This window comes from Populus trichocarpa, chromosome 11 (assembly GCF_000002775.5).
Source record: "Populus trichocarpa isolate Nisqually-1 chromosome 11, P.trichocarpa_v4.1, whole genome shotgun sequence".
Lineage (NCBI taxonomy): Eukaryota > Viridiplantae > Streptophyta > Magnoliopsida > Malpighiales > Salicaceae > Populus > Populus trichocarpa.
Genome location: NC_037295.2, coordinates 4,212,803 through 4,283,221, shown reverse-complemented (window position 1 = coordinate 4,283,221; position 70,419 = coordinate 4,212,803). Strand labels below are relative to the sequence as shown.

The window sequence follows — 70,419 nt, the reverse complement described above, 5'->3', positions numbered from 1 at the left end:
GGTGTTTCAGGTGAAAATTAATGATTAAAATTCTTTAAAGTGATTAATAATTTCTTGTTCGATCAAAGATCACAAAATAGAAGGGACAATTCTCCCTTATTTTTATGATTTCTCTGTATGTTCTCTCCCGAACTTGCATATATTCCTAACTCTGTCGGGGTAGCAAGCAAGAGAGCTACAACAAAATTTATGTTTTTACCACACAACCGTAGCTGCAGTGCAATGTACATGAGGAAGCATCTCTTTCAAATCCACCGTCAGCATCGATGCCTTCGGCCTCAGCAATCGACCGGAATGTCCCATCGACAAGGGAGGCATAGACGTTGCCCTTTCACATGCCGTCGCAAGCCATTTTGCCTGCATGTACCTTTGCTTTCTCCATGGCCCTAAGTGCATTTTCTTTTCTTTCATGCACTTCTTTGCAGCCAAGCATAAGGTCTTAATCACAGAGTTTAATCTTTCAACTTTCCCAACAAACACTTCTGGCAATCTGTGGACAAGTTGATTGTATTCTTCGCTTGCTTTAGCCATCTCAAACTCTGCCCGAAAATTTAATTCGATTATAACTCTCACCTCTCCTCTTTTTGAGACTGTGTTGTCTATCACATCCATAAAAGTATGCTCTCCTGCGTTGTATAGGAAAAAACATACATCAAGAGCTAGTTTTAAAAGTATTGCAATTATCTACGACTAGAAACAACTCTCTTGAATATTTATCTTAATTTAATTACTAACCTGCTGGGATATCAGGCGAGCTTCTCCATTTAGTCTTGCAAATGGCACTATTGTGACCGGCATTTCGTAGACGGCTAGAGACCTCTGCCATCAAGCAACTCCGACAGCCGGCAGCCATTGGTCTACCGCAACCACAATTTCCAGCCATTTGTCTTTCCTTCAATGCATCTTTAGTGATACTTCTAATGCTAGATTCCAAGGAGCTAGTCCTGCACAGGGTTGCCTGAACACCACAGCACAGAAAAAGTATTAGATAGGGTTGTACACATTCAATCTCAAGGCCCATAAATATATTATTTCCACAAGAAAAGCATATAATCAAATAATTGTATAAAGAATTGTGATACTTACATGTAGAAGCTGGTGTTGGTTCTCCCAGAAACTCCTGTTCTCTTCCACATTGCCATTATTCTCTTCCTCTTCCTCTTCCTCTTCCAAATCCATTCTCTTATTTTCATGATACCCTTCACTACTCCCGCTTTCCGACCAGGACTCACCATCTTCAAGAAACCCGAAAACCATATCGGATAAACTCGGCGCCTGTTGATCAAGTAACTCAAACTGATTGACGTTAGACATCAAATTGAGTTGACCAAACGGGATTCTAATCCTTGCACTACACATCATCGTATTTGTTCAATTTTACTCTTGAACTTCTTGCTAGAAGAAAAGGGTAAAATGTGTGAATTGCAATGGAAGCATGAAAAACCTGGTTTTATATACCAAGATTAGAACTGATGTGGGACCCATTAGGCCAACGTGGACAGCAAGCCGCCGGACACATGTGGGGTTGGTTTGATGATAAAATTGGCAGTTTATAATTGGGTGATGCAAATCAAGACCAGACAGCATGGATCCACGTCAGTTAGCTATCCATGTTTTTATAAGAGCGTGAATGGTGTGTGTGTGTGTGTGTAAAAACCTGACATGGATGGTTTAAGTAATTAAGAATGGATTATGATTGAGGAGGTCTTAAGTTGAGGCTTCCATATGCCGTTTTCTTTTTCTTTCCATTATTTAAATCTAAAAAAGTTTTTAGCACTATTTATGTTAATAAATACTCGATAAAATGGTTTTATTAAAATGAATATAAAATGGATATAAATTTTTTTTTCTGTAAATAAATGGAAATGGAAATTAATTTTAAATTATTGAATTTAACTTTTCGTCATCTATGTTGAATTATGGGCTAAATAGTTGTTTTTGCACCATGTATTAATTATATTAAGAAAAAAAACTGTTTTTAATTGGAATCATCAAACTCATCCCAAAACCAATGGAAAAATATTTATTTTCTCCATCACAAACTCAATAAATATGGAATTAGAATAGAGGAACCTATGTAAATATGTTTTTTTTTTAAAATTAAAAAAAAAGGAACAAAAAAGGCTCAAATTTAAAATCTTTTAAAAGCAGGCGAAAAATGAATTTTAATTGAAGTACGTAATTCTATCCTAAATCCTTGTCTAAGTCGCTGGTGTGGGGCCTCCATAATGAGTTGATAAGATCCGTGATGGTGAAACGTGGTGCCATCTGAGACGTTTGATGTAAAGTTTCTTCCAAATAGTGGGACCATCTTGTTGGCTACCTACATCAAAAAATTCCTTTTTTTTTTATTTACATTAATTATTTCAAAATCGCTTTTATCGGATTTTTCGCAAAATTATTACAATCATTATCTAAATAAAATAAAGACACATAAACGCGGCGCCTTGCCAATGGTTTTTGCCAAAATCACCGCCATAAGGATAGATTGTTACGTATTTGTTTGTTTTTTAAATATTTTTTATTTAAAATATATTAAAATAATATTTTTAAATTTTATTTTTAATATAATTTTATCAATCTGTTGAATCTGGGAATTAGATAACAAAAAGCCTAGCTGGACAGATTTTATCGGCCAGCCTAGCTTATCCTATCATATCCTTAAATATGAGAGAATTTCATATTTTAAGTTTTTTCCTAAACAAGTTACAAGGCAGGGCGGAGACGGGGGGCTGGCCTAGGACTCTGTAGAATATAGTTATGTTTTAAATAATATTCAATATCTTTCTATAAAACCTAACCTCTAAATTAAAAAGAAAAGAAGAAAAAAAACTCAATAAAATTCTAGGATTTATTTTCAACCCATTTAAAACAGCTATTTATAGTACTTGGAAACAAATATATTAATACTCATAATTTATTAATCTTCATAATTCATGAAGGAATTTATAAATGTTTATAATATACTAATATCCAAAATATTCATAAATATTTATAGTTCATGAATTACTTATAATATCATTTATTCTCATCGCATATTTAATGTATTAATTCATGTACTAAGATATTTTAGGGATTAAAAATAAATAAATGATCAAGTATGGATTTATAAATAGTAAAAAGTATTTTTAATTAATCAAACTCAAGTCCAAACTCATGAGCTCAAAAGCTCATAACCCAATCCACAAAACTATTTTAGATTTGAAATTTTTATATCCTTAAACAAGTTTTTATTCGCTTTTAATTAAAAATTTTAATAAATATATTAATATTCTATATTAAAATATATTTGTGTGTGTGTATATAAATATATAAAAAGCAAATTAATACCCTCAATATATGATGCAACATTTTGGTGTCATTGTAGTAAGATAAAATGCAACATTTTTTGTCAATAAATTACGAGTCAACTACGAATATTTAATTTCACAAATGCTTTTGATGATGCTCTATCTTGCCTACTCTATGATCATAATTGCTTCTCGTAAAAAATCTCCCCCACCTCCTCACTATTCTTTAATCTTCAGACGACATATACAGGCATATGTCATTGTATTAGATTTGGTTAATTTCCTGGGGTCCTCTGTCAATCCCCACCTTGCCATGCACTAATCAACAGAAAATACCTTCAATCTCTAAGTATCAAAACCCGCATTAAATGGCCAACTTAATTAATGGCTTAGAAATCAAACTATAAGCTGGGAAGCCACACTAATTATTCATTCTGTTTTTACACCTTATACCAAAATTTTATCACTAGTCGTGAGATATACACATTGCCAATTGATTTGGAAAAATAATTTAAAGACAACTGGCGTGACATGTGATGAAGTCGTGAAAAAACTTTACATAGAGATTAGTTTTTCATTGTTGGGTTAATGGGCTTGACTGGTTTCTGTAAAAAAAAAGTAAGTCCCTGCAAAATAGGAAACTCTTTGAAGCTTAAGTCAGTATATGTATGTAAAGGAAAAAATATACAAGAAGAGAAAGAAAAAAAAAAGGTTTGGAAGTGCATATCTGGCCTGCAAGTTGTATGGACTATGATGCAGGGGTGAGAAAAAAATAAAAAACTAATTAAACCGAGAAAACCAAAAATATCAAACCGTGAAAAAAAACCGATTAGAAAATTAAAAAAAAAAACATTCAATTCAGTTCGATTTCGGTTTTGTGAGGCTGAAACCAAAATAATCGGATCAAGCCAAACTGATTCAAATATAACTGAAAAAACCAAGGGTACTATAAATAAAAAAATTTGCTTTCTAACCATAGTTCCTTAGCAAACCAGTCACCCCCTCCCTCCCCTTCAATCTACATTTATAAAGCTAGCAAACCAGCATTAAAAGGAGCTAATCTTTTCTTAATATCCTCAACATTGGTAGATTCAAGACTTGTAACAACATTAAGAGGAGCATTTTTTGATGTGATATGACCTTTTGAAGCTGAAGATTACTGAGATATAATGTCCACGCCAATCACATCAAACACCTGGTTAGTGAGCTCCCTTGTTTCCTCTTCAACCTCGTCTTTGTCTAAAGTCTCATCTATAGCCTTTGACATCATCTCAATAGTCATATACATTTGTGCTGACTGATTCTGGAACTCTTTGATCACTTTAGCTTGTTGATGGAAAAACTGGTGTCGATATTGGTTTAGTTAGCCATGGTAGTTCTTGGTTGATATGACATGCCAAGGTTGTTGTGTCATGTCTGTTATTGGTGATGGTCTACAATTGATGTAGAAAATACTATCTACTTTGCATAAAAAAAATTGTGTGCGTGAAAATTTTATGTGAGTGGCTCATAATAATCCAATAAAAAAAGCAACTTGGACAAATCGAGTCAACCTTAGGTTTAGAATGGGTTTTCAACAGGAAAAAAATGATTTTGTTTTAGAAAAAAATCTTTTTTTTTCTTGTGTCATCATCCCTTCCACCCTTCAAAGTCTTTTAAACATATATGTTTGGAAGATTTTAACAAAAAAAAATAGAAAAATACTTATTGTGTGTGTGTGGGTGGGTGTTACCTTTTTTTTGTTAAGATTGCATAAGATTGCTACTGCAGTTATGTCTACATGAGAGACAAAAGCTTTGTGGCTATGCTTGTGGGTTTTGTTAATTTTTCTTTTATGAGGTTTCCTCAAGTAAATCTTTTCCAATGTTTCTGTGAGAGACATAAGAATTTATTTATGTTGCTTATGAAGAGAATTAATGTAGTAATAAGAAATGAGTGTAAAAATAATATGGTTTATATATGCATTTCAAGAATTCATTTTAGATGGAATTATTCCATGAGTAGTCACAAATACTGGAGAAAGATCCTCAATCCATTCTATAAAACAAGTGGTCATAAAGTCATAGAGAATGATTCATAATCTTTTTTGGAGATAAATGGTTGTAGAGACTTGGGGAAGGATCCCTGATCCTTTTGCCAATAAATAATTATGGAGACCTGTAGAATTTTTATGGAGACATGGAAAAACACTATCTTTTTATTTGAAAAAATCGAAGAGAGTAGATATACAATTTCTAAAATATATCTTATCTCAAGCAATGCATCATGAGAAAATTTTTTTTCTTTTTTTCCAAGTTGCATCTCCTTCATAAATTGTTGAAGGTATCTTCTAAAGATCAATCTTACTATCTCTTTTCGTATTGCATTGCACTTTTTTATGTTAATAAACAAAAAAATTTAGGGTTCTTTGTGTTTAAACCACTTTTAATGGGAGATAGGTATTTCATGAAATCTTTTCTCTTTATAATGGCTAGCACTTTAGCATGTGTGGTGGTGAGAGAGGTGTGGTCAAATGTTCAAAGAATATCAAGTAATCATGAAAGTGCCCTTTGGTGCTTCTTTTTTATGCTTTAGTGTGAGACTGATGGTGTTGTGGAGACTTAACTATTTAGAAACAATAGTGTCCCTATCTAGTGGCACTTGCTTCTTTTACTTGAATATAACTCTTCATTGCCTATTTTACATTGAAGAGAGTCTTGTTATAGATTGTATACAGACATTCCTATAATAGATAGTTAGAGACTTCAATAATTAGAGTCTTGGTAAAAATTGGTTCGAGTAGATTTTTCTTGTTTAATATTTTCTTGTTGAATCCTTAAAGATAAGCTCTAATGCTTTCATCTTCTCATCAGGTGATGGAAAAAAGCTTAGTCATACTCTTTTTAGTGGAATGTTAGTGCTAAAATGAGATATGAGCTTCACGTAGAGATCATGAAGGTCAAGGATAGAGTTGGGTTCAAAGTTATGATACCACATCCTTGTATATCCATGAAAGGTTGTGAGGAGAATTTTACACATAACATCATTTTTTTTGTGTTATGAGTTCTAAATGCTTCTGATGTTTTGTATGTGCTTTTTAAAATGAGTAAGACCATCTTAATTCTCCAAATTAGCCTTCGTGGTGACACGTTATTTAGAGAGATGAGTGTGTAAGACTCTATGATAAAGTGAAGAGTTTCCCACTAGATGAGACTGGTGTTCATTTTAATAAAGATGATCTCATCTCGTGTTTATGTTTTTATCGAGAAGCATGTGAATGCAAGTCAAAGAATGATTGATTGAGATAGTGACATGTGTGGATAAGATCTGTAAAGAAGAGCTCTTCATAATAAGAGTGACTTCTTTGTAGAGTTAGAGTGTCATGCATACCTTGCATATTATTTTGTCATGTTTCTTTGTGGAACTAGAATTGCTTATGTGCATCTAGTGCACGTAATAGAGCCATAGGTTAAACTTTCTGTTAATGGAATAGAATAGTGTTAATCTATTCTTATATGGTTAAAATAACTTTATTGAACATTTGTACTTGTTAGGAGAGTTGTTGGTGACTTGGAGGAACTAAAGTCCTAGTAATAGGGAAATCAATTACTCTCTCTTGTTCTGGAGTTTTGTCCGTCTTGAAAATATTTTTGAAGTTGAGTGAAAAGGAATGAACTAGGTTTTTTTTTTATTTTTCACAAATAATGTCACTGATGAAGTCATAAAAAAAATTCATAAAAATTAGTTTTTTATGGCTGGGTTGATGAGCTTGATTAATGGTTGTTTGGAAAAAGAAAAAAGGTCATTTGAAAAAACATGGAACTTTATAATGTTTTAGTCAATATAAGTATTTAAAATAAATAAGAAGAGAAATAATAAAGTAAAGGTTAGGGAGTACGTTTCTGACCTAAAAATTATATGACCTAGCCTGGCATTCATTGCCTTTGACTTGTAGGCCTAGTTGTGTTTTTGCTTGCTTGCCTGTTAACTGATGTATTTATACACCTGGGCCTTGTAATTTTTTCATGAAGAAGAGATTGTATCATTGATGAAAGCTTTGATACAGGTATTGGTTTGGATAGCTATGGTTGCTCTTGGTTGTTGTGTTATGTCTATTATTGGTGAAAAATATTGGTAATGGTCTGTCATTGACGTAGAAAATATTACCTTCTTTGCATAGAAAAAGTTGTATGAACATATAAAAAATTATATGCATGAAAAGTTTGTATGAATTGCTTATTAGAATTTAAAAAAAAAATACATAAAAGAATGTGTTAAGAAGAATTGGGCAAACCAGGTTAATACTGAGTCTGGGATGGGTTTTTTCTTTCTCACTTCTTATATCATCTACATTTAATTAATTATAATTTATAAATCCATGGGAAATATTAAATGTGACTAAAACAGTGAGGTAAAGAAAGTATATTATAATCGGTATTAAAATGGATATAATTGCCATCAAAATTTAATTATTTTTTCTCAACATATATAAGGAATGAAGACAATATTTCCTTAAAATGTCGCTATAAAATTATTGAACTTCAAAATAAATATTTCAAATTAAGGACTTTAGTTTTTTTTTTAATGAACAATTGTCCAATTAGTAGTTGACATTTAGTCTTAATTTAGTCTTCAAAATGGATTCAACATGTAAATTACTAGAGGTATTTATTTCTTATATAATTTGAACATTAGAAATTATCTTAATCAAGAAAAATTTAGTTGAAAACTTATTTCTAAGTCAATTTTAATTTATTCCTTTCTCGTAGAACAAGTTGTTTAGGCCTTAGAATAAATATTTAAGAAAAGCCTTGCAATTTATTTTTCAATTCCTATAATTTAATTATTTTTTGTAAGTGTACTCTTTTAATTAGCTCTATATTTTATCTTCATTTTCAAGATTTATTTATTAATCTTCTTATAGCTTTATTTCTTATTTTCTGTACATGTTTTTACTTCTGTTTATGGCTTCTTCTTTTTTCATCCACTTTAATATTTTTTCTTAATATAATTTATTTCTTGATTTAAACCTTATTATATACTGGTTGATATTGTCAATGAATCATCTCAACCTAAAAACTTAAACTTTTAGGTAAGGTCCCAATATATGATTTATATTATTCTCTAACACACCCTCTCAAGTGAAAGCTTTTAGGGGTTGAAACTTGCATAATTTCATATTATCTTGTGCTTAATTTTTATCAAATAAATAGGAATGGCGAGATTCGAACTTGTGACCGCTTGGTTAACAAGGCTCTGATACCATATCAAAGAACTATTTCAATTCAAAAACTTAAGTTTTTAGATAAAATCCAAGATATGATTTATATTATTTTCTAAGAGATATAAATGCAGTGTTTACTATTCAATTTAAACCTCTTTATTTAAAACTTGATTTAACCTTATGATTTCAAGACTGATGTAAGATTTATATTGGTGGGGGAGCAAAAGGATTCAGTTGCACAAATAGAAATTAATAACTTAAATTGGAAATGTTATTTTATATATATATATATATATATATATATATATATATATGTCATTGTAGTAAGATAAAAAGCAACATTTTTGTCAATAAATTATGAATATTTTATTTCACAAATGACGTTTTTAGATACTCTATCTTGCCTACTTTATGATCATAATTGCTTATCAAAAAATATCTCCCCAACCTCCTAACTATTCTTTAATCTTCTGATGACATATCTTGCCTACTTCTAATGCCAGTTGATCAATGTTATTTAGGAAAATGTTGCTTCCTGCATATCCAACTAGTATTTTCTAATTAATCGTCTTTATCTTTTGGCCTTCTTCCACGTTATCGACTCGAATCAAAATCGACTACTTTCTAGATATATAGTGTAAGCCCTTCCCATATATATATATATATATATATAGAGAGAGAGAGAGAGAGAGAGAGAGAGCAGCTCGCCATGATCGATCTAGAGAGAGAGAGATGTTTTGTTCTCATATGAACAACTTCTATAATCATTCATACAATAGAAATTATGCGCTAGTCACCCGTTTGTCTGGTTGCTTCCCCAACTTCATCGATCTCAAGTACAGTATCTTCATCCAAAACCCCAGATATGGTCCTAACTTTTTGTAGAAGGTTACATTCGACACTATAAGGTTACATTCGACATAAATACTCATTGTTTATAATATGATTCATTATTAACCCAAGTTTATTTTTACTTGTTTGGTTTCACATTTTTATAGAATTTAAATCTTGTTTGATTTTTTGTAAAATCTTTCTTCAAGAAACTTATATTACTAACAAAAATACACTTAAACATGACATTTCTATTCAGATGAAAATGATAATACACTACCAAAAAATTATCAAATATCAACGGCAATATCAACAGAAAAAATGCTCACTATCAAAATTAACAGTTTTACCGACAAATTTTTTTTCCGGTATTTATACTAACAATCCATCGGCAAAAACTTTACTGACAGATTTACAAACGGAAACTGTTCGTCGGTAATACGTCCGTCAGTAATTTCATTTCTATCGGTAAAAAAAAAACACCGATGATTTTACAGACGGAAAATGCACGCAAAAAAAAAATCACTCGCTTTTAATACACCGACGAAATTATTCCGTCGGTGATTGGCAATGACATCTATTATAATTTTATTTCAACTCTTTGTAAAATACCGACATAAATAATTACGTCGGTGATATAACAATGTTGTAGTGGCATATGAAATAAATTGTTCCCCTTGCCTCTAGAATATACCGATGGATTGTGTCCGTCGGTATATCCGTCTGTAAGAATTAAAAATAATTTTTTAAAAAAAATCTTTTGAACAAAAAAAGAAAACAATTAAAAAAATAAAATTGTATAAAATTGAAATATGTAAAAATAAACTTGAATAATGTAAAATCCAAATATTCATTACAAATTTATGTTCAAATAAAATTAAACTAGAACAATGGCGGCGCTGGAGAAGGAGGAGGAGGAGGCTGGTCGTTCCCGAGACCATACGACCAAAAAGGGGGCGCACACGTACCACCCATTTGCGATCTGATGTCCATGATCATTTGACGGAGTTGTTCATAATCCTCCAAGAGTTGCTCATATTTTTTGGTGAGATGAGCCGTATGTTGTTGCAAGGCCACGAACTCCTGAGACTAGGTGCTCGATACCGACTGCGAGTTCTCAATGGTTGACACACTACGGGCCGCCCATAAGTTTTCGGTCGTAGTGTTGGAGAGTCCATACACCTAATTTTTATCGGGTCCATCAGACGATCCTACCTCCATCCACAAATCCGGATCGAAATTCAGGTGGGTCAAAGTATCGTCCTCATATCTCTCCCTCAATCGGCTGTTATATGTCTCCTGGAAATAAAAACTAAAATCATCAAATTCAATTAAAAAAATAACTTACAAAGAAAATTGTTGAACGAACATACCACAAAGTGTTGAGCGTGGTTGTCGACGAACTGTTGCACCCCCTTTTAGTGGTCTTCACTCCGCACGTGCGTCTCCACAAAAAGCTCCATTGGGCTCGGCTCACGTTTAAGAGCCATAGCCTGTAAGAAAAAAAATGTTGAAGTTAAATATATTTATAAATAACAACAAATTAATTAAAGATAGATGTGATTAAAATTAATCTTACCATCTACTTCGCATGCAAAATGAAAAGGAACGGAGCCGCCGATGTGCGTGGTAACCGAGCCGTGAATTTGCAGACTCAGGTTCCCCGCATCGGACTGCGAGCGTCGTGTGAAACCCTTGGACATCACGTGCTGAATATATTCCGTCCATGTATCCTCCGGGATGTATGGTGGCCTGGAATCCTTCCAAACCGCTACGTCATTCCAGTCAGGCAGGGCGTTTTTCCTAGCATATTTTTTAGTTTTTTTTTTCCGCCTCATACCAAAAATCACGCAACTTACATGATACAAACATATTCTATGAGTTAATGACAAATGAAATTTTAATATTTAAAATAAAAAATATTTTTTTAGCCCTAATAGAATATTGACATGTGTCTAAACAATACCGATGGAATTATTGCTGGTAAAATTTTCTTGTTTGGCGCAATAATTATGTCGATAAATCCATTGGCAATTATACATTTCCGATAGAATGACCAACGGGATAGAAATCGTCGACGATATTTTTTCTCCTGTTATTCCATCGGTAATTGTATTTTTGACAAAACTAGGCTTTAAACACCAACAAAATAATCATCAGATAATTTGCTATTTTTTGGTAGTGATATTTCTCTCAAAATTCATTGCCTTCTCTCAAAGAATTTGGCACTAAAATGTAACGCGTATTTCAGCTGTAGTCAACTTGGATGGGGTTATATTTTTTTATCAAATGTAAGAATATAATAGATCAAAATGAAACATGCCAGGAAGCTGGCAAGTCATATATACACATATACAAAATCAGAAGCAAAAAGGAACATGCTTCCATTCATAAAAAATACAGGGAGACAGTTACCTAGAGAGAGAACCAAAAGTATCACATCGGTTAGCTAAGGAACCCAGGATCCAGCAGGTGACAAAGATAACCAACCAAAAAGAATATCAACCAAAAGAAAATCCAACAGCTGGCGCAATTTACAGCTGAAACATAAAAGAACCACCAACGGCTACTGAAACACACAAGGGTCATTAATAGGAGGCTTGTAACCCCAACAGCAAAAGCAAAATAAACTCAACCAACATCTAGTCAGGAGTGGTCCGCGGCATGGAAGTGGAATATTATGTAGAATAAGATTTGAAATCTCCTGAAGACTCTATCAACCCCCAAGCACTTTCCTTCAAATATCTGCTTGTTCTTTTCTTCTCATATAAGATAGACATCGATGCCCAAAGAAATTCTTCGCATCCGAGCTTCAAGATTGTTTTTCCTAAATCTTAGGCCACACAGCGCGCTATACAAAGTCCGTGTAAAATTACTCATGCCAATTCTAAAATGTAAAATAGATATAGTAAAATATTAACTTGAGTACTCCTGTGTATCTCTACAAGAGTACTCAAAAAAAGGAAACTCGATCGTGGAATTGATAAGGTTACACAAACAAAAACATGACAAAGCATGGATGGAAATTGATAGATTACACGTACTCCAATTAGCCCATGGTTTCTTCAAGCTAATACAAATGCTTGCTCAGCTATTAGATTTAGCTTTTACGTGTGTAATCTTTCGAAATGTGCAATAAGTGCAAGCCAAAGTTTGGTGAGTTCGTGCTTTGCTCGTTTTGTCTTTAGCGTGGTCTACATACCATAAGATTTGCCTTCTCGACAAAGCAATGATCAATTTCTTCACCATCGAAGAAACCAAAAGGATAAGCTTTGGTAGGGAAATCATCACTCGACATTGAATTTGACCTTGATAGGGAAAGTTTCCAGCACCTAATAATTAAGGGTTTTTTTTCTTTTTTATTAATAACCTAATTCAATCTTTCCTAGTGAATGATTTGGGCAAAAAAGTCGTGTGGTGCATGAGAAGTGAGAACCATTAGACAATAAATTCCATAATGCTGGACAAGTGGCCTGGATACTGGCGGAACAGATGATTTTGACAAGTCAAAAGAATTTCCATAATTGCTAAAAGTGAGTTATAAAAGAGATTTAGATAATATGCAAGGCATAGAATATTATATGGCTTAGGCCACGTATGAATTGGAAATTAATCAGGACAAAATAATGCCCGTGAAGAAATCTGGTCAAATCTGGCTAAGATCTCATCAAAATAAATTGCTAATATAATTCTTCATTTTCTTATTAATATTTTCTTAAAAAAAATATCTTTTTTGTTCTATGTCATTCATTAATGAAAATCAAAAGCAATCAAAACTAACATAAAAAAAAATTGAAAAATAAAAATAAAAAAGGCAATTGTCTAATTAAAACACCCTATTATTGTGTTCAATTTTTCTAGAAAGTTTTTACAATAATATTTGTTTTTTAGACAAAATCTCATCTTAGCCATAAAAATAAGTTTTTATTAAAAAATTAATATTGTTATAATTTTGAAGGGAATGTATTAAAAAATATAAAAATAATATATTATTCACGTGTTGTTGTGGGGAATTCTTCGGCAGTGTCATTAAACCTAGCTTGGCCTTAGGGTCAGCTTAGAGCCCCCCATCTTGACTTCTTTATTAGCTCGAGTTTCAAATTAAGCGATGTGGAAGTTGATCTAATGTGATTAGATTAAGTTTGTGGGTCCAAAAATCACTTGGTTAAAACCTGATTTGACTTAGTTAAAAAACTTTTAAACGTCATCATTTTAATTTATTTTTATTAATATTGAAACTACAACATTTTAGATTGATTAAGGTCAAACTAGATTCACTTGTCAAACCAGCGACCTGGGTCATAGATCCAATTAGGTTTAACAGCTTATTGTTTTGAAACTATTTTTTATTTAATTATATAATAATAATAATAAATACATGCTAGAAAGCCACCCAAATAAAATTAAAAAAATGATCATAAAGGCATGCAAAAACAATCTTGAAAATATTATAAAAACAATGTTATAATCTTATTCATAAATAAGATTATAACATTCTTGATTAATAAAATAATCAATCAATATCTCTCTCTCTCTCTCTCATATATATATATATATATATGGCCAAACCTAAGCATCTATCCTTTTTTTTTCTTTTTCTTAAATTGGATGGAAATTCATTGTTTATTAGTTGCATTCTGATCAGCTCAGTTAGTTGAAAAATTACCAAGATATCAGGTAACAACTCTTTGGATAAAAAAAAAAAAAAGGACTTGTTTTCAACCTATTTTCAAATGAAAATGTTTTAGAAACACTCCGAAATTTTCATTTAACCCATATCTAACTTCAAAACAATTTTTAATCTCTCAAAATTTTCAAAATTCATCTCGATTAAAAAAAAAAACTCAATCTCCAATCTATTTTCACTAGCAAGATTAAGGGTTAAACACATCATTTGAACCCCTATAATTAAATAAAACTCATTGACACCAATAATATTTTTTTTTTCTCATTGGAAAGTGATTAATCAACTACTTTCACTTATCTCCCTCTTTGTTTTTTTCTACAACTCTTTCTCTTATATCTCAAGTTTAGGAACCAAAACAAAAAAACAAAATGAAGTTGTGGGCTAAAACATAAAAAACACGAAAGAAAACATGAATAAAAAATGAAAAATAAAAATTTTTAAGTACCAAAACTTAAAAAAAAAAAATGTGCCTCATAAACAGTAAAGAAAAAATTAAAAAAAAAGGTTGTATTTTTGTTTTAGAGTAAAATTTGGTTTTTAAAGTTTCAATTATTTTAATAGTAAGATTGAATATTTTCTTACCAAATAAAGTATTAATTTAACATTGGAATGTTTTTTTTTTACACCTCGAGAATCATATAGCAAGATAATTAAAACAAATTATCAGCCTTAATCCAAGCTAATATAGCTTGTAAGGATGAAATTGAAAAAAAAATTGATATCAAAGTAAAAAATTCTCCTAAAACTAGAAAAAAAAGGAGAAAAAACTATTGAAATCTACAATTTTTTCTCTCAAAATAAAATCAACACCTCTTTTGATTTCTTTTGTAATGCAATGCATTTGAAGTAACAACAAGAAGTTAAAGTATCTTCTTTTATAATGATAAGGGTATTACCAATCTAAATATTTTTAACCAAAATTAAATAATTTCTCAATGAAATCAAGTATTCTAAAATATACTTTAATTACATAGATTTAAGTAAAGAAATAGTTATATTTAAGAAAATAACGGTGTTTCTCTTACAGCATCCATTTCTTTTGAAAAAATATATTTATTATGTATTTTTTTTAATTTTTTTATATTATCACTAATTATCCCAATTTTTTTTAATTCATTTTACTTTGTGGATTGAATCATTTGACTTCAATACCTTAAGAAAAACTATATTTTATATTATCTCTAAAAATGAAAGACGCGTCCATTTGATCATTTGATATCAATCCCTTAAAAAAAATTATTTTTTTATATATATAAAAAAAACCTTTACCACCTGTGGACTTATCGAAAAAGATTAAATTAAAACTCTAGTTTCTAAATTAACCCCTAAACTTCTAGAATTTTATGAACAATTCGCGTCTCTAATTATACTTTATGTTTTGCTCACCACGCAAGTAATAATTGTTAACTGCTTACCTTTATTTGTATTACTTGATTATTTGTTCAATTTCAATCCCAATTATATATTTTTTATTTTCTTAGTTTTTTTGTATTTTTTTTAATTTTCATGGTTTTTTAACACACAAAAAACTAAATAAAAATAACAAAATTATTAAAATTAACTAAATTTACTCGGAGAATATTTTTTTTAATTTTCTCTAAGTTTCAAAATATATAAAAAAAAAGGCAGTAAAAAAAACAAGGTTATGACTTCCTCCATCAAAGATTCTACCTTGTTGCTCTCTTTCTTAAAGCAAATTGTTCTTGCCATAGTTATTTTAGCTCTTCATTCGTCTATCCATTTAAAGCTATAAAATAAAATAAAAATAGCTAAGAAAATTACCCTTTTTTTTATTGACAAATGCTACTCTTTTTTTCTCTTTTTTTCTTTTTGTCATTCAAAATAGAGCATTTGCCAATAAAAATAAAAAATTAAGGCCTGGAAATGATGTTTTGTGATTGGCCCATCATTAATTTTGTTATCCATACACAGTATAGACCGGCCCGGGAATGATGTTTAAGCTGGGAATAATGAGTTTTCTATGGGCTTTAGAGCATTGTGTAACACTTAACAGTGTGCGCTTCAGGCCCATTTAAAAAGAGAAAAAAGGGACAGGGATAAAGTCTGAAGTAACCGTCAGAAAAGAAACCGATAAATTAATTAAATTAAAAAAATTAAATCATAAAAAAAAATTAATTAAATAGATTAAAATATTTTTAAAAAATTTAGTTTTGATTTTGATTTCATAAACCTGAAATTAAAAAACTGAACCGAATAAAAAAGAGCACATTAAAATATCCTAAAAATACAAAAAAAAAACATAATTTTTAATTTTTAATATAAAATAATCAAATTAAATTAAAATCGGTCTATTGAATTTTAATTTTTAATATAAAATAATCAAATCAAACCGAAATCGATCGGTTGAAAGATATTTTGATTTTTTTATATATTTTACAAAATTTTAATTTATTATTTTTATAAATAAAAGAAAATAATCACTCTCAGTCTAAAGTCAAGACATTGTGGTATATGACGTCCGTGGCAGGGTACTACTATTCTACCACTAGACCAATGTTTTGTGGTATCAACGTGTGGAATAGGTAATTAAATATATATATATATATATATATAATGACACGTCTATTCCCTAGTCAAACGCAGAAGCAAAAATTTCAAAATAGCAGACAACGTTTTAGACAGAAGTCTTGTACCTTTACGACAAAGTTTAACTTTCTATCTCGCTAAAAACAATATTCCTCCCTGCCCACTAATAGTGAAATGTGACAAAAAAAACATGGCTTTATTCTCTTCTATATATATATATATATATATATATATATGTGGTGAATTGACTAGAGCATGCATATAAATACGTCTTCTAGTCATGATGGTCAGTGAGGTTTTTGGTTTGAAAAATCAACAACTCCACTGAAATTTCTTAAACTTGAAGAATGTGCAAAGACAAAGGTGACAAGTTAGCAAAGAGGAAGAGAAATTTAAGAAAAAAAACATCTGTGGATTTGCTGTATTTATGTACACCAATATGCTAGTTATTCCTTGTACAGAAACAAGAAAGGATTCTCCTCTACATTATTGTCCCAATCTATCAAACATTGATAAAGAAAAAATGCAAATCAAAACCAAGGCTCCCTCCCCACTGTTTCGTTTTATATGCTCTTGGATCTTGATCCTGCCAACTTCTGCAGCTTCTTCCAAGCTTGCCACGAAAAATCTGGCAAATTTTAGTTCGCATAAAAAAACCAACAGATAGCGTAATTCATCAACTGATTGCAGATTCACCTACCCTCCACAGTAGTATTGCTCCAAGATAAAGACATAGAAGATGAGTGGTGTCGTCTAATTTCATCAAAAGTTGGGTGCGATCCATGGCTAGAATGACTCGACCACAAATCCGTAGACTTCATCTGTTGTAGCAAACATGCATCCAGATCCTCACTTTCAATCTCACTAAGCTCATTATTGCCCTCCATGACCTTCACTACTTGCCTCATTGTCGGCCGCCCTTTAGAGTCAGGATATGCACACAATAAGCCTAGATGAAGCATTCTCTCTACTTCTCCTTCGTCAAATTGTTCTCCTCTAGCCTTTAGTCGCTCATCCAAGGCATAAAGTGACTGCCCTTGCATCATCAACTGCCAAACCGATTCTAACAAAGGTGGCTGCCCTTCTTCTATAGGCCTCCTTCCACACATGACCTCCAAAATCAAGACCCCAAAACCAAACACATCGGTTCGAGCTGAGGCTCTTCCACTTCGAACCACCTCAGGTGCCATGTATCCTATGGTTCCAACCACCCGCGTGGTGCTAGGCACTTGACCATGCCCGTGCACTCGAGCCAATCCAAAATCACCTAACCTTCCATTCATATCCTTGTCAAGTAACACGTTGCTGGCCTTAATGTCTCTGTGTAGGACTTGAGAATCCCATCCCTCGTGCAGATACAATAATGCAGAAGCCACATCTTTCAAAATTCTTATTCTCTCTTCACAGCTCAACATTTTACTCTCATCACAATCGAACACCCTCTTCTCCAAACTCCCATTTTCCATGTAGTCATATACCAACATGAAGACTCCTCTTTCTCTCTTGCACCAACCTCTCAGCCCCACCAAACTCCTATGCTTCAACCTTCCAAGACTTGAAATTTCAGCTAAAAACTCCCTCATCCCATCATTTTCATGTGAAATGCGCTTCACTGCAATCTCTGTCCCTCCTGGTAAAACACCCTTATAGACCTTTCCATTTCCTCCGATTCCAATAACATTTTCTTCACTGAATCCTTTTGTTGCTGCCTCGATTTCTTGATACCTAACTTGATGTGGCCAGTACTCCAATTCCCAATCCTCCATTTCCTCTCTCTCCCTTGCTTTCCTTTGTCTTCTCTTAATCAAAAACCATATAATTGTAGCAGCAGAAACAACAAGAAGGACCCCTCCCACTGTGGCTCCTGCAATGAACACTTTAGACCGATAAAATGGATCTTTTGGAAGAACGAACGATGGCAACCCAGTAGTGATTAACCTCTCACTCAACGAAAAATTGGAATTGCTAAAGCTCCATGCCAAAATCTTGTGATTTTCAACAAGTAGTCCGGTTGAAGAAGTGAATCCCACATACATCTCATCCTCAAAAACATCAGATAGATTAAGAGACACATTCAATAAAGGCCTGGTAGGCCTTTTCATGCCGGCCGGAGCCATAGTAACATTAATTATAGAATCTTCATAGTCAATCCAAACTTGGTAGTTTTTACCATTATTTAGATCCTGTTCCTTGAAAGAATTACTATCCTCATCACTGGTGTTCTCATTGCTGCTGCTCCTTGAATTATCAGGCCAATAGCCTGCATCTGCTGCTTTAATTGATGTAAGTGTATTTACATCTATTCCAACATGATTGTCATTCATATCACTGAATTCTTCATTTGCGAACACATCAAACTCGATGCCAAGCAGATGATCATCTGAACGGTTACCGTTCGTACGATTCAGAAAGCCTAAATATTGAGCTGAAATAGAGCTTTGAATGCTTGTAAAGGGCACAAAAAGAAAAGCCAGGCCATGCCCAGGAAGAACATTCTTGTAAGGGACCATAGCAAAAATAAAAGAAGTGGAAAATGGATACACAAATGAAGAATTTGGAGCTTTGGTTGGTATCTTTGTTGGGTACAAAGCACGGCCAATTTGGAAAGATGTTTGATTTGTAAGTGTAAGAATGCGAGATTCAATGATGGCAGAGCCATAGAGTGAAACACTAGAGGAATTGAATCCATTGAAGACAAAGTCAATAGCCGATATGGGTTGCAAAAACAGGATTATAGGAAGTAGAAGCAAGACAAGATCAAGCTTGTTGTTGAATTTCTTCATTTCAATCCAAGAAGCAAGGAGAGAAAGAGAAAGGAAGGTGTTTTTCATGGTAGATTATAACGTCAGGCAGATAAGGTTGTCTGAAACAGGAGGTTAAGGTTGTACAGAAAGGATAGGAGTCTCTTTCAACTTGCTAAGTCAAACGTTTAGCAGCAGGATTATAATGGTTGTGAATTTGTCCATGAACCTTGCGCAATTAGAATTTTGTGTTTATTACAATATCAAGGTCGATTATCATCGAAGAAAAAACTTGGTAGGTTCAAACTTATTTCCTTAGATATAAATTTCGGATTAGCCAGCAAGTTGATTTAGAATCTAAACGTATCTAAATTAAAGAAAAAATTAAAAAACAAATAATTAATATAATAAAAAATTCAGATTAATTTAATTAAGCTAGTTAAAACTTTATCCTAACTTATTGATTTTTTAAAAATAATATTATTTGTTTTTTCAAAAAAAATATTTTATTTATTTTATTTTATTAACTCATGTAGGCATGTTACACGTTACATGATTTGATAATTAAATACGTTGGCAATATTCATGTTTCTAATTTATTGTTTTTTTTTTTAAAAGAAAAGTTGTTCTTATATTTGAACTTAAAACAATCATAAAATTAAACTCATATAACTATTGTCTAATTATAAATATTCATTTAACATTAAGGGTGATTTTATATATATATATATATATATATATATATATATATATATATATATATTAATTTAATAACCAAAACTGGTCATGAAGTTCATACAGATCTCATATACAAAAAAAAAAAAAAAAAAAAAAAAAAAAAAAAAAAAAAAAAAAACTAGAGAAACTTCATTTTGAAGATTTTTGAGGCAAGTTCAGACTTTTCTAGTTTCTTCTTCTTCTTCTTCTTCTCGTATTAATTATAGTCACGATCAACCTCAAAACGATCATACAGCTAGGAGTAAGGTAGCAGAAAAGAACTGGGGTCCAGATACAATGGCAACTTGATATATTTTAAGAGAAATTCAAGGGTATTGATGAACAGAAACTCTTAATATATTTCTTTTTATATTTAAAAAAAATGAAATTAACCCGTTGTGGAGTGTGGGTGTTAAATCCAAGAACCTTAGATTCAATATTATCATCAAAAATTTAAATATTTTTAATATTGTTTTTATATTTAAAAATAAATATAATATTAACTCGTTGGAAAACATTGATCAATATACTAGAGCATGTGTTTGTGTTTGTGTTTGTAATAAGAAATGATAGCATTGTTGTAATTAATGAGGATTAGAGGAATTATAAATAGTACTGTGGTTTTTTAAGAATGCGTTTGGGAATGCGGTCCAAATCGCGTTCCCAAAAAATTTAAATTTTTTTTATTAAAATTTAATATGATTTATATGTTTTGAATCGTTTTGATGTGCTGATATCAAAAATAATTTTTAAAAAATAAAAAAAAATCATTGACATGTATTTCAGCACGAAAAATTATTTAAAAATCAACCGTTAACACACTTTTCAAGCACTCAAACAAACCATACTTGGCCGGCACTAGGAGAATATATAGAAGGGGGGAGATTTCTTCAATTTTCATCAAATTTCTTGAGGGAAACATAAAAAAGGCATAGATTAAGGGTATAGCTAAAAAATTATTTTAAAAAATAACACAATTCATTTAGCCTCAACAATATCACTGATGCAATTATTATTATTTATTATTATTATTATTTTTTAATGCCACCGCAATGTAATTACTGCAACCTCAAAAAATCTAAGATTTTATTATTAAAATCAAACTTTTAAATTTTTTACGTATCTTGAATTTATTCTTCAATAAGTGATGTTGTAGTTAGAATTTTACTCCACCAAAATATTTGAAACTGCATTACCTAAATAGCAATACGAATTCTTTTTATGATAATAGAAAATAATTTTAAAAAATAATCCACACTTGAATTATTAGGAGTTTAAATTAGTTAAACTAGCAGTTGGCGCAAATTAATTTTTTTAAGAGAAAAGGTAGATGTTATCAACAAGTTTTCTAGTAGCAAAAAAAATAATTATGAATATAAAATTTGATGTGTATAATTGATAAAATTAATTAAGAATTATTCATGTCAATAAAATATTAAAAAGAGTTGTTAATTCCAACTAAAAATCAAATCAAGAATCTAAAAGACAGTTGAAGATTAATATAGCGAATTTCTATCACACAAAACTCTTAAAATTTATTTATGTATTTATATGAGAATAAGTTGTTTTTATATAAAAAAAAAGTAATAATTTAAGTTTAATCAAAATAAATTACTAGTATAATTCCTCATTTTCTTATTAATATTTTCTATCTCTTAAAAAAAACATATTTTGTTGTTCTGTGTCATTCATTAATGAAAATCAAAAGCAATCAAAACTTACATAAAAAAATTAAACGATTTAAAATAAAAATAAAAAGGCAATTGTCTAATTAAAACACATTTATCTTATTATTGTGCCCAAATTTTCTAGAAAGTTTTTATAATAATATTTGTTTTTTAAACAAAATCTTATCATAACCATAAAAATAAGTTTTTATTAAAAAATTAATATTATTATATTTTTAACGGGATTGTATTAAAAAAATAAGAATACTATATTATTCATGCGTTGTTGTGGGGAATTCTTTGATAGTATCATTAAACCCCGTTTGGCCTAGGGGTCAATTTAGAGTCACTCAACCTAACTCCTTTTCTAACTCGGGTTTCAAATTAAGTCACGTGAGAGTTGATCTAACATGATCGGATCGAGTTCGTAGATCCAAAACTAACTCGATCGACCCGGTCAAAACTTGATTTAACTTAGTTAAAAAAACTTCTAAATGCCATCGTTTTATTTTTCTAATATTAAGACTACAACATTTTAAATTGATCAAGGTCAAGCCAAATTCACTTATCAAACCGGTGACCCGGGTCATAGACCCGATTAGGTTTAATAGCTTATTATTTTAAAACTATTTTTTATTTAATTATATAATAATAAAAAAAAATACATGCAGGAAAGCCACCAAAATAAAAAAAATTTAAAAAAAGGAATCATAAAGGTCTGCAAAAAAACAATCTTGAAAATATTATAAAAACAATGTGATAATCTTATTCGAAAATAAGATTATAACATTCTTAATTAATAAAATAATATCCCAAAATGTTTTTAATTGGTTATATATATAAAGACTTAAAAAGAGATTAGACAACTGGATTGGGTCTAACTGGGCCAGGACACCCGTCTCACTAAAAAAAGACAAGGTGTACAAGGCCAAACTCGAGCATCTGGCTTTCTTTTATTTTTTTTTCTTTTTCTTACAATGGACAGAAATTCATCATTCATTAGTTGCATTCTGATCACCTTAGTTAGTTGAAAAGTTGTCAGGATATCAAGTAATTAGATTAAAAAAAAAAAACTTGTTTTCAATCTATTTTCATAAGAAAATACCTAAGAAACACTAGAAAATTTTCAATTAACCCATATCTAACTTTAAAACAACTTTTAATCTCTCAGAAATTTAAAAATCCATCATGATCTAAAAAGAAAACTCAATCTCCAATCTATTTTCATTAGCAAGATGAATCTATTTTCACTAGCAAGATGAAGGGTAAAACACATCAATTGAATCTCAATTGTCAAATGAAATTTATTGACACCAATAATGGGTTTTTTTTCTTGTTGGAATATGATCAATTAACTACTTTCTCTTCTCCCTTTCTATTTGACAACTCTTTCTCTTATCTCTTAAGTTTAGGAACTGAAATAGAAACAAAATGAAGTTGTGGGCTAAAACATAAAAAACACAAAAACACATAAATAAAAAAATTTTAGGGACCAAAACTAAAAAAAAATGTGCCTCATGAACAGTAAAGAAAAAAATAAAAAATATTGTATTTTTGTTTAAGAGTCACATTCAATTCCTAAAGTTTTAATTTTTTTAGCAGTAAGATAAAATATTTTCTTGGTAAATATAACATTAATTTAATATTGGAATATATTTTTGACACCTCGAGAACCATATATCAAGCTAACTGAAACAAATTATCAGCCTCAATCTAGGCTAATATAACTTATAGGGATGAAATTAAACAAAAATTTGATACCAAAGCAAAAAATTCTCTTAGAACAAAAAAAAAAGGGGAAGAGAAAACACTATTGAAAACACCTCTTTTAATTTTTCTTATAATACAATGGATTTAAAGTAATAACAAGAAGTTAAAGTATCTTCTTGTCATGATAAGGGTATTATTGAACTAATTATTTTTACTAAAATTAAGTAATTTTTTAAAACATTAATTACACAGATTTAATTAAAAAAATAGTTATATTTAAATAAATAACTACGTCTCTCTTAAAACATCTATTTTTCACAAAAGAATATATTTATTATGTATTTTTTTTAAAAAATTATATTGTTATTAATTATCCTGATTTTTTTAATTCATTTTACATTATCTCTAAAAATGAAAATGCGTGGATTGATCATTTGACATCAATCCCTTCAAATTAGATTTATTTTTATATATATAAAAAAACCTTTGCTACCCGTGGACTTATGGAAAAAGATTAAATTAAAACTCTAGTTTCTAAATTAACCCCTAAACTTCTAGAATTTTATGAACAATTCGCGTCTGTAACTATACTTTATGTTTTGCTTACTTCGCAAATAATGATTGTTAACTGCTTACCTGTACAGGGGCCCCCCATGATTACTTCAGCAACCAAGCTACTGTAACTAAAGAGATGAAGCAGCTTTTGGAAAGCATCTATTTTGGTTGGAATACCACTGGAAGCTACTTTTGTGAGTTACACTTTCTCTTCACAGACGGGACAAGGAATTTTTTTTTTTTTCAAGTAAAAATAACAATTCCCTTACTAACAAACGAACCCGTTTTAATACGAGGAAATCATGGGTCCAGCTAAACTACTTCAAGGCTCGTGGATTTAGTTGAAATGTGCACGAGCTGACTCGAACATCTACATTAAACTAAATAAAATAAAATCATAGGTCCAACAAGAGATTTAACAACCCATTTCTATTTTAATATATTTAAAATTAATACTTTCAGCTTTTTTTAGAAAAGTGATGAGAAAAGTTGTGGAGATAAAAAAAATATTTAAATAATCTATTTTAATATTTTTGCTCTTTTGATTAGATACGTAGGAATTATTTTTCTTTAATAGAAAAATTATTATAGCTCTTCATTTGTCTGTCCATTTAAAGCTATAAAATAAAATAAAAATAGCTACTTTTTTTAAGCTCCTTTTTTTACTCCTCTAGTACACCAAATCCGAGTTTCATAGAGACTAGAGATAGGAGTATGGCATACACTAAACTGGCCAAAGCTAACCTCTTTTTTTTTTTTTTATTGACAAATGCTACATTTTTTTTCTTTTTTTCATTCTAAACAGAGTATTTTCAGATTAAAAAAAATAAAAAAATTAAGGCCTGGAAATGATGTTTTTTTATTGGCCGATCATTAATTTTGTTATCCATACACAGTATAGACCGGCCCATCATTAAACTGGGAATAATGAGTTTTATATGGGCTTTAGAGCATTGGGTAACACTTAACAGTGTGCACTTCAGGCCCATTTAAGAAGAGACAAAAAGGCCCATTTAAGAAGGGACAAGGACAAAAAAGTCTGAAGTCAAAAACATTGTGGGATATGACAGACCCAAAAAGGCCCTGTCGACGTGGCGAAAAATTGTTGCACCAGCCGGGAATCGAACCCGGGTCTGTACCGTGGCAGGGTACTATTCTACCACTAGACCACTGGTGCTTGTTGGTATAAACGTGTGGATTAAATTATTAATTATAACTAATAGCACGCCTATTTCCTAGTCAAACACAGAAGCAAAATAGCAGGCAGGTGTTTTTGACAGAAATCTTGTACCATTACGACAAAGTTTAACTTTCTATCTCGCTAAAAATCAATACTCCTCCCTGCCCACCACCTACTCACCTAATAATAGTCATTCCTAGCCTAGTGTAATGTGACAAAAAAAACATGCGTAATGATCATACTGGTGCTTTATTCTCTTCTATATATATATATTTATATGGTGAATTGACTAGAGCATGCATATAGTACTTCTAGTCATGATGTTCAGTGAGGTTTTTGGTTTTAAAACCAACAACTCCACTTAAATTTCTTAAGCTTGAAGAATGTGCAAAGACAAAGGTGACAAGTTAGCAAAGAGGAAGAGAAATTTAAGAAAAAAAACATCTGTGGATTTGCTGTATTTATGTACACCAATATGCTAGTTATTCCTTGTACAGAAACAAGAAAGGATTCTCCTCTACATTATTGTCCCAATCTATCAAACATTAATAAAGAAAAAATGCAAATCAAAATCAAGGCTCCCTCCCCACTGTTTCATTTTTTATGCTCTTGGATCTTGATCCTGCCAACTTCTGCAGCTTCTTCCAAGCTTGCCACGGAAAATCTGGCAAATTTTAGTTCATTAAATTTGCAAAAATAACCAACAGATAGCGTAATTCATCAATTGATTGCAGATTCACCTACCCTCCACTATAGTATTGCTCCAAGATAAAGACATAGAAGATGAGTGGTGTCGTCTAATTTCATCAAAAGTTGGGTGCGATCCATGGCTAGAACTTTGAGAATAACTCGACCAAAAATCCTTAGACTTCATCTGTTGTAGCAAACATGCATCCATATCCTCACTTTCAATCTCACTAAGCTCATTATTGCCCTCCATGACCTTCACTACTTGCCTCATTGTCGGCCGCGCTTTAGAGTCAGGATATGCACACAATAAGCCTAGATGAAGCATTCTCTCTACTTCTCCTTCGTCAAATTGTTCTCCTCTAGCCTTTAGTCGCTCATCCAAGGCATAAAGTGACTGCCCTTGCATCATCAACTGCCAAACCGATTCTAACAAAGGTGGCTGCCCTTCTTCTATAGGCCTCCTTCCACACATGACCTCCAAAATCAAGACCCCAAAACCGAACACGTCGGTTTGAGCTGAGGCTCTTCCACTTCGAACCACCTCAGGTGCCATGTATCCTATGGTTCCAACCACCCGCGTGGTGCTAGGCACTTGACCATGCCCGTGCACTCGAGCCAATCCAAAATCACCTAACCTTCCATTCATATCCTTGTCAAGTAACACGTTGCTGGCCTTAATGTCTCTGTGTAGGACTTGAGAATCCCATCCCTCGTGCAGATACAATAATGCAGAAGCCACATCTTTCAAAATTCTTATTCTCTCTTCACAGCTCAACATTTTACTCTCATCACAATCGAACACCCTCTTCTCCAAACTCCCATTTTCCATGTAGTCATATACCAACATGAAGACTCCTCTTTCTCTCTTGCACCAACCTCTCAGCCCCACCAAACTCCTATGCTTCAACCTTCCAAGACTTGAAATTTCAGCTAAAAACTCCCTCATCCCATCATTTTCATGTGAAATGCGCTTCACTGCAATCTCTGTCCCTCCTGGTAAAACACCCTTATAGACCTTTCCATTTCCTCCGATTCCAATAACATTTTCTTCACTGAATCCTTTCGTTGCTGCCTCGATTTCTTGATACCTAATTCGATGTGGCCAGTACTCCAATTCCCAATCCTCCATTTCCTCTCTCTCCCTTGCTTTCCTTTGTCTTCTCTTAATCAAAAACCATATAATTGTAGCAGCAGAAACAACAAGAAGGACCCCTCCCACTGTGGCTCCTGCAATGAACACTTTAGACCGATAAAATGGATCTTTTGGAAGCACAAAAGATGGCAACCCAGTAGTGATTAACCTCTCACTCAACGAAAAATTGGAATTGCTAAAGCTCCATGCCAAAATCTTGTGACTTTCAACAAGTTGTCCGGTTGAAGAAGTGAATCCCACATACATCTCATCCTCAAAAACATCAGATAGATTAAGAGACACATTCAATAAAGGCCTGGTAGGCCTTTTCATGCCGGCCGGAGCCATAGTAACATTAATCATAGAATCTTCATAGTCAATCCAAACTTGGTAGTTTTTACCATTATTTAGATCCTGTTCCTTAAAAGAATTACTATCCTCATCACTGGTGTTCCCATTGCTGCTGCTCCTTGAATTATCAGGCCAATAGCCTGCATCTGCTGCTTCAATTGATGTAAGTGAATTTACATCTATTCCAACATGATTATCATTCATATCACTGAATTCTTCATTTGCGAACACATCAAACTCGATGCCAAGCATATGATTATCTGAACTGTTACCGTTCGTAAAATTCAGAAAGCCTAAATTTTGAGCTGAACTAGAGCCTTGAATGCCTGTAAAGGGCACAAAAAGAAAAACCAGACCATGCCCAGGAAGAACATTCTTGTAAGGGGCCATAGCAAAAATAAAAGAAGTGGAAAATGGATACACAAATGAAGAATTTGGAGCTTTGGTTGGTATCTTTGTTGGGAACAAAGCACGGCCAATTTGGAAAGATGTTTGATTTGTAAGTGTAAGAATGCGAGATTCAATGATGGCTGAGCCATAGAGTGAAACACTAGAGGAATTGAATCCATTGAAGACAAAATCAATAGCCGATATGGGTTGCAGAAACAGGATTATAGGAAGTAAAAGCGAGACAAGATCAAGCTTGCTGTTGAATTTCTTCATTTCAATCCAAGAAGCCAGAAGAGAAAGAGAAAGGAAGGAGTGTTTTTCATGGTAGATTATAACTTCAGGCAGATAAGCTGGTCTGAAACAGGAGGTTAAGGTCGTAGAGAAAGGATAGGAGTCTCTCTCAACTTGCCAAGTCAAACGTTTAGCAGCAGGATATAATGGTTGTGAATTTGTCCATGAACCTTGTCAGCATTACACAATTGGAATTCTGTATTTATTACAATATCAAGGTCGATTATCTTCAAAGAAAATACTAAATCATTGGTAGGTTCAAACTTATTTCCTTAGATATAAATTTTGGATTAGCCTAGGAATTGATTTAGGATATAAACCTATTTAAATTAAAGAAAAAATTAAAAAAATAGTTAATATAGTTAAAAATTTAGATTCAAAACTTTATCCTAACTCATTAATTTTTTTTAAAAATAATATTATTTATATTTTTAAAAAAATATTTATTTATTTATTTTATCTTTCCTTGTCCAAAATTTACAACTATCTCCCCCTCCCCCCTTTTATATATATATATATATATATATATATATATATATATATATATATATATATATATATATATATATATATATCTATCGAGGGCCTTAGAGAAATCTTAATCAAGTTATAAAAGGGTAGGCATGTTACACGTTACATGATTTAATAATCAAATACGTTTGGCAATATTCATGTTACTAATTTATTTATTTTTTAAAAAAAAATTAATAACTAATATAACTATTTTTTATATCAGAGAATAATATAAATTATATCTTGGGACCTCGCCTAACAGTTTAAGTTTTTGAGTTAAATTGATTCTTTGATATGGTATCAGAGCCTTGATGACCAAGCGGTCACAAGTTCAAATCTCACTATTCTATTTATTTGATAAAAATTAAGCACAAGGTAATGTGAGCATGTGCAAGTTTCAAATCTAAAAAACTTTCATTTAAATGGATGTATTAGAGAATAATATAAATTATATCTTGGAACTCTACCTAACAACTTAAATTTTTAAATTGAATTGATTAGTCTAATTATAAACTTTATTTTGAAGATTTTTGAGGCAAGTTCAGACTTTTCTGGTTTCTTCTCCTTCTTCTCGTATTAATTATAGTCCCAACCAACCTCTAAACCAAAACGATCATAGAGTTAGGTAGCAAGAAAAGAATTGGGGTCCAGATACAATGGCAACTGATATATTTTAAGAGAAATTCAAACTGTATAGTTAATTTTTGAAGGGTCAAAGAAGGTTCGTTCACTTTCACGAATATCCAAAAGGAAAAGAAGAGTTACAATCACTAGCATTAGAAAAATGTCCAGATATAAAAGAATGGGACAGGAAAGTGAACTTAGCGGCTGCCACCTGTTTGTGAAAAATCCAATGACGAAAAGACGACCAAGTTTGTTTGACTATCAACCATCGAGGATGCGAGCATCGTTGACTAGTAAGCTAGAATTTGATATTTTCACATTATTTTTTAAAATATATTAATATAATATTTTTATTTTTTAAAATATATTTTTAATATTAATATATTAAAAAAAATTCAAAAACTTTTAACTAAACAAGTTAACATGCTGATGCGGAGTATTTGTCTTTTTGTTTTAAATTAATATATTTTTTTTATTTTTTCAAATGATTTTAATGTATTGATATCAAAAATAATTTTTAAAAATTAAAATAAATGTTATCTTAATATATTTCTAAGTAAAAAGTACTTTGAAATATATTAAGATCGGTTTGGCTCGGGTTTTTTTTTGTTTTGGTTCGGTTTGGTTTTTTCGGTTTCAGACTTATAAAATCGAAACCGAACCGATCGGTTTTTTCAAAATTTTAATCGGTTTTTTTTTACGGTTCGGTTTTTTTTATTATTTTTTTCCGGTTTTCTCGATTTAATCAGTTTTTCGGTTTTTTTACCCACCCCTAATTGCCATAACCTTACTCCACAATACTTTATACCATGATAATTAAAGCAATCATGGTAGCAAATTTAAGCAATTAATCATGAGAGGGAGGGGAAATAATTCCAAGTGGTTAAAATCTCATAATCAGATACCTAAACCTATGATGGTATGGAGCTGATCAGGCCTAAATTATGATTTGCTTTAATTATGTGTGATCGTGTTGTGTGTTGGTGGCTTTGTGACTTTTGTATTTGAAATATCATTTTGAAGGTATAGAAAGGATGGATATAACTACAGCCTGTCAAAGTTTTTTGTTTTTCAAAATAAAACATTTGACAAAAACAAAATTCGCGAACTAGTATGATTAATTAGAAAAAAAAAAACTAAAAAAACAATTCATTTTTGTTATTTGAGGAGCTTATCCTTTTAAAATCATGAATTTCAAATAGATATTGCGTGACTCTTAGCAGTATAATCTAATAAAATTAAATGCTATCAATATTAGTGCAACCCATAAAAAAAAAAATTCTGAAATATTGCACTATTAAAAGTAACGCAACTTTTGAAATTTTCTTAACTCATTTGTATCAAAAATTTGATACAAATGAGTTTTCAATTAAGTTAACAAATCAAAATTAAATATAAAAATAATAAAATTAACAAAAATAGTAGCTTCTCGACCAAAAAATTTAAAAGTCTTACTGATCTTAATTAGTTACAACGAGCATACCTATTATAAAACTGAAACTATATAGTCTCCAGAAAAATTTGAATTCAAATCAATAATTTGATCAAAATTTATATTTATAATTTTTTTGATTAACGTGGGTGTAAGGGTTAGGTTGCGCACACCTCGACTAATCTCACAAGCCCTGAAGTTAACGACCATGTAAGCCTCCAGTGACCCTAAAATTTATGGGACTTGAACTGATGATCTCTAAAGAGCAAACTCAAAACCTGACCAGTTAAGTTACACCACTCGAAATTAAATTTATATTTATTTTTTGTTACACATGGTGTTTGACATGACCAGGATTATTTTGGGTTTTTACCTACCATCTAGTACAAGAAAAATATATGCTATACTTTTAACATATAGTTCAACTATTGATTTTCAAGGGTTGTGCTTCTAGGAATAGCGCAGCACCACCCTTTCAAAAAAGATTTTCAAATATTCAATAGGTTGCTTTAACTTTTTAGTGGCGTAATTAATTGTGCTATATTTCTAAATTATATTTATTAATTGCTCGATCTAGTTTATAAATTATATTTTACAACTGACCTCCTTTCAAAAAATAACTTAAGCATGTCACCAATAGCTTTTCTGATCAAAGCATTTTATATATAATATTCAGAATACCATTACATGTCATTCTTCACAGAAAATCTGGAATCAACACACACTAATCAATCATAAGCTTCGTAATCAATGACATAATAAGCTTTTAATTTAGTATTATCGGATTTATAAATTTCTAAACAACATTATACTTCAAAAACCACCAAAGGGCATCTCAACAAAAATATATATATAAAAAAGCACCAATGGAGCCATGTTTTTTTTTTATTAGAGGTGATCATTTTCGGTTCGGTTTGGTTTGGTTTTTATCAAAAAAAATAACCAAACCGAATTTTTTTTTTAAAAAAAACCGAAACCGTTTCAAATCGACCGGTTTCGGTTCAGTTTGGTTTTTTTGAACAAAAACCGGTTTTGCTCGGTTTTTTCCGGTTTGGTTCGATTTGATTTTTTTAGTTTTAGGCTTATAAAACCGAAACCGAACTGAACCAATCGGTTTTTTCAAAATTTTAACCGGTTTAATCGGCTTTTTTTTACGGTTCGGTTTTTTCGGTTATTTTTTCCCGGTTTTTTCAGTTTAATCGGTTTTTTGGTTTTTTTCCTCATCCCTATATATATATATATATATATGAGACAAGATATCAATTATTTTCATAAAAATATTGAAGGTTCCCCGTCCACCACGGCAACTAATCTTGTGAATATTTTAGCGGATGATAAGGACATTAAGATAAAGATACGATTTTGCTCACACGGAGATGACAATCTATCTCATTAGGGTTAAAATTTAATATATAGGAAGGAGAGGTTCGAAGGATCATATAGTTCTTAATCAAGACAAAAGCAGATTACAATATTGATTAGTTAAGATTCTAAACACGATAACCCGTGCGTAAAACCAGTAAACCTAAGAAAATAATGGATAAATTCTTTTGTGTTGACCTTGTAATTAATTAAATCCACTTATGTATCTTCAGTTTTTAGACATGTAGTTCCTACATGTAATGCATGTACATTACATGTCTTCCACATGTACATATGTAAGTGAATAATAGGATCACGAATGATTACTAATCGAACGACGAAGTAGGTGGTAAAACCTGGATACTTTCGTTTAAGAGGTTGATTGTGGATTTTTTTGATTTTTTTTTAATTCATGAAAATTAATGGTTAACATCATGATATAAATGCTAAATATATAAGTATGATGGTATTTAAATACCAGAAGTTAATTAAAATAATTTTTAAAATTATTTTAGATATTCATCAATTTTAATTGTGAGTATTTTTCACCACAATATACGAGTTGTGGAGAACACTTTTGTCTTTCAGGATAGATGAACCCTGTTAGGGTACGTACATAGACCATTCTCAAAATAATTTATTTGAGCATACGAGTCCATAATAAATTCAAAATGCTAGATTTATTCACGAGAGCAAATATTTATTTTAAGTCATAGACTGACCACCAGTTAGGAACCCATCAAAATCTTAAAACCATATTTAGACCATAGAATATAGTTTACCACATATAAGATACACTAGGGGTGCTAATACATTCTCTAGCCACAACTAGTCCATTACCCTTGAGATTTCTGATGAGATCATTACATTTAGTTCTTCTAGTAACAATTTCTTCTCAAAATAGGGTGATAAATATTTAAAATGATAGTACCTTTTAAATATTTAAAATGTTGTGGAGAGAGAGAGAAATGAGATTGAGAGTGAGTGCTCTGTGGTTCCTTTAAGTTTACAATGTATTATATACACGAGAGTAGTAGCGTCATTTCATATTATTTGAAATTTTAGTTTTACAATGATGCAAAGTGAAAATTTTTAAAATATTAAGGTAAAAAAATATATTAAAATATAGGAGGTCTGATGTTTTTTTTTTAATTTTTTATTAAGTAACATAATTGTTTTGGTTTAATATTTATAGATGAATCGAGGTTTAAATAAATATCTTTATATTTAATTAATTTTTAATTTTAAAAATATTTATTTTAAATAAAAAAATTATTTAACGTAATTGAGTTCATGAACCAAGTTATTGGTTTTAAGTGTTAACTTCGTTGATTAGAAATCAAGATTTATAATTTATTTTAGTTGTATAAATAATTCTTTTTATTTAATTATATATATATATATAAATTTTTTAACTTATAATTGATATTTTTTTATGTTAAAAAAATAGGTAAAAAATGTTGATATATATTTTTTAATAATCAACCCGCAACAATTATTAAATATTATTTTTTCAAGTGCCACGAGGTCACAAGCTATTACTAGAAACTTGGAAAATAGAATAGTAACAATCTATTTTCTTCTAGTAACAATCATTACATTCAATTTCTTCTAGTAACAATCTTTCTTCTCATGAAAGATTTGGATATAAAATTATTGCTTTTAGCGACTTAAATTAGTCAAAAACCATTTCTTCTTAAACTTAATTCGAGGTGCTCCAAACATCTAATTAGGAATTCAGTGGGCAAAGATATACTTTCTTGGAGAAAGGTTATCTTATAGCCCATATCAAAGCAGGCTGGTGAGGCGAAGTTCTCAGCCTTATACCACATATCCAGTATACTAAGGCTATATTTTTAGATCCAATTACCACATCAAATTTGTGAGTCTTAATTATAGTTATTAAATCTATATAAAAAATTGAAATGAGCAAAACCCGATTGATTCGTGACTTAAACGATGCGGTAAAGCCCGATTGAGATTTTTTTTTTCAAATATGTTTTTTCTCCTAACTAGAGACTTTTATATATATATATATATTTAGTTGATTATTAACCCTTTTTAAAATTCACTATATAAATACTAAAAGAATATTTTATTTTCTCAATGTCGGATTTGAAATCCTTTAGTATATATACTCTATGTTCACAAGAAAAAAATTATTTTTTTAATGTGGGATTTGAAGCCCTTTAGTATATAAACTAATCATGTTAATGGCTTTAAGGCCACCTGAATTAGGTTAAATTACAAGTATTTATATTCTCTTCTACGAGACTCAATTAGCCCTCCTTTTATTGACATGTTTCTTACCTTTTCTTTCTATCTCTAGGGATCACTCTCAACGACGGATTACTGCCCTAGCAAAGCCTTCACTTGGCTACAAAAAGGTCTTGTAACGCAACTTGGGCCTCACCCTCTAGGAGTGTGCAGGCAACAAGAAAAAGTTTTAGGTGCAAGAAGCTTCTGAATTGGTTGAAGAATGGGTAGAGATTTCGGTGAATGTTCTGAAGTTTTCTTTCGAGAGAGAGCCATTAAATTGAAGTCTTTTTCTATAAGATATGCTTGCGTTTTCCCCTCCCCGTCAACAATTGTATCCATTGGATATGGTTAGCACTAACTCTTTCTTTGCCTTCAACCATATCAAGACACATTTTCTTATGAAATCACACAATTAAGTTCGATGGATAATAACAACAGGCTCAGTTAATCGTTGTAGAGTCACATTATATGATATATGTTGCCGCAAATCAATGTAATTTGCCACAGAAATTAGGAGTTGTATAACAATACGGTACGGTGATAGTTACGGTTAAAATTTTTTCTTATTTGAAAATATATTAAAATAATATTTTTTATTTTTAAAAAAATTATTTTTAACATCAACATAAAATATAAAAAAATATTAATTTTAAAAAATAAATTAAAATTTTAAAAAATATAATTTTAACCACGTTCCTAAACACTTTCTAAACCGTCAAAATCTAGATTTGCAAAACTTGTGTTTCAAGGGGTGATGCACGCTCTCAAAATTGACCTGAAAATGATCAAGGTAGAAAATGGTGATGCCTCTCGTGGTTAAGACTTATCCTTCTGTTTAAACATGAAAAGGAAAATATATTTAAATTGGGGTTTTATAAATTAATGATAGTTGTACAATTACCACCAATAACCATCTTAATTAACACTAATTGTATCATTAATCAAATAATCAAGTTCAACTAACAACGTCAACAGGTCTTTGGTGTAGTGATGATGTAAAAAATTGGGTGTTTAAATTCTTTCTTTGAATTATTTGAGCTTAAGAAAAATATTATGGTAATACAACTTTTTTATTCCATTAACCATTAAGATACTACGAGTCTCTTGTTCCGTCTAACCATTAATTATGAATTATGAGTTCTTGAATGTTTTTTTTTTAAAAAAAAAAACTTTATTCACAATTATTCTATACGGTCAATGTATATTTTTATTTTAATATAGTTTTTTTAATTCTAATTCTTTTATTTTGAAGCAAAGATATCCATAGGACAAATAATCAATATGTTTAAACAATTGTTAACAATCCAATAATAATAATAATAATTTCAATGCTTGAAAGAATTTTAAAAGGTAAATATCTATTAGTTCTTTTTTTTTTTTTTTTTCTGTGACCTGGATATCCCCATATTCTTTTAAAGGGTTGGATAAATCTCGTTTAGGGTTAGTGGTTGTCCCTCCCAACAAGTATATTTCTCGAAAATCAAATTTGTATTCTCACCCTTACAGGGATATAGTGATGTTTAAACCGCTAAACCAACACTTTGTTGATAAATATCCATTAATCCAAGTTCATTTAACTAGTTTCTCTATAAAAAGAGAATTATCAAACATAATTCCTCCAACATTCCACAACCCCCTATATGTTTAGAACTGTTCATCAACTAATAATCTTTAGGGTTTATGAAAATAAGTTAATTATTTTTCCCTTTTTTCCTTGCGCGAAGATCCCTATTGCATAATGCTTCCGATTTCAACAAACGGCTGCTTGTTTAGTAACTGGATTAATTAATTAATAGCATTAACAAATACAATTAGGCCATTAATGACTTTATTCAATCTTTGATAAGTTTTTTTCTTGCCATAAACATATATTGTTTTATGCATGACTGTGATTTTTTTTTCGTCACCCAGAGATTTAGATAATGTTTGTTGTTTTGTTTCTTCTCGTTTTTTAAATTTATTTTTAATATTAATATATTAAAATAATTTTTTTTAAAAAAAAGAACACAGCGACGCTAAAAAAAAAACCGTCCGTTAGCCTATCAAAATTATTATTTCCTTGTTTTCATGCCATAATTCTAAGCATTATTTGATTTTATCTGTCTTTTGCCAAGTAAATGCTAATATAAATATAAACACTGAATTTCTCAGTTTCTGTAATAACCTCAAATTAAGCGAAAAAGAAACCAAAAAACATAACCATGCACTCATAAAACACAAATCCCGGATTTGATTTGAAATACAAAAAAGGAAACGAACCTCGATTTCATCAATTTAGATTTTTGCTCAAAAACCATTTTCATCCAATCACAAATCCTAGATTTATTCTCTTCAAGATCCAATAAAAATCCCTTTCTTTTCTTATTCCTTTTTCTTCAAAATTCATTTTTTTTGTTACACAGTTTCTTTGATCTGTTTATTCATAGATGCAAAAAAGATTTATACTTTCTGCCTCTTTGTAATCGCTGTCTATTCGTGTTGTTTTCATTTCAGTTTTGGGATTTGTAAGTGTATTTTGGATACGGAGAGTGAAAATTTTGAAGGTACCCCAAGAGTTTAGGGACAATTTGGTGAAGTGATCTTAACTATTTTGCTTTATTTGTTGAATTTAGAGCGTGATTAGATAGTTTGTTTAAGAAAAAATCTTATCTTTGGCCAATTTGGTGAAGTGGGTTTTGATTGTTTTCCTCATTAATGCATTATATGTTGATGAATTCATGATAGTATTTGATTCTCACGTGGGCAAAAGGGTTTCTGAGATGAGATGAGAGGGGTGTTGTTTTGTGTGAGGTTTAAGGAGAGACAATGACTGGAGGGTCATTGGGGATCCGTTCTAGTAGTTATGGTTCATTGGACAAGCAACTACAACAACAGCAACATAATGGTAATGGTGTTCTTAGTAGTGCCCCCTTTCCTATGCAAACAAATGGCCGTACTAAGCCTGCAAAGATGTTCAAGGAGAAAGAGAGTCTCTTCCATTGGATCTTCAAGTTTGCTGGTAGGAAAAAGGTTGGCATGCTGTTCCTTTGCGTCATCTCTGCCGCGGTTTTTGTCTGGGTTTTGTATGTAGGAAAAGGTATGTTTTATTTTTCAATTTATCTATATGTTGTTATTGCTTAGATATTGATGTGTTCAATCATAGGATATGGGATTTTAGTGGTGATTAAGTTTGTTTCTTAGTTTAGAATAATGCTCAAATTCATCACTGATGCTGTGTTGAATCGGTGCTTATGGCTGTTATGTAGTTCTTGCCTTTCTTTCAGTTGATTGTTTGAATTGGAGAAAGTGTGTTTCAGCTAGTTCGTGCTTTGCTCTTATTACATGAGCTGGGAGATTTGTATTCTCATGGATAATTGGTCCCACTGATTGATGTTTATTTTGTACTAAATTTTGAAAATATTCTCTTCTATTCACTTCTCGAGCCTTCTTGGATTAGTCTTGACTGCATTTGAACCTTTGCTAGAGTTATCAGTGTGGTGGTCTTTTTGGAGTTCGATTGCAACTGTGGAAATAACGTCTTCATTTTGCTTTGTTTGCAGGTGAAGATGCACAAGAAGGTGGCCGTCCCCCGACTATAAGTCTCAGTGACACATCGTCCTTAAGCAGGATTGAGAACAAGACTTCTTTTTTTCAAGGAATATTTTCGAATATTAGTTTGCTTCATCCTCCTGCATATTTTTTGGGATATACCCTTCCACCAGGGCACCCATGTAATCGTTTCACTTTACCTCCCCCACCAGCAGATAAAAAAAGAACTGGACCACGGCGTAAGTTCCTTGCCTCCCCCCAACTGTTTTGACTACTAGATTTTGCTTTCCTTTTTAGGTTTAACAGTCATTAGTTGTAGGCATCACCATGGTCCTAGTTTGTAAACATTCTAAGGTGACAGGGATGTTGAGGTGCTAGGACATATGATAAGTAAGTAATGAGATTTCACTCTCATGTTCCTGAGATTTCTCTATCATTTATGTTTCAGCATGTCCTGTATGTTACCTACCTGTGGAAGAAGCCATTGCCTTAATGCCGAAGGTCCCCTCGTTTTCTCCAGTAATTAAGAATTTGACATATATCCAGGAGGATCCTCTTAGTAGAGAAGGAGAGTTTGGAGGCTCTGATTTCGGTGGATATCCTACTTTAAAGCAGAGAAGTGACTCTTATGATATTAGAGAGTCAATGAGAGTGCATTGTGGGTAAGCTCTCTCTCCAAAGATCTTTTATGTATTTATGAATATTGAAGGTTGTTCCTTTGAAATTTCAGCCAACCCTATATTTGTAGCATAATCATTCTAGTGACTAGTTATTGGACCAGTTTCTCTTACTGTTGCCAACTTGTAACTTTTCACTCTGCATATTTTTGACACATATGTGCACTGATCAGATTTGTCCAAGGGAAAAGACCTGGCCAGAATACAGGATTTGACATGGACAAAATTGACCTGGATGCGATGGAGCAGTGCCATGGTGTTGTCGTTGCCTCAGCAATATTTGGTATTTCTCCGTGTAATGGGATCCCAACTTATCTTTCATCTGTTGATTTGATGGCTTGTTATTAAATGATCTCCTTTTCTTTCCTCTCAGGAGCTTTTGATGACATACAACAGCCACGTAATATTAGTGAATACTCCAAGAACACTATCTGCTTCTTCATGTTTGTTGATGAAGAAACAGAGGCTTATTTGAAGAATAACAGTGGTCTTAATGACAGCAGGAAAGTTGGTATATGGAGAATTGTTGTTGTCCATAATCTTCCTTACACAGATGGAAGGCGCAATGGGAAGGTACTTGCCGTAAACTTCATTCAGCACCTTTTGTTTTGGACTTCTGGGTGCAAATTTGGCTTAATGGTTGTCTGTTTGGTCATCGATGACACTGTAGCTCTAATTATTTGATTTCCTTTGGCTTCTTTATGATCCATATCATGAATGGAAGGAAGATGCATATGGCTGAATGAACTTGATTTTTTCCATCACTTCCAGAACCGAAAAGTCTTATGCAACAATGATCAATTACTCCTTCCAACTCCCATACCCGCTTCCCTGCTACCACCAATAGATAAAACGTGAACCAGTTTTTTTTTTTTTTTCCAAATCAGCAGCAGACTCATGGTTCTCTAACATCTACGTTACACTAGATTGTACTTTAGCATACATAGTAAACCTGGTTTTGTCCATGGCAGGTCCCAAAGCTTCTATCGCATAGAATGTTTCCAAATGCCCGCTTTTCTTTGTGGATTGATGGAAAACTTGAACTTGTTGTCGATCCATATCAAATTTTAGAAAGGTGACACTGATGTCTGCTCTCTCACTCTGTGTGTGTGTATGTATCCATTGTTTCTGCTTTTTTTCCTTGATCTAGTTATTCCATTTATGCATAGAATAAGTCTACTAGTATCTGGATATAAGCCGCTTGTTTCTAATTGAATTGATTAAATTACCTTGGTCCTATTATTTTTTTGAGCTAGGTTTGTTTTCAGTGACAATACTTGACAATCTGGCGATACAAGAAAATTTTGATTACTCGAGTTTCTGGAATTAGACATCAGATCCTCTCCAACATATGCGTTCATTATAACTTGAATCTCCTTGTTTGATTGCCTGCTTACTCTCTTTCCACTTCTCAATTTCTTGTTTTATCTTTTAATTAACTTTGCATTTGCTTTCCTCTCTTTTTTCAATTTGTATTCGTTGTCCTTTTTTGTCATCCCAATAGTCACTCTTTTTTTTACTCTCAATATTGGCTAGATTAGAATCCTGAACTCAGAAACTTCCATCCAATGGCACTCGGTTATCACAACCCTTAGATTCTCATGCCCCCAAATCGCTATGAAAAGTTTATCATTGAATAATCTTTTTTGTTTGATTTGGAGATCTTTGAGATTTCGTATCACCGCTTACATGCTTATAATTCCAACAAGTTCTGGTTGACTTTTTTGGTCCTGGTATTTTCATTAAATGTATCCTTTTCTTCCAAGTAAATGGACGAAATTGATCCATGTAGCTATCTCAAATTGATTGAGATTGTAGGCTTTACTTCAGTCGAATTCATCCTTTTCTTCCTAGAACATCAAACCACATCCTGCAATGTCCTGCAAGTGCCTGTCACTGAAACATTTCTCAATTGGAATGGTGATGGTGTGATGCACATCTTTGTGGACCAAATCATATTGTATTTGATTGAATAAAAACACTGTTTCTGAGAGAAACGAATGGGGTGTACATCTGAAACCAAATGGTAATTTTCTCTCATTATTGAATGAAAACACTGTTTCCTTGAAAGGTTGATCATGGACATTTCATGTGCTTAGCATCAATAATAGAAGTTAGTGAGTGGATTACTTAACAAGCTTATAAAACACTTGCCTCTGTGATCAGTACTAAATATTTCAAATGATGTCCTCTCATGCTTTGATCAATTTAGATGATATTATTATTAGTTATTTGCCTGAATCTACTTTTGGGCACCAAGCTTATTTCTTGAGCTACTCTTCAGGTTCTTGTGGAGGGAAAATGCTACTTTTGCAATTTCTAGACATTATCGACGCTTTGATGTGTTTATTGAAGCTGAGGCAAATAAAGCTGCTGGAAAATATGAAAATGCCTCCATTGACTTTCAGGTTGAATTTTATAAAAAGGAGGGTTTAACTCCATATTCTGAGGCCAAGTTTCCTATTATAAGTGGTAGGTGCAAGTTCCTGGTTTTCTTTCGGTGTTTTGTTGCCTGTCCTTTGTCTTTGATATAGTTCCTGTTTACCTGTGGCTCTGCAGATGTCCCTGAAGGATGTGTTGTGATAAGGGAGCATGTTCCTATTAGCAACCTCTTTACTTGTCTTTGGTTCAATGAAGTTGATCGCTTTACTTCCAGGGACCAAATCAGCTTTTCCACTGTCAGGGATAAGATTCATGAGAAAACAAATTGGACTGTCAACATGTTCCTGGACTGTCAAAGGCGCAACTTTGTTGTTCAGGTAATTATTTTATGTACTGTTGGTTCTGTTTGTACCAAAATATCATGTGAACACCCAGTTCATTGGAAAACAAGATTATAACAAATTCTCAAGGAAAAAAAGAAAGATTGGAACAAATTCAACTCCTTTATAGAAAATTGTTTCTGACATAATTTTGTTTTAGTTTTAGGTTGCAGATAAGCATTTCCTTCTGATTTCCATAACTGCGTATGTTTATAGAGTCGATTAGCACCCCTCATGGAAGTTACAGTTTCGGTCTAATTGCACTGGACCAAATTGTGATAAAGAATGCCATATTTCATGGTGGCTTATCGCAAGGAGGCTTCACATGGCGACTGCTGGTGATATCCTGAATTTTATCCCATACAGTGATTTTTTGTCCTGATTCTTTTTTTATGAAAATTACCTCAAATGGTTCTTGCTAGAAACTCATCATAGTGTAGAGTTCTCTTATATTTAATTACCAGAGGATGTGTTTAACCAGGAGATTGGTTGTGGAGTGGAGAAGCTCACATAAAATTAGTGAACTGCATAAAGGACATGCATATGAAACTTGCAAGGCAGACTTTCATAAACTTCTTGAGGTTTGCCAAAAGTAAATTAGTAATTTTATATTTTTGTAATGCTTTCTCACTGGTTTCTTTAATGCTTTAAAGGCATTGCCCTAAAATTTTTCTTTGTGCTTGAGTGCTATAGATTTTTGTGCTCATATGAAACTTGTTTGAATTTGTGTGAACTGTTAAACATCAAGATGTTTTAGAAACGGATATTTATCTAATGATACTTTTGCCTTTTCTTGACAGTCCAACTCTTCTGTTGTCTCCTTGTGCATTTCTTTTTAACCCTGGACTGTTTGTTCCTATGTGCAGAAATACCATAGAGATGTTTTAGAACAGATGGCTCATCGTCCGCCTGTTTATCCTCCATCGCCACCACTGCTGCTAGCACCACCACCTCCTCCTCCACCTCTTTTGGTTGATGAACCTCCACTTCAAACAACACTTGATACTTCAACTGAAAAGGTGATAGGTGCTCCTGTCCGGAGAGCCCCAGCTAGGCGTGGAAGGAGGTCTGGCTCTAGTCGCCACCGCAAAGTTGCTGCTGGTGGCAAGGAAACTGATGCAAGTTAAAAATTTTGATCAGGAAACGTACCGTTCCTTTTCCTTCTCTTCTAAAATTGTTTGCAGGAACTGAAGATTCGTGCCAGAATAGTGTTATAGTTCTGCCGCTTCAGGGAGTTCCTTCTCATTCCTTTTTCCCTACTTTTTGAATTATCCTTTCCAACTCATTTTTTGATGTATATAGATTAAAATTTTAATAATTATGACATGGGTTGCTACCAAAATCCTCACTGTAGTAACCCATTTTTTTGTTCATTATGATAGCAAGGTCATATTAGACTCGATTATTTAATAGTAATACTAATGTCTCTTCTTTTAGGAACAAATAAATATAATGAACATCATTTTCCACTTCCCTTGTCGCTCTACCATTTTGTTTTGCATTATCGTCTGGTTTGCTGAGGCAGAACCCAATATGTTGAGGTATTAACTCCTACAACAGCAGTTATTTCTACCAGATTCAAGGCTTACAACTAGACAGCTGAATTTACCAGTGCTGTGGCTTAATTCTGAGCTTGAAACAGAAAAATAATTGAAGATCTACTGTATTACGAGTGGCTATTAGATATTAACCACTGAATCTTCTCAGAACAGTAATTTATCTTTTTACCAATTAAACGTGTAAACATGTGTGTACGAATGGCACGAGCCATGTTCATTGCGTTTTGGCATGGGAACTAAAATGTTTTTTCTCAAAATTTAAATTTATTTTTGTTTAAATTATTTTTTTTAGTATTTTTAGATTAGATTGATGTTAAATATAAATTTTAAAAAATAAAAAATATATTATTTTAATATATTTTTAAAAAATATTTTAAAACACAATTTCAACCTAAACATTCAAAGTTATTTAGTGAGTAGTCTGTAACCTTGAATCATTTTTTTATTTAAATGACAATGTGACAATGAGACATTCGCTAAAAGGGATAAATCCTAGTTTAGAATGTAAGGGATTAGAAAACAAATCCAACTAAATCGACTCACCCTTGCTAGCTTAACCCTAGCAACAGCCAAGTAAAGAGACGATCGAGGCTCTCTCTCGCATTTAATCTTGTCGGAATTCTTTAGGCTTTGACACCGGAGACCCAAAAATCTGAACATGCAAAAATCATTCACGGCCATGATTCTCTTCCTCTGTTACTAAATCGTAGGATAAAACTGCATGCCTGGTGTGGGCATGCTTACTGCTCAACCTCGTTTGACAGAATTGCCGGCACCACAGCTAGCTACGAGATTGTCATTTTTTGAGGATTTGTATCGATTCTTTATGTCGTATTATATTTGTGATTCATGAATATCTGGATAAATGCAGAATAGCTTCCAAGACAGGGCTTAATTTATGGAAGCAAGTTTTTTTTTCCTTCAGTGAGCTGATGTAAAGAGAAGCAAGCAACTGCAGACATCATCTGGAATTTGTGTCAAAAGCTCATCTCAACTCATTGTGCTAAACTTGTTTCTGGTACAGCTGAAAGACGTGCTTTTAGCCTGCTAAACAAGGCAAGCCATTCCTTGATTGATGCAGGCATTGCATCACATGCGACAAATAAAAGCTAGAGCAAAAAACCGACCATCGTGTCCACATGCACATGGCGAGCGTTGGCCATAATTCTTTGGAGAAAAGCTTGTCTCCAATCTTTCGTTCTGAATCATAAGCGCACATGGCCATAGTAATGTACATCCTGCAAGATCATCCATATATCGAGCTCGGGTTGGATAATCATGGCCCATGTCTCACATCTGGGGTTAGACTTGCTCATCAGTCACCACTCGCCTGAAACCAATACAAGGTGATCACTGCATGCTCATATTTCCTAGCAAAGACGGTGTCGATTGTGATTGAAAGATTTAGATTTAGATTGGCGTCAACCATTCTTGTTCTCTCACTTTTCCGACTGCTGAGTTGATGATATGCTAGCTAGCACCATTGAAATGACTAAAAACAACCAGAATTCATGACAGCAACGCCTCAGCCCCCTTTCCTAGAGAATCTGATGCGCAGTCAGTTTCAAACTATAAAGAACAACGAGCTAGTTTTGCAGGTCTAATTAAAGAAATTCTTGGATATCTATCCGCGTAGCCATTTTTGATAATATATTTTGATGAAAATGCTTTCATTTTAAATAACATAAATAATATTATTGAAATATAATATGGGAATAATTTTTAAGAAATAATTCTGAAAAAGTTAAATAACATCCATTTATATTTATTTATTTCATTATTCTAATTGATCTTGAAAGGCTTCTCGAGCTCCCTTTAAGGCCAAAAAATCGCTATCTACTAGCGATGCTTAGCATTTCCATTTTCAAAGGGCATGATGATTACATCCAATGGCAATTCCATTTCCATTCACAAACTTTGGCTTTTATTTGTATTTTCAAAGGCATAATTACATCTACGAAGTCTACTAGAAATCAAAGCTTTAAGTAACCAATTAGGGCTAATTAGGGTACGTAATCAATTACTAATTAGCCTGCCATGGCCCATCACTGAAGTCCGACCTTGCCCCCAATTCTGTAAAGAGTCAAGACTATACCATTAGCACGCGGTATGCACTCCGCAGCGGATTTGAATAAAAACATATTAAAGTACAAAAACAAATATCTAGATATTGATGACTTGTTTTCTAAAACAAAATATGATTTTTAAAATGATACTTTTATCTCATATTTTATTTGATATTAAAATATAAAAATATTTGATCTACTTAGGTGTTAACTTAGATTAACATTTGACTCATGAAATTTATAGGAATAGTCTTGAAAAAAATTAAAAAATTTAATTTTAAATTAACTTAATATTAAAGGATAAAATTAATTAAAAAATTAAGTAAACTCGAATCAACCAAGCAAATTCGCGATCCAAGTCATGCACGTCATCGAATTCAATAAATTCTTTATCTCATGAATTTTTTTTATTTAATTATATAATATTAAAACACGTGATAATTTTTTATATGAAATATTTGTTCGAGAAGTAAAAAATTCATGATAAGCATGTGGTGCATAAAAATACATTATTGATAACAAAGGATGATATTGAATTCTTTTAGGTTTGAGCTAAGAAAAAAAATCACCAATAACAAATGATGAAATTGTATTTTTAAAAAAAATTAAGGAGAAGAAAAAACATTAAATAATAAAAAATAATAGTATCCTGGATGTTGCAGATTAACTCGTTAAACTTATAACTCGGCTCATGAGCTCAATTGAATTCAATAATTTTTTTATCAAAATTTTTAACCCATATATATATATTCTTGGCCGATTTTTATTTTTGTAATTTCTTAAAGGGACGGATGACATGTTGTTAGCCCCATTTATTTATTTAAAAAAAATAGAAGATAAGGTGTCATCTGTTTTCAACATAATCTTGCAACAAGAGGTCGCTGAAAATACAGGACTTTGAATTTTTTTTTGGCTTTAAAATTCATTTTCAATTTATTTTTATCTAAAACACTTAGATAACACCTTGATAAACATATCAATGACTTCAAAAAACTAAAAGCAACCCGAACCCAAAAACATTCCCGCGATTAGATCTGTCTCCTCAGGCAAAGAGAAGAAAATAAAACACTCAGGTGAAAATATCCTCATGAAATGGAACTCATTGACACTAATTTCAATCTTTTTAAAGGCTAAAATTATCATCAAAAACAATTTTCTCTCTCTACATTAGAATTCAACATTTTCTCTCTCCTTACACAAAAGAAATGACTGAAAAATAAGCTAAATGAATTTTGATGACAAAAATAAAATTTTGACAACTAAAATGATAAATCACCTATAAACCAAAAAATATAAGGATCAAAATAAAGGTTTTATAAGAAATTTAAAATCACTATCTATTTTACTAGCTTTTTATACTTTAATCCCCTAACTTTCAATCGAGCTCTTCCTTCTAAAACAATATATAGTTACAAGCTAACTGAGGTTCAAAATCTTTAGTGAAAAAAAAATTGTGATCTAAATCTTGAACCGGGTGGACCCCGGGCCGGATTTAAAAACACCGAATATTATCCTCGGTATTTGTTAAAGAATAAACACTACAAAAATGCTACAGTAAAATGACAGACGGCTTAGTTTCTTTTAATTAATTAATGCACAGTCGTCATATTACGTCAGTGCGACTAAACACATGACACGTGTCCAATATTAGGACAAACGGTCCTCTATTTTGGGCCCCACAAGATCCTTATCTTGACAGAAAGACACCTACATTCTCCATTTATCTCCCCCGCACGAACCCGCTGACAAAACTCTGCTCCGTATCTCAAAGGGAACTCTTTCTCTTCATGTTCCTTTGTTTCCCATCTCCTCAGAATTAAAACCATGCCTAAGTTCCCAAACGAACGACGACCGTCTGATTAAAGCATCAGCCCTCAGATGACATCATCTTCGTCAGCTTTCTCTACGATCTGCATCCTACACTCCCTGATAGCCATAACAAGTGGAACACTCATGATGTTCCAAATGAAGGAAATCTACACCTTCACACATGGTAATGAAACTGCCACAAAGCTGATGGGGTCGACCCCACACGACCAGCTCCTGATCCGGACCTCTGATTCATTTTCCGGGTTGCTTCTGTTTGATATCGGGTTCTTGATATTCATGGTTTCCTTTGTCAAGGATAGAGAGTTTCAATCTTTCTTTGCAAAGGGGTGTGCTGTTCTTCATGTTTTCATGGTTCTTTGGAGGGTTAATTTTGAGAGGAGAGTTGAGGTGTTGGCTTGGGTTTGTTTGAGACAGACAGTTGGTGATATCTTATTGGCTCTCTCTTGGGTTTTATTTCTTGTTTGTTCTTGGAGAGAGAAGTACGATTAGGGCTATACTATTTGCTTTAATCTCCATATTTAGGGTTTTCCTTTCTTTTCCTTTCTTTCCCTTTTCCGACTGAGTGTTATTTTCCTTTTGATGAGATGTGTATAGTCACGCCCTACCCCTTCGTCCTCGAGTGGACAACTCTTAGGCTTCTGCTGTGTGAACTGTGAAAAGCTTGTTATTATATTGAAGCACCTGATTTTTCCATGGGCAACTGGGAATTTATTTACTTATTTATTTATGTATTGTGATGAGCAAGACGCAAGTGGCGCAAACCTTTAGGAGTGGGTTTCAATACAAAATGCATCGACCTTGTTCACAAACTCATCTGAAACTTTACAAACCTAATACAAACCTTAGTGCCTCAAAAGCTCAGGGTAAATCACACCTAAATTTACCAAAAATATACAGCAAAAGATCGCCACAACGGATGTGGTAAAAAAATTAAAATGGGAGGGGATGTATGTTTTGGCAAGGTCAACGAGTGAGCTTCAAACTAAAATCGCACCATGTCCTGAAAGCAATCGTAAAAATGTGCAATCTTAATCTTCTCTTTGCCGGAATAGATAGCCTCTGCATCCCCACCTTGCTCTCCTTGGGCAGCCATCTCAATCAGCATATAGAGCTTCTTGATAGTCATCTAATGAAGAGAGATTAAGGAAAGATAAGAGGTTAGAATTGAATATTAAGGCAGAAAACTATGGATTTACCTATTTAAATATAAAAAATATAGGAAGAAAATCCCAGATGGTTATTCGTTATTCAACGGAAGTCAAGTTCACGCAAGAACGATCAAACAAATTTCTCCAGTAAGATACCATGACCGTATCATTGCTTAAATGCCATTGATTGGCCAGGCTTGAGCAATTCCATATTGTGATTGCAGAAAAGACAAGCATAAAAACCGTGTCATTTTAGTTCCTAGCGAAGGGGTAGTAATTAAGAGCCTAAACCATCATTTGCATATATGACTAGGGCATGATCTCAAAAATACACCCCTTGATGGATGAAATCGTGAATGTAGTAGCCTCCATCAGAAATTAGTTATGATTCGCGATTCAAGTATGTAATGACCAATCTACTGACAAGGGAGGCAGCAAAATTGAGTATAAAATAAGCATTTCAGGAGACAATCTTACATCATCCAGGGCTTCTGCAGCAGCACTGATGTCATCTTCAGCAAAAACATTGAGTTGTTTCAATACCTGGAGAGGAATGCACCATATTAACATAAAGGTTCTGTCAAATATTTACTATCAGAGGAACTAATAAATGTGAGCTCGCGTTTGAATTGTCTATGCAGAATCCTGGAAACAAATTATAGAGAGATGGGAGTTGGGACTTGAGAACAGGTACGACATCCATAGAGAATAGAGCTGTCCAAACATCTCTTAGCAGCAATGACCAGATATATCATTCATTACAAGCAACGTCCTTAAGACAAATCAATTATTTCCAGCCAGAACCGCTCTTAAAAGCTTTGAAATAGATTTGTATGAATCTTTTTGTTAGAAAAACAAATAAATTGATGGTGTCAATTCCCCATCCTAGCTACAAGACAGCAACCCTTTAAACACCTTTCACATTCATCATTCCATTAGATTAGAAACCTTTATTCAAAAGCTCAAGTAGTTTTGTTGGTTTACAAGAAATGCTTAATTATGAATAACATAAACAAAAAAAGATGCTTTATACTCTTACCATTAATGACCAAGGAAACAATACTAAACTGCAAAAGGATGAAAAGTTGTACATCAAATGACCATATTACCTTCTTTGCATCCTCTGCCTTCAACGTGGGGAGGAGGTAAGTAACAGAGAAAGCATCACAAATACCAACTGAATCCAAGAAGCTTACTTCACTTGTTGTCCCTAACACCAGAAGTCTCTTTCCCTGAAAGCGAAGTTCAAGAATTATAAAAATTGCAGGTTTAATAAGGTCAGGAAAACTACTAACCAAATAAGTGAAGAAGAAAAAGGTCCCAAGATAGATAATTCTTAAATAATCACGAACGTCATTGATGCTCCAAGAAATTCAACAGTCACTAGTACTGAACGAAAATAAGTTTAGCCATTGCATTAATAGCCTATATCCAGTACCCATGTAAACTTCTTATCCCCTTTCCCTTCCTTCACAACTAAATAGGCAATAACAAGATTACAAGAATCCAAACTATTCACTGATGCTCCAAGAAATTCAATTCGTTGAAACTATACAGACCATAATTTACTCTATTTCCCCTTTTTCTTTGGGGAAAAACTGATAGTATGACCAACATATCAACCAAAGGTGCTACTTTGGCCTAAAAAGTAACAGCGGTTTACAGAGACTGATGAGCATTTCTTACGTGGATATAGTTATTTGACCATTCAGAAGGTTCCAGGTGCCAAGGCTAATCAGAGAGTATTATGCACAAAGTACTGTAGAACACTGAATGGAAGGAGGACTTTTTTTGCTCTTAATTTTATAATATCTGAAGTCAAGTGTTGTATTACCTGGAGCCGCAAGAAAACACATTACCACAAAATATGCACAAAAGTAGCTATAGCCCAAAAAAGGGAAAGGGGAAGAAAGAAAACCTTGGGAGGAAGACGTTTGAGGAGTACCAACAATGTCTGAGAAATTATATTTGAAAAGCGAGGCCCAATAGCAACATACTCCAATAATCTGCAACATCAATTATCAACTGATCATCATGAATATTCATTTAAAATAAAAACATAGGACCTAAGCAAGTGATCGAAGTTAACATGTAAATTCCAAAGTAGATACCTCTCAATGTCATCAAGAATTATAATGCTCAAAGGAGACTTGTACGCATCCTCAAACACCTGTGGACAGTACCAAGTTATCCAGTGCTTAATTCTTTACATTATAAAGGCAAGTAGTACTAGTTGCGGGTGAAACTGAACAGTAAATACAGAGTTACAAATATATTATAGATTGATAACGCTTGTTAGCAAGTCTTGGGGTGTGGAGAAGTTCAAGTTCCAATTTAAAAGGGAAAAATGAAAAGCATGATAAAACCCCAGGGTACCATCAGGGGCTTTGTTCAAGGGCACATAAACCTCTCATTGACACACCTTAACAATCCGAGCGCATTTAGTGCTCTCTTGTAGACCAATCATTGTTTCAGCTGAGATCTATCAAATAAGTGGAAACTCAAAAGTGTTAAGAACAAAAATATACAGTATTAAAGTGGCTATGAAAATTGATGTACATTATGGGGAAAGAGCTCACTATTTTGACATATGGAAAATCACTGTCGATGCCAACAGTAGCTGCCAATGCAGTTTTACCACTGTACACAAGAGAGTAACATTCAAAAAACTGACAATAAAGGAGATTAGGTGAAGCAAATGAAAAGGGAAATGTAAATCGGAAGGGAAAGTTCTTACCTGCCACTTGGGCCTTCCAGAAGGCAAGTAACCATTGGACTTCCCTTGCTAACTTTAACTTGCTCCACCAGTAGCATAGCTCTCTGATAAATATGCTTGTGTCGATCACCACAGTCCACCATGCCATTAAGTCTACAAGTCATGTTACGTGGCACAATTTAGGCATTTATATTTGAGTGGGATTACATTTTCTACTTTCACACAACCAACCATGCCTAGCTATAATATAATTATTTAAGCTCTTATCCACCATAGAAAATTTAGCTCCTAATACCAAGAGCGTTGCATCCAGAATTGTGGGGGTAAATTGAGATTCAAACAATTGTCAACACTTTTTGAAAGCCTGAATTAAAAATAATGTATGATTTCAAGTAGAAAATTTCTAACTCTACCTGCATCGTTCAAGGTCATCAGTGGAGGCTCCAAATGCTGGAACAATGTCATGGAGTGCATGCAGAAAGTCATCCATAGTTACTTTAATACTCTCTTCATCTACTGGCTTGGTAAGATCATCTAGACTTAGTTGTCGATTCAAAGCAAATGATACTGCACTTTTCACTACACCTTCAAGTTCTGCTCCACTGTAATTTTTTGTACGAGCAGCTGTACACAAATAAATCAATTTTATAAACTTTACTCAGTCAGTCCCATTAACAAAGTTTTGAAGATAAATGACTTCACCAACAAATATGATATGGCAGGACATAAACCCTCATTCCACCCTCCTACCGCACCCCTTCCACATTCGCACCCCCCCTCCACAAAATCACTGTGTGAGAGTACATACCAAGCTCTTGAAGATTTACATCGGGAGATAGAAAAGAATTCTCTTTCATCTTGTTTGTATGAATTTGAAGAATCTGCAGCCGACCATTTTCATCAGGAAGGCTTATCTCAACTTGAACCTCCAATCGTCCTGGCCTACAAACCACAAAATCAAAATGTTTGAAGATGAAAGGATATTTGTTCAAGTAGAAGCTTTGTTGTCATAAGCCAAAAAATAGTGGGGAGAAAAGAGTTCAAATTTCTTGTATTTTTCAGAATAAATTATATTTATCTACACTCTTTGCATCCTGCATTACTGTTCTCGATTTAAATCATCATAATCTCCATGAGTTCCAAAAACTAACTAGAGTTCATCTCTCACATTTTAATTCAATGAACTAATTACACTTCAACCTTTTCTATTATTTGCAACCCATGCTTCCACTATACGCAATTGCAATAAAATGGGACACTGTTTTACATGAGAGTAACAGAAAAGGAGAAAGGCAGTAACCTCAAAAGCGCTTCATCAAGCAAATCCTTTCGATTGGTCATTCCAATAAGTAAAACATTATTCAGGGACTCCACACCATCTATCTGAAAAGCAAGCAGTCTCTTAGTCATGTCGATGGAATCACAAAGCGTTTTAAGCAGATTACAAGGGCTGAGGAAAATTATTTTATTTTCTCGAATGTTCAGAAAGCACTGAGAACTCTTCACCAACCTTTGTAAGAAGCTGGTTCACGATGCTATCATGGACTCCAGTACCATCTCGAGTTGATCCTCTTGACTGCAAAAACAAAAATAAAACATGCATGTCTTCTGTTATCGTTTTTATAATGTATGCCGACAGCCTCAATTCCAACATACATGGACACTAATGAGCATTGCATCACTGACAGATTATCATTAGAACAAAAGCAACTATGCCAGAAATGTGTGCTTGCTTAAAGTTTTTGCCATTAACATATACACATACATGAAGAGAACCACAATCAAAGTTGGTACATCTTTCCTAGGTAACACAATATATTTACTTGATAAAAATGCCTTTCTCATCTAAAGGTGCTTGAATAATATTCTTTTTAATAAAATCCCTCCCCAAACTATCAGTGCACTTAATTGGCTTTTCAACAGTGCTTTTCTGTCACTTTTTATTCTCGTCTACTTTTCTTCTTTTCAGAACAGATGTTAACAATCTACCCTTAGATTGAAGATTAGCTAACCATTACCCAGGGATATCATTACCATTTTCTCACTATATTTGAAAGATAACTGCAAAAGACTTTACCAACCACCAAAACCAGGATCAAAAACACACTTTCAATCACCATTAGATGAATACTAATTGGCTTAAAAATGGCTCTCCCGTCCTGGACAGTGGCGGGGTTGAAAAAGTAGAATAATTGCTATATAACATAGGCAATAAAATCTACTTGCATAAATGGTAACAAAGAGTTTAGAAATCTCATACCTTGCATATGGCATCAATTTCATCAAAGATTATTACATGCAAATCACTTTGGTCCCCTGAAAAGTGAAAGTAGTGGTGGCATTAGCATCATGGAGAAAATATCTAAAATCATATTGTGGTTCAAAGAGGTCCCTTACCATTGGTCCTTTGATCATTTTCAGCATCAGCAAACAGGTCTCTAACATTCTTTTCAGTCTCGCCGACAAATTTGCTTAGGACTTCAGGGCCATTAACAATCTAGTGCAGTTGTTACCAAACAAAGAAATCACACATTGACATTAAACAGTAATTAACAATAACAGGCACATATTTATTACTGATGTTCCATTACAATATACTATTTCACACTTGAATCTGAACCTTAACATAAAAAGTATAAGATGTAATTCAAAAGTAAAACCATAACCACAAAAGGTTCACACAGGGTAGAAATACATCATAACTATTAACTAAGATGGATGGCTTATAAGATCCTGAAATATAGCATTCCACTGAACACACAAGTAAACCAGCCATATTCTACTGCTTACCAAAACATAGCACAAAGCTCGATTATATTAAAACATCAGTCATAAACAGGAATACTAAGTGTTATAAAGCATCAATGTTAATATGTTTGTCCAACTTCCCACACATAAAAATGAAATAGAAATCTCAGGTGTTGAGATAGGCATAAATATTAAAAGTAAAAGCAAATTTCAGATGACACTAGCAGCAAAAGGTCAAATATTCTTTTCCTTCTAGCAGACCAACAAACACACGCACACCCATGCAAAGAAAAAAACTGTGAAATCAATTCCAAACCTTTGGCTCCCTCCCATTCAACATTTTTCCAATTTGACGAGCCATAAGAGTTTTTCCAGTGCCAGGAGGCCCATAAAGCAGCATACCCTTTACATGCTTGATCCCCAATCTGGAAAATCAAATGCTTATTAACAGCAAGAACATGTGCATATCCCAAATTGGATCAATATAACTTGAAGAGTTAACTGCATTACTTGCTTGTCACGTGAGGTGGGAAAACACGAGAGGCAAAAGCTCTTCGAAATATATCTGCAAATTCTGCGCCCAAACCACCTATACCTAGTGACTGAAGATTAAACTCCTTTTGCCTAAAGATGTTGCTACTGGCAGCTTCACGCTGATTGACAATCTGCGTGACAATACATGTAAATAAAATCCATAAAGTTTCAATCGATTCATCAAGTTATAATTATGATCAGCATGTCAGATTAGAGGAATACTTTCCTAAAGAGGACCGAGCAATAAGGACAGTCAAAGGAAATAGATTCAATTGTCACAGATGTCTGCAATAACATGGCATCAAACACACATTCACCATCAAGTTTGGTAATGCTGAGCATTTACCAGGTGCAAATTCTGTGCAATCTAGGATGATACCATTTCATAGATTAGACTGACACAACCATGGAAGTATCCATGTCAAAAACCATTACAATTTACCTCTAGTTAGATTTATTTATAAAAGAAAAGAAAATACAGTTTAAAATGGCATACACATGTTATACTGAACAACAATTCAAAAGTTGAAAAGAAGCAGGTCATCATCTATTCACGTTTCCAAGAACAATTTTTTAAGATGATTAAAATCCACAGATAGGTGGTTTGTCCTAAGCCACAAAAGTTAAGCATGGAGAATAAAAGGCAAGCTCACAACACAAATATCAAAATTTGACCTTTATGCCACTAGAATTTGATGCTTCAAAGACAATGTACGTGTCACTTGAAATCATTCCTCTCTCAGCATCTTTAGAATCTTCTCGCCCCTCCACAGCAGCTTGAGTGACTGTAAATATGTAATTGTTTCCGTGATACTCAAATGTTACTTTTTGCCCCGATGTCATAACCTGTATACAAAAAGTCAAATTCCATGCCTCAAGCACAATATGCAAATAATAGATCAAAATAAAAAATGGAAATCTCAGTCAGATATAACTGATCAGGATATATCTGGCCCAGAGGTAATGAGGTTAAAAATTGCCCTTTTATGTATTTAAGTTAGATTGGTTTCCTTTAATGGGAAAGGTGAAACATTGAGAGGGATAATTATTACCCCCATCTTGATGCCTTTAGAGGTTAAGTTTTACCCTGCAAGCGTGGAGGATAAAATTTTAACCTCACGAGCAATATTATTTCTTTTCATTCTCTTCTTTTTATCTTAACAGACACCCAGATAATTTTTTATTTCTCTCTCTCAAATCATTAGTAATATTTTAATTATTTTCTCTCCTATCACTAACAATTTACCCTTCAATTTATGAATTCACCAAACCTCCTTAAAACTAACTTCTATGTCCTCTAAATTACTTTTGTAATGATTACACTTGTAAGAACTTCCCTTCCAATTTTTAACCTTGTATTGAATGCTACCTTAGATGGAAAAGAAATGTGCATGAGAAAAGTGCGTGCACAAGAGAGAGATGGGCATCACAAAAAAAGTCAAATTCACATGATATCGTACAAGCAAGCATGTCTGATCTTATCCAAGTGTTCATTTTTTAAGTTCAAATTGATCAAACGTAATGTGTCACCAATCCTGTATTCTTTCTACAATTAATCACATGTAGTCTCAACCAGCAAGCTTCAAATAACCAGTTTTTGTTTTGCAAGAAAAATCAGAAGAAACAAAATGAAACTCGTGATTCCAACACATAAAAAGGAAGAGTTCGATTACTTCAAGGCATTTTCCAATCACTGATGATGCAAATTACTAGATTAACAGTAAAAATCCAATCAAAATAAACCTGACTGCAACTAAGAAATATTTTCAATCATATACAACAGGTAGGGGACACAAATCTCTACCTGTTTAGCAAACCTTTTCCTAAGTTGGTTGGCCAGAATAACAGCATCAATCTACAAAAAAAAAAAAAAAAAACACGAGAATCCCTTAATCCTGCCACCCGTCCTAAAACAGCACAAAGTTTAATGCCGCCATAATCAAAAGATCAGGACTTCCAATCTACTTGCCTGTTCATTTTTTGTCCCTTTCTTCACAAATTCCAACTCAAGTGTTAATAATGCAAGGTTAAAATCTTCAGGAGGGATAAACCTAAGAAATTTGACCCAGCCAACAATTAGAAACTGCAATTCGTAAGAACAGGAAAAAAAATAAAAAATAAAAAACAAAAAACAAATCAACCTGCGCACAGATACCGTATCACCAGATGAAACCCTCGCATGCCTTCTCTGAATCGAATTCAGCGCAATTTGGCCAGTACGAATATTTTCATGAGGAGTAACTCTTAGTTAAGGCCACCAAATTGTGATTACTTCAACAAAGAACTAACTAAAATTGTTACAACACACGATCACGCACATTTAAATTTTCTCATTTGTCACTCGCCGGACATCAAAAGAGAAAGTATAAATTTAAAACCATAGACTTTTTACCAACAATAACTAATAATGGTAATGCGATTATTTACTTAAACTAACAAAAAAGATTATCACAATAAACAAGAAGATTAAGTCGGTCAATTCTCTGTTTGATCATCATGTAGATTTGAGCAAACAAAACAAAATAAAACCTAATTATTAACAATATCAAAACTTAATGATCAAATTAATGAAAATACGAATGCAGTCAAAATTGAAATCGAGATGAATGTATAAATACGTAAAGGATATGAAAGAGATAGAACGAAGGAGTCAGCGACTAAAGCTAAGAAGAGCTTGGTTCCAGGGACGGCGAAGTTGTGGAGATCGGAGGGTGAGCAGTAAGCGAGGTTTGTGAGTGCGAGATCTGCCCCCGGTGTGTTCGTCACGATCATTGTCGACGATTGGAAACCGAACCGACTCGCCATTTTCGATTCTTCTAAGATCTGTTTGTTAATTATATAAAAAAAAAATAGAAATGGAAAGATATTAAATGAAGGTGATGATGATGGTGTATATATACAAGTAAGGAAGGGCGGGAGAGACCGAAGAAAATGAAATCGGAGGGTCTGTAATTGCCGGTTTACGTGTCTTAAGACTTTTAAATGCATTGAAGTCTTTCTCTTTTTTTTTTTCATTTTTGGCCAAATTTCAAATCAACCCCCCAAATTAAAACCCGAACATCAATTGAGTCCCTTAAAGTTTTTTTGTTCCAACTGAGTTTTCAAAGGTTTCAAAAATTCTCCTTTGAGTTTTATGTTTGAACTCTTAGGCTCTTAGCAAATATTGACCGAAAAACAAAATCAAGCTTCAAACAAATCAACATCATTTTTATGCATAACATGCAATTTGAATGGAATCCATATTAAAAATGGACAAACGACTCAAGTTAGAATTTGGAAATCCAATTCAACCATAAATCAGGGATCAAATCAAGAATGTATTTATAATAGGGGGCATATTTGAGGTTTGCCCTTAATTTACCTCCCCAACGGAATTGATCTCGTTATAAACAGATGTGAGAGCTTATGCCATGCATTCATGACAAGAGAGTGAAGACTTGAGTGCTTTTCATTTAAAAGCTGTTCCAATACAGAGACATAGTTTAGATTGGATGAGTTCTTCGTCGTTCACAAAACTGGCTGTGGGACAATCTGATTTCATGCCATGGATGAACCCATTTGGCACAGAGGAAGTAGTCTCAAGCTAAAGCTTTTCTTTTTCCAAAGTTACACGCCATGGATGAACCCATTTGGCAGAGAAAATAGTATCGAGCTAAAGCTTTTATTTTCCAAATTTACCTACCAGGTACTAGGCAGTGCACCCTCTTTCCCACCCATAATCTCACTCTTGAACATCGGACGTCTGGTTGTATTCTCAACACTGCAACAACGGAGATTTGAAACCAACCAGATTACACGTCTGCTTCGATTGCATGTTTAGAGGTGATTGTAATTATCATCCCACGTTTTAGTGCCTAAGCAGCGAGTGGAGACAAAATCAGTAAGAAGAGTGCATCTCTCCTACTGTCATAGCATGCATGTTCGACCTCCCTTTTCTCCCGCATTCCAGTTGTACTATGTGGATACTCTGATGCTAGGTACTTTCCATATATCACAACAGAACTAGATTTCACTTCTGCAGAGTAGAAAGGCAACTAAGTCGCTCATACAAGTGCATACTCTTTAGATGCTGACATGACAAAAATACATACTCGTTTTAATGCAGAACAAGACAGACAGACAGACAATACTCAAGCTCACACTAGGAGTTCATAATAAAACTACACTCTGCTAGTAACTCATGGGAGCTTCTCCATCAGACCAAATATGGAAAAATTCTCCTTGTTATTTCAAGCTAAAGGTTCTCCTTTTGAATCTCAGTTGCTAGATTGGCGGAGCTCAGGTCGCACAAAGTCAGCATCTGCTGGCACGGAAATGTCAACTGTGGGTCTTAATTGGGCACAGACTTCAACGGCTCCATGCACTGGATCTGAAAAGAAGTTGCTGATGAGGTCACGGTTGATGGGAGTACTGTTGTCTACCGCTACCAAGGCCTGCTGGGTGAGGATGTAGTCAAAACGAGGAGCCCATTTCCTTGATCCCAATCTTGCTGTGGTTGAGCAGTTATCAACCATAAAAGAAACTCCACGGGCATGCATAAATGGATTCAAGGAATCCACAGATTCAATCAGACTTTCATTAATGATCTCAGAGTAAGAATGGCCTTTCTTCCTCAATATTTCAATCTGGAAAGAAGCAATAGATATTAGACAGCAGAAAAGCGAAAAACAATAGAGCACCAACTACTATGAGCTTCTTTCTCCAGTTTCACCAGTTCCACCAGGTGAAACTTAAATTAGATTTCACAGAAAGAAATTAATCATTCATTCGTGTTCAAATTCACAAATCAAACAAGCCCAGCTTCTATGAATACAAACTTCAAGTAAATACCATGCTTTCAGAGTATTCAACATTTTGTTGTCCTAACATACTCAGAACAAGAGCGAAGTACCTGAGCCATCATTAGTGCCACATAGACACCAGCAGTGAATGGATGCAATGGACCTAAGTCCCCAGCTGGCCGGGCAGCCCGGACTCGCTCACCAACCTTCCACATGCGTGTCTGATCAATTTTACCCATTGGAAAAGCTGGTAGACCTTCCTTTTCCTGTAAAAGGAATAGCACATCACAATAAAACAAGCTTCAAGTCTCTTCATCTATGGGAACAAAGAGATCATAACTTCAACATAGATGTAAAAGAAGATATCAGTTCCCAAATTCCAAGTTAAAAAATAGTTTCCATAGCATTTCAGTATGGTGGGCGCAACAGAAAGAGTGAACATACATAAAAGCGACGTCCAGCCAGGACAACACTGCGAATCTCACTTCCAGAGGCTACATCTTCATAGCACTCATACAAGATGTCCATGCAGGGATAAAACGAGGCACTGTAAGCAGTCTCGAATTCCTTTTTGCCTTCTGCAGACAAGGAATTGTAAACAGCCAGCATGCCCTGTTGAAACAAAGAAATGAAATCAATTAGGCTACTGATCCCTGGCTTCACTGATTAAATAAATTGATGCAGACAACTGTTTGGTAGCAGGAGAGTCTGAATTTAGCATGCACCTTGGTTGATATGGTCCTTGATATGGTTCCAGTAATGCACTCAACAGTATTCTTGTAGGCCTCATCTTCACTCATTCCATTTTCAGTGTACCGTCTAAACAAGGACTCCACAATTCCATGAACAGCACCAAGCAAAATGCCTGCAAACCAATGAAGAAAAGTCAGGTATCAAGCAAGAAAAGTAGCAAAATAATAACAGAATAAGGAATAAGGAACTAAACTCACCCCTCTCCCCAAAGATATCACTCTTGTATTCCTGCTCTAGTGTAGTGGCAAATGTGAAAGGTGAACCAAGGGCAACAGACCATCCCAAGGCAACATCAGTGGCTCTACCATCAACATCCTGTACACAGAAAAGAATAAAAATATAAAGAGTTAGTGAAATGAAATAACCCCTAATTAAAACAGATGGATCTTTTGTGTGTGTGTGTGTGTAGGGGCAGGGGCAGAGACAGAAAGAACCTGGTGGACTGCGAAACTGGAATTAATTCCAGCACCATTGACCTCTTTGCCTTGAACATAGAGTCTCCTCACAGAAGGACCCATTCCCTTGGGGCACACAGCAATGACACTGATGTTCTTTGGAAAATCAAGTCCCGTTGACTGCAAATGCCCAAGAAGAAATCCATGGGAAAGCCCAAGAATGCTGTTTGGCTTCATGTGAGAGAAGATTTTCTCATAGTTATCTGCCTGTTGCAAGAGATGAAACTGTAATTGTAAAGGGGAAAACATTGACAGACACAAGACAGAAAATGTAATAGGTAATCATCAACCACAAAAAAGATAAGGAACTATATGTGACAGCCCATAAACTACAAAAGTGTTGTTTCATTAACTTGAAAAAAAAAGATAAACTCTTAAAAACTTGATAGCTTTCACCATCCCTCTAGTTTACCAAAAAGTACAGGACAAAAAAAGATAGCGAAAAAAACAGCTACAGATGATGTTCACGGGAAGAAAAAAGCTGAAGCATTGTCATTCCCTTCCTAATACACCATATCACCTCGATACAAAATATTTACCACATGCAGAGCACTTAAGAGCAGTCCCCAAGAAATGATTATGAAATTAACTTCCCAAAAGAGTTTGCTTGAAGATTCTGGGTCATACTCTTCATAAAAAACCAAACTGTCATCTTATCCTCACATACAAAACAGAATGTCAAAGGAGAAGATGCACATTTGACTACTTTTTCACTATATTGCAAGGATTACATAAAAAGGGTAATGAGAAACAGAATGGAGTAGCTTTATAGACATGCTAGATCTTTCTCTGGCTTATTTTTCCACACAACGAGAACAGGTATGTTACATATCAAATTTTATACATTTTTATTTTTACCAAAACCTCCAAACCCACTAATTAAAAGAAAACACGAAACAGGAAAACACACAGAAACAATCTCAAAATTTGAACCAAAAATCTTCAGAAGTACAAACACAAACAGAACTAATAAACAAACCTGTGCAGCATCAGAAATCAGTAGCAATACTAGATCGCTGCCAGAAACGGTTTCCCATATATCACCTAGAGTCCCATTTTCTTCTGTAAAACCAGCACCACGAGCTTCAGCAAAGGAACGAGAGCCCTTCCTCAGTCCAATCTGCATCATTCAAAGCAGCAATACAAATATAAAGACAAGAAAATCAATCAAACAAGCTTTTTGCTAAACAGCTACCTAGAACAGAACATAAGAACAAAGTGCAAATTACCTTGACTTTAATATCAGACTTTGCTTCAGCAAGAGAATCCCTTAGATTCTGAGCTTGAGCAGGACCCTAAGAGGAACAAGGGATCATTGTTTAGCAACTTATGTTAAGCATTCCAAACTAAAGCACATAAAAAATCATTGATTATCTAGCAAAAGTCAGATAATGGCATAAATGATGTGTACAAGTTTTGCACAAATAGAGCCAATTTATACAAATCCAATACTTCAAATTTAAGGCAACTTACACATAAACTAAAATTAAAAAAAAAAACATAAAAAACAGAGAATATTCACCTGGGAACCCCATCCGATAACGCCAATCTGCTTAATCCCCTTAAATGCATCAGGCAGCAGGTGGAACAAATCCCTCCCTCCTCTCACAATGTACTACACAAAATCCACAAAACAACACTATCCATAACCATAACAACATAATACAGCATAAAAAGCATCTCTCTTTACCACTCTAAAAAACAACACAGCGAAAAAAAATCTTATCTTTCTTAACCAACTCAAAATACTCAAGATCTTATTTACATTCAAACTGAAAATTAGAAAATAAATCCAAAATAAAGTAAATACCTCATCGTGACCAGCAAGAGAGACCTTCTCCTTCTTAAACACAGAGGTCTCAAAATCAAGAGAGATCATGGGTTTCACACTGGGAACCGAAGAGACCATCTTAGCACCCAAAACTCCAGCAGAGATGTTACCACTGCTGGCTTTGAGAGGTTTGAAGGTCTTAGAAGAGAGTGATGATGAAAACCCTAAATTGCTGTTACATAGCAGCGATCTTGAAGATGCAGGCTTTAGGGTTTTTGAAGGGGCTGGAGTGGTGAGGGTATTGGAGAAGGATGTAGCCGCCGCCATTTGTTTTCAGTGAGAGAGTTGGAGAAGGGAAATGTGGAGAAGAGGAGCAGAGTTCTAAAATGACTTTGCTTTTAAATGCTGGTTCGTGTGGATGTGTGGTGTGTGGTGTGAACAGTCCTTTGCTTCTTTTTTTTATTATTCAGAATTTTCCTTCTTGAATTTTTATTTTATTTTTTCAGGCTATTATTTTCCATATATTTTATTATGCTGTCTTTCATATACGTAAGTTGGATTGTTTTTTATTTAAGTAAAATCATTAATTGTGTTTGGTTTTATGTTTTTAACTTGATTTCTTATTTAAATTTAATCATGTTTTCTCTAAATTTGTTTTTTTCACCCAACATTTGACTTCTATCAAGCCTCAATGTTGAATATGAATGCTAATTGTGTATGGTTTTTTTTCAAGTAATTTTTATTCATGAAATTAATTTTTATTTTTATTTATATATGATTTATACCAGAAAATAAATAATTTTATAAGATATATTAAAAATGATTTTTAATTACAAACTTGATGGGAAAAAACTCTATAATTGACATTACCTATTTAGCTCCTTTTTTTAAGATTGATTTTCGTCTATTTTATTTAGAAATATCGAACCATTTTTTTTTATCTTTAGGGAACTTTGAGAAAGTAACTTTTTTATTATTTTAGGTTTATTCAACTTTTTAAATTTTATTAAATATAAAACATAGTTGACATAATCCATCTATTTTATATATTTTTAAAGATAATTTATATGATGCTATGTGTATTACTTGAATATATAAAAGGTATCTCATCAAGGAAAAATTACCTTATTCTTCTATAGTTTAGTTGTTTTTTCACTTTATTTTTTATAATTTATTTTTTTTATGTTGATATAAAGTATTATGCAGTAATTTCTAAAATAATAAAGACAGAGTAAAAAAATATTATTAAACTATAAAAGGACCAAAGTAATTTTTTCCTAAAAGTATTTAGCAATACCATGTAAACATGCATTCGTTATTTGATCTAAGCTTTACTTACCATGAACTGTATAATTGTTTTTCAGCAAAAACAAATTAATGTGCAAGCTTTTCCAATGCATTTAAAAAAAAATGTGCAAGCTTTTCCAATGCATTTTAAAAAAATTGTGATAAGAAGTTTGTGCATGTATTAAATCGAGAATCATCCATGAATTATGACAATAAATGTAAAAAAAAAAAAATGGTGTTCATGCATTTGTACAACTCATTTTATCATGGGTTGGATAATTTTTTTTTAACGCGAAAGGATAAACATGTAGGTTTTGTTAGCGTATTTTTTAACATCAAGAAAAAAATATAAATGTGAATAAAAAAATTGATATTTACATATAATAAAATAAAATGAGGATCATATGCGTTAATAAATATAAAAAAAGTTGTTAATGTAACATCACGTGTAGAATATCAAGTTAATTTTTAAATTAGTATAAAAATAAAATAATGTTGCAAGTGCATTTCACTGTATCATAATTTTCTTAACTCAAAAAAATAAAGACAGTATTTATGCTAAATGAAAGTTAAAATAATTAATTTCTTAGAGCGTGTTTGATTGCAGGAAAGTGATTCCTGGAATTCACTTTCCTTGTTTTCCCATGTTTGGCAACAACATGGAAAACTAGTCAACGGAAATTTAATTCCGGTCAACACAGAAAACACAACTTTAACAAAGGAAAGTGTTTTCCTTTTGATAAGAACCGGAAAACACTTTCCTTTTCTTTCATTATACACATTTTTCTCACAACATAAATTCTTCATCTTCTTGATAAATCTGATGCCTGTCATATTTTTCTTATAACATAACACAGTTTGCTTCATCTTTCCTCGTCACATTCATTGTGTTCAAAACAACCCAAATTCACAAAGCAAGCCATAAAAAACACATGTTTTCCATTCTTCCTCACTCACATCCTGCAGAACCGGCAGAACCAAACAAACCACAAATCAAAGCAAAATCCCTACCCTGAAGATTACTGTGAATCAATCAAAGCAAACTGGCCAAACTTCCCCAACAAAAAGCATTCCCTACCCGGTTTCCCCATCCCCGGATCCAGCCACCATATCCCGGGTGGAAGCATAAAGAGAGAGAGGCAATGTGTAGAACTGGAATTAGCCACCATATCAAGGAATTAATCAACCCTTGCTCTTTTTTTTCAAGTCCCAGTAGAAGTAGTCGGGGGAGAGAGGGAGAAGAACTGGGAAGGAGGAGCGGGAAGGGGAAGGGGATGACAGAAACCTAGAGAAACCGAACAGGGGAAGGGGAAGGGGATGACATAAACCGAACAGGGAGAAACCGGGGAAGGGGAAGGGGAAGGGGAAGAGAAAAACCGAAACTGAACAGGGGAAGGGGAAGGGGATGAGAGAAACCGAAACCGAATAGGGGAAGGGGAAGGGGATGACAGGGGAAGGGAGAAACCGAAACCGAAACCGAACAGGGGAAGGGGAAGGGGAAGAGAGAAACCAGGGGAAGGGGAAGAGAGAAACCAGGGGAAGGGAGGGGAATTAGATGAGAGAAACCGGGGGAAGGGAGAAACCAGGGGAAGGGGAATTAGATGAGGATTACAGGGGAACCAAGACCGAGAGGAAGTTTAATAAGAGGAATTAACATAATCAAATATAAAAACGTTGATAACACTAAAAAGCATGTATTTTTTTGCCACAATTATTGTTTTATTTTGCTATATTTATAGATGTGCTTATTTTATTTTACTTTGATTAATTCATTATTAGTATTTGATTATATTTGTTACATATGGATAAATTTGTGAGACGATGTTAATGCGTTGTATGCGGAAGTGATGAAAATTGAAGGCTTTGATGAGATTACTCTTGGGGATGCATTTAATCATTTGGTCCAAAATGAAATGATGGCGAAAACATTTATGGCAAAAAATGCTAATTTGAGGAAAATTTGGGTTCAGAATTTTGTGAACCAACACTACTACAGGCCTGCTTGCTAAGATAGTTTGACTATGTTTAAAATTTGGGTTCAGACTATGTTTGTTATTTGACAAGTATGTTTACTTGTTTAATTCGGTCTAGCATGTTTATGTTTGTAATTTGAACTAATATGTATGTATATGATATCGAAACTTAATATTTATGCATGACTTTATTTGATGTTAGATATTTATATTTATTTCTTGATGTTTATTTGATATATATTAAAGGGATATTAAAGGGATAATTGCCTTTACCCGTAAAAGAAAATATTTATCCAAAAAACCCATCAAAATATTTTTTGAATCTATTTATCTTTTAAAAAACACTTCATACCAAAAAAAAAAACACAAATATATAACTCTTACCATAAACTAATTTGGCTTTCTTCATATGAAAAAAAATACTTATTTTAAGCTTTTAAAATTGAAAAAAATATAGTAATAGGTTTTACTTAAAAAATATTTCGCAAGCTTATTTCTATATAATATGATATGACATATATAGTTATATTTTATAAAATAAGCTATGTATGAATATATATTATAATAAAAAAAATTCATCATTATACTTTTTAGATTTCATTCTTTTATTGTAAGTGATTAAATATTTATATTAAATATTTTATATATATTAGATAAACTTGAAAAAAAAATTAATTTATTAATAAATTATTTTCCAGTTCATTTTCCATAACATAATCAAACACTGGAAAGTGTTTTCCAGTTCATTTTCCATAACACTACCAAACATCAGAAAGTACTTTCTCGGAATTCACTTTCCAGGAATTCATTTTCCCCGGAATTCACTTTCCAAAAGGAAACAACTTTCCTGCAAACAAACGGAGCCTTACATGTAACAATTTTGTTGTTGTATAATTAAATAATTTTTTTAAAAGCTCATTACATGACACGATCAAATATCTTAATATTAATATATATCTCTATTTGTCGGCTCAATCTTTGGTTAGCAGCAAAAAAATTTCCAAATTGAGATTGCTGAAAAAATTCTTCAATATAAGTCAAGCCTTCTACTATATGGAATCGACAAATTGGGTCTAACAACCCTGTTTAGTGCCAGACCTAGGCGAGGTCTAACGCTCATGCATGTCTGTCAAACCCAAGAAAATTGAGCCTAGTATGTTTGTCAAACCCAAAGCTCTTGGATTTGACATGACTGTTAAACCAAATTCTCTTGGATTTGGCAGTCATGCAAGACCCAAGCGCCGGACTCAAAAGCTTTGGGTCTTGCATGGCTGACACACCCAAGAGCCAGACCCAAGGCTCTTAGGTCTGTATTGGATGTCAGACCCAATTCGCTTGAGTCTTGCATGACTATCAGACCCAAGATGTTTAAAACATTCTTTATACACCAAATATATTTTTTACATTTTTTAAAAAAATTGATATTAATTCTCTGTGGAGCGCGGGCTAATATACTAGTAACAACTAAAATGATTGGTCTTCAACTGTTTTTTAATCTTTAACGGGATAGGAAAAAGCGATGTTAAAATCCTTTTTGTCTTACATTTTTTAAAAAATAAAGCTATAAAATAGAGAGAATTTTTTTTTCCTTTTAAACTTCCATTTCCCCTTTAATTTCCATGTAAAATACAAAATAACTTGTTGAAACATCATTTTTTTTAATCATAATACCAATTGAGAAAAAAAATTACATTATTTAAAATATTATATTGACAATTTGGCTATTTCAAATGGCTTTTACCATGCCCTTCTAAAGCTAAACAATGTTATAGTATTTGATTATTCTTTCGAGAGAAAAAAAATAGAGATAATGAAGACATAAAAGAAAAGAAAATATAATTGTGTTTGGTAGTTGTGTACAAGAAAAATTGATTGTCTCTGTATTATATTTGGTTATGGGGGACAAGATATAATCAAATATAAAAAAATATATTTTACCCTTAATATGTATTACTGTCAAACTTATATATTTAAAAAAATAATTAGATATTATTTTTTAACTTTACTTTATATTAAGTGTTGAAATTAATAATATTATAACAACCCTAGCGTTATAAAACTAGGACTCACTTGACATATTGACTTGGAATCAAGCTGACCCGGGGTTTAAATTAGTCCAAGTTTAAGAAAAAATAAAGTATAGATTGACTCAACTTGACTCGGTCAAAAACCCAAGTTGAACTCTGAAAGTGTACAGAAGGGTCATTCAAGTTTTATTCTGCCACAAATAATTGAATTTTGTGTTCGGATAGTACTTTCAAGGATCGTTTCTTATGCTCGTTTCAGACAATTATGGAACTCTGAAAGATGTTTTTTTTTTTTGGTAACCCGGGGTGTCCGGGCCAGCTTACGCGCACCATAACTAATCCCCGGACCCACTGAACATCCTGTAAGCCCAGTAGGCAAGTAGAACACTGCGAAGGTAACAGGCGTGCACGTTGAGGCTCGAACCCAGGTGACAGAGGTAAGGAAACCTTGCCTCTGCCGCTGGGCTACAAGCCTCGGTGCTCTGAAAGTTGTTTTTTGAGTGCATGAGTGCTAATGTGGTTTAAGGTTTTCTAAACACTCTCAAGGGTGTGTATGGACAAAAGAAAGAACAAAGGAGTTGAAAGAAAATAAGATTATTTTCTGCACTTGTTTGGATGATACAGAGGTAGAGATGAAGGAAATGCATAATTTCTTTTGCCTCCAAAAAAATGAGCAAGTGTACTTCGACTTTAGTTTTATTATTAACAAAAACTCTAAAATTCATGGGAGTTTTACTATAGCCTGAGACATAGTAGTAAAATTTTTTTTCTGTCCTTGAGTAGAAAAAGATAAAGCCCTAAGGGTGAGAGAGTGCTTTAGTCTTTATCGTCGGCCAATTAGTCATTAAAAGATTTTACATGAGTGTTTGTCTTTTTAAATTATTCAGACAACATAATAAAAATATTTTTTACTTTTAAAGTCAATAAAATTTAAAATTGTTGATCAAGGTCTTTTTTTATTTTTCGTAAGCTTCTTAACAATAAAGATACTTATTTGGCTCCAAGGTTGAAAAATTATTGGGCTGCTAGATAAGGGTTTTTGGAGTTTTCAAATATTCATGTAAAATGAAAGTACATCTTTAACCTTGGAAAAGACAAAAAAAATATGTTTTGTCTTTTAGTCTTTCGATTACAATTTCTTATATGTTTTGTTGGACTACTGGATAAGGGTTTTTAGGAGTTGTCAATTTAGTCTTTCAATTACAATTTCTCATATGTTTTTTTTTTCATTTTGGTCCTTATTTTTTTTAATTTTTTTTCCTTGGCATTTTTGTTGATTTTTTTTTTCAATTTCATCCTTCAATTAATTTTTTTGTTTTTTTTTCCAGTTTGACCCTCATTCTTTTGATTTGTTTTTCTTTTTATTAAAGCTATTTTTCAATTCAATTTAACTCTCAATTTGAAAATTTTTATCCCTCAAATTATTATTTTTCACCCCCATATTTTAGATCTGTATTTTTTTTTATTTCATCTTTCGACATTGGAGATTTAGCGTCGTTCTGCATTAGTTTTTCTTAAATATTGATTTTGTGATTATTTTCAAGTTTCTTCTATGATTTTATCTCGGTCTCATGATTCAAGTCACGGGTTTTGCATGCCTTTTTTAAATATAAGTTTTTTTAGTTGTTCCATTTCTGTTTGATTTTTCAAGATATTATTTTAATTCATATATAATTTATTTTTTGTTTTATACAAATAAAGTTTATTTTTCAAAATAAAAAATATTCGTTTTTAAATAATATTATTGATGTGTTTGGCCTTGCTTAATATTTTTTATGGCGTGTTTAGTTTCATTTGTATTTATCTTTTAAGTTATGAGCTTTTAAGGGTATAAATTTATCTTATATTGATTTAAATAAATAAGTTCAGTAAACACAATTAGATAAGTGTCTTATTTTACGTGATTGAATATCTTGATCTACATTCATTTCTAAAAAATTTTTTGTTATTGTTAACGACATTTTTTTATTCACATAAAATATCATTGATTTATTTAATCAAATGTTTGTATAGGCTTTTCAATTTATACTTTATATTTTTTTATATAAAAAAATATATTAAAATAACATACATACCCAGTATTATTTTTATATCAAAACAACCACAATCAGGGGCAGAGTCATGAATTTTTCATGTCCTGGGCTATGATATAAATACACAAATTATTTTTTAAGATCAATCATTCACTCGAATATATAAATTTGTCAAGTTAACAATAAAGTTTTAATTCAAATACATAAAACAAAATATAAAAAAAAATTAAATTTAAAGTACATAAAATTCAAAATAAAAATAAATTATACTATCAAAGTTGCACCCTTCGATGTTTTGTATAATATAATTCATCTATGATCGAATCCGAATCAATATCTTCATCAAGCTCTCGTTCAATGTAAATCATCATAGAATCTGCTAAGAACTCCTTTTCCATTTTATTGCGAAGCACAGTTTTAACATGTTTCATAGCTGAAAATGCCCGCTCTGTAGTGGCAGTGGAAACAGGCAAAGTCAAAACAAGACGAATCAACCTGTCAATCAAATGATAGTGTTGCGACTTATTTGTTTCAGCTAATCCTCAACATGATTCAGAAATGGTAGATATATTCTGAAAGCTCTCATGATGAATCACATCAATATGATAATGCTCTAGCTGAGTTCATTGAAATCTTCAGGATAAAATTTCTCAGCAAGCTTGTAAATAGCATCAGCTTTAAATGATTTAAAGTTGTCCTTGGGTTCTAAAGCAGAGCTAAGTATAAGGAGTTCCATTATCCCATCATTGAATCTCGAATTTAATTCTTCCACCTGGAAATCTATTGTTAAGTTAAATATATCATAATGATAATGCTGGTAAACTGTCACTGAACCTTGTTGTTGACATGAACGACCTGTAGCTTTTTTATGTGAAGCATTCATATGTGGTATGTCAATCTCATATTTTGTGCAAACAGATTGCACATTTGCAAGGAGAAGATCAAATCCAGCATCTCTCAAAGTTTGAAGTAATGCTTTAGTAGTTGATACAAGATCCATTGCATTTAAGATATCAAGAGATTTTTGCTGCAAAGCTCGACAAAGTAAATCAGTAATCCCCATTATTTTTTGCATCAAATATAAGATGAATATAAATTCAAAATATTTCATCACAATATTCAAACAACCACCAGCTTCTCCACGTATAGAATTAGAAGATCCTTCTTGAACCATACTTTTAAGCACAGTAATAGTTGCACCATACATATCTATTAAGCTGCAAATAGAATCAAAATGAGAGCTCCAGCGAGTAGTTCCACTTCGATGTAAATTACCGATTTGATTGGCCCCTCTCTAGTCTCATGTTTTCCAGTAGCTACCATATGTGCAATTTCTATAGCCTGTTATTATGTAACTCGCTATGATGTTTGAGAGAAGCACAAATAAGGTTGATAATGGTTGTCAATTTTGAGAAAAATAACCAAATAGAAATCTCATTTCCAGCCGCTGCAACTAATGCTAGTTATAGTTGGTTTAAAGAATGCAAACATAGTTTTTCCTCTCTTGCTTCCTTGAATTTCCATTATAATTTATAACCTATTCAAGTAAAAAAGATTAGGGAAGTCAAGTGTAAGGTGAAAAGATATTAATGCCACAAT

The 70,419-nt window shown here is 32.7% G+C and overlaps 8 protein-coding genes and 1 non-coding gene across 17 annotated transcripts; 2 read left to right on the top strand and 7 right to left on the bottom strand.

Moving 5' to 3' along the window:
• Positions 1-4: 4 nt before the first annotated feature.
• On the bottom strand, positions 5-1,433 carry LOC18103031 (uncharacterized). Of its 4 annotated transcripts, none has more exons than XM_052445164.1 (4): positions 1,195-1,433; positions 1,087-1,164; positions 736-958; positions 5-626 (listed from the first exon to the last, which is right to left on the bottom strand). In XM_052445164.1, the coding sequence occupies exons 1-4, from the start codon at positions 1,360-1,362 to the stop codon at positions 196-198; spliced, it is 900 nt and encodes a 299-aa protein (XP_052301124.1). In that variant the 5' UTR covers positions 1,363-1,433; the 3' UTR covers positions 5-195. The 4 variants fall into 4 exon arrangements, with proteins under 4 accessions (XP_052301124.1, XP_052301125.1, XP_006377369.2 ...); XM_052445165.1 differs by having other exon boundaries at positions 736-944; positions 1,195-1,382; XM_006377307.3 differs by having other exon boundaries at positions 1,087-1,433.
• Positions 1,434-16,949: 15,516 nt separating this feature from the next.
• LOC18103030 (L-type lectin-domain containing receptor kinase VII.1) lies at positions 16,950-19,481 on the bottom strand. The gene is made up of 2 exons (XM_052445506.1): positions 18,397-19,481; positions 16,950-18,333 (listed from the first exon to the last, which is right to left on the bottom strand). The coding sequence occupies exons 1-2, from the start codon at positions 19,387-19,389 to the stop codon at positions 17,251-17,253; spliced, it is 2,076 nt and encodes a 691-aa protein (XP_052301466.1). The 5' UTR covers positions 19,390-19,481; the 3' UTR covers positions 16,950-17,250.
• LOC18103029 (L-type lectin-domain containing receptor kinase VII.1) lies at positions 16,950-28,209 on the bottom strand. Of its 2 annotated transcripts, none has more exons than XM_052445505.1 (2): positions 25,869-28,178; positions 16,950-17,254 (listed from the first exon to the last, which is right to left on the bottom strand). In XM_052445505.1, the coding sequence occupies exons 1-2, from the start codon at positions 27,962-27,964 to the stop codon at positions 17,251-17,253; spliced, it is 2,100 nt and encodes a 699-aa protein (XP_052301465.1). In that variant the 5' UTR covers positions 27,965-28,178; the 3' UTR covers positions 16,950-17,250. The 2 variants fall into 2 exon arrangements, with proteins under 2 accessions (XP_052301465.1, XP_024437306.2); XM_024581538.2 differs by lacking the exon at positions 16,950-17,254 and adding an exon at positions 25,556-25,792 and having other exon boundaries at positions 25,873-28,209.
• On the bottom strand, positions 25,055-25,125 carry TRNAG-GCC (transfer RNA glycine (anticodon GCC)). The gene has a single exon. It is a non-coding gene; the product is annotated as a tRNA-Gly (tRNA).
• Positions 28,210-36,259: 8,050 nt separating the features above from the next.
• LOC18103028 (probable hexosyltransferase MUCI70) lies at positions 36,260-42,608 on the top strand. Of its 4 annotated transcripts, none has more exons than XR_002976843.2 (10): positions 36,260-37,248; positions 37,712-37,939; positions 38,149-38,362; positions 38,551-38,660; positions 38,751-38,950; positions 39,349-39,452; positions 40,662-40,849; positions 40,937-41,136; positions 41,306-41,477; positions 42,006-42,151. XR_002976843.2 is itself a non-coding variant. In XM_006377304.3 (9 exons), exons 1-9 carry the CDS (start codon positions 36,978-36,980, stop codon positions 42,264-42,266), a joined length of 1,776 nt encoding a protein of 591 aa, XP_006377366.2. In that variant the 5' UTR covers positions 36,264-36,977; the 3' UTR covers positions 42,267-42,608. The 4 variants fall into 4 exon arrangements, 1 of the variants encoding a protein (XP_006377366.2); XR_008056829.1 differs by having other exon boundaries at positions 41,306-41,720; XR_008056830.1 differs by having other exon boundaries at positions 36,261-37,248; positions 41,300-41,720.
• Positions 42,609-46,482: 3,874 nt separating this feature from the next.
• Positions 46,483-47,294, top strand: LOC18103027 (uncharacterized). The gene has a single exon (XM_006377303.3). It carries the CDS (start codon positions 46,643-46,645, stop codon positions 47,081-47,083), a length of 441 nt encoding a protein of 146 aa, XP_006377365.1. The 5' UTR covers positions 46,483-46,642; the 3' UTR covers positions 47,084-47,294.
• Positions 47,295-47,346: 52 nt separating this feature from the next.
• On the bottom strand, positions 47,347-57,120 carry LOC18103026 (vesicle-fusing ATPase). Of its 2 annotated transcripts, XM_052445513.1 has the most exons (22): positions 57,102-57,120; positions 56,371-56,563; positions 55,882-55,978; positions 55,710-55,791; positions 55,545-55,595; positions 54,416-54,586; positions 53,717-53,871; positions 53,523-53,631; positions 52,856-52,955; positions 52,719-52,774; positions 51,969-52,034; positions 51,759-51,841; positions 51,267-51,400; positions 50,872-51,082; positions 50,480-50,611; positions 50,322-50,382; positions 50,165-50,224; positions 49,854-49,912; positions 49,661-49,748; positions 48,852-48,974; positions 48,220-48,285; positions 47,347-47,720 (listed from the first exon to the last, which is right to left on the bottom strand). In XM_052445513.1, the coding sequence occupies exons 2-22, from the start codon at positions 56,543-56,545 to the stop codon at positions 47,577-47,579; spliced, it is 2,223 nt and encodes a 740-aa protein (XP_052301473.1). In that variant the 5' UTR covers positions 56,546-56,563; positions 57,102-57,120; the 3' UTR covers positions 47,347-47,576. The 2 variants fall into 2 exon arrangements, with proteins under 2 accessions (XP_052301473.1, XP_052301472.1); XM_052445512.1 differs by lacking the exon at positions 57,102-57,120 and having other exon boundaries at positions 56,371-56,657.
• A 609-nt stretch (positions 57,121-57,729) lies between these two features.
• Positions 57,730-61,886, bottom strand: LOC18103025 (ketol-acid reductoisomerase, chloroplastic). The gene is made up of 10 exons (XM_006377300.3): positions 61,540-61,886; positions 61,252-61,344; positions 60,959-61,024; positions 60,709-60,849; positions 59,709-59,936; positions 59,472-59,589; positions 59,247-59,386; positions 58,966-59,133; positions 58,632-58,787; positions 57,730-58,365 (listed from the first exon to the last, which is right to left on the bottom strand). Exons 1-10 carry the CDS (start codon positions 61,825-61,827, stop codon positions 57,997-57,999), a joined length of 1,767 nt encoding a protein of 588 aa, XP_006377362.1. The 5' UTR covers positions 61,828-61,886; the 3' UTR covers positions 57,730-57,996.
• Positions 61,887-69,433: 7,547 nt separating this feature from the next.
• LOC112323386 (uncharacterized) lies at positions 69,434-69,883 on the bottom strand. The gene has a single exon (XM_024581388.1). It carries the CDS (start codon positions 69,881-69,883, stop codon positions 69,434-69,436), a length of 450 nt encoding a protein of 149 aa, XP_024437156.1.
• Between the last annotated feature and the right edge of the window lie 536 nt (positions 69,884-70,419).

Coding starts and splice junctions, on each gene's coding strand:
- LOC18103027 (XM_006377303.3), top strand. CDS start 46,643: ATGACATCATCTTCGTCAGCTTTCTCTACGATCTGCATCCTACACTCC.
- LOC18103030 (XM_052445506.1), bottom strand. CDS start 19,389: ATGAAAAACACCTTCCTTTCTCTTTCTCTCCTTGCTTCTTGGATTGAA. Junction 18,334..18,396: donor CAGTGGGAGGGGTCCTTCTT/GTTGTTTCTGCT, acceptor AAAGCAAGGGAG/AGAGAGGAAATGGAGGATTG.
- LOC112323386 (XM_024581388.1), bottom strand. CDS start 69,883: ATGGGGATTACTGATTTACTTTGTCGAGCTTTGCAGCAAAAATCTCTT.
- LOC18103026 (XM_052445513.1), bottom strand. CDS start 56,545: ATGGCGAGTCGGTTCGGTTTCCAATCGTCGACAATGATCGTGACGAAC. Junction 52,775..52,855: donor AAATGATCAAAGGACCAATG/GTAAGGGACCTC, acceptor TTCACTTTTCAG/GGGACCAAAGTGATTTGCAT. Junction 51,842..51,968: donor TGAACCAGCTTCTTACAAAG/GTTGGTGAAGAG, acceptor CTTGCTTTTCAG/ATAGATGGTGTGGAGTCCCT.
- LOC18103031 (XM_006377307.3), bottom strand. CDS start 1,362: ATGATGTGTAGTGCAAGGATTAGAATCCCGTTTGGTCAACTCAATTTG. Junction 959..1,086: donor ACCAACACCAGCTTCTACAT/GTAAGTATCACA, acceptor TGTGGTGTTCAG/GCAACCCTGTGCAGGACTAG. Junction 627..735: donor CTCGCCTGATATCCCAGCAG/GTTAGTAATTAA, acceptor TATACAACGCAG/GAGAGCATACTTTTATGGAT.
- LOC18103028 (XM_006377304.3), top strand. CDS start 36,978: ATGACTGGAGGGTCATTGGGGATCCGTTCTAGTAGTTATGGTTCATTG. Junction 37,940..38,148: donor AAAAAGAACTGGACCACGGC/GTAAGTTCCTTG, acceptor TTTATGTTTCAG/CATGTCCTGTATGTTACCTA. Junction 38,661..38,750: donor CGTTGCCTCAGCAATATTTG/GTATTTCTCCGT, acceptor CTTTCCTCTCAG/GAGCTTTTGATGACATACAA.
- LOC18103025 (XM_006377300.3), bottom strand. CDS start 61,827: ATGGCGGCGGCTACATCCTTCTCCAATACCCTCACCACTCCAGCCCCT. Junction 59,937..60,708: donor TGATTTCTGATGCTGCACAG/GTTTGTTTATTA, acceptor CTCTTGCAACAG/GCAGATAACTATGAGAAAAT. Junction 59,134..59,246: donor CAAGGACCATATCAACCAAG/GTGCATGCTAAA, acceptor TTGTTTCAACAG/GGCATGCTGGCTGTTTACAA.
- LOC18103029 (XM_024581538.2), bottom strand. CDS start 27,964: ATGAAGAAATTCAACAGCAAGCTTGATCTTGTCTCGCTTTTACTTCCT. Junction 25,793..25,872: donor GAGCAATACTATAGTGGAGG/GTAGGTGAATCT, acceptor AAAATTTGCCAG/ATTTTCCGTGGCAAGCTTGG.